Here is a 72,089-nt window from a genome sequence, read left to right as displayed (position 1 = left end):
CTGATTTCATGTCAAGATCGAAATGTCAAACCCACAGTTTGTCCCTCTAAACATAGACACAGAATCCGGCCACCGCGGCAGGAACAACAATGCAGTGCTCGGTAACGAGACAACACCGGTCGATCTTGGTAGAATCCAGGTGGTAGTTCTCATCGACGCATGTTCACATATGGCCATCAACACAAACCAGCCCACCGACCCCCAAAAACAGCGTGCACAGGGAAGTGCTATCGATTGCCCAGAACACTTAAGGCGGCAAAAATGATGGGATCAACCTGTGTATGATGCCAAGATAGCGGTAGCTCAATTGTACAGGCTCAACAGATGGCGATTGCTCAATAGCAGAACCAAGGTCGAACACTAAGCAGGAATGAACCTGAGCTCCCCCGGGAAGCCATCCGCAGGAATGAACCAATCTCGGAAAGAACAAGCGAGAGTGAATCGGAGACTAACCTCGAAATCATGAAATTGCTCGAAGAATTGACGAAACGGATAGAAACAGGGTAAAATAAAATCGAAGCCAATGATAAAAAGGTAGAAACCTATAATTCCAGGGTCGACCAAATCCCAGGAGCACCCCCGATATTGAAGGGCCTAGATTCCAAGAAATTTATTCAAAGGCCTTTTTCCCCGAGCGCGGCTCCGAAGCCGATCCCCAAAAAGTTTTGCATGCCTAAAATCCCTAAGTACAACGGAACGGCCGACCCAAACGAGCATGTAACCTCTTATACATGCGCCATCAAAGGAAAAAACTTGGAATATGATGAGATCGAGTCTGTCTTGTTGAAAAAATTCGGAGAGACCTTGTCAAAGGAAGCTATGATATGGTACCACAACCTTCCTCCTAATTCTGTTGACTCGTTTGCTATGCTTGCAGATTTCTTCGTAAAAGCACACGACAGCGTTATAAAGGTCGAGACCACGAAGTCGGACCTTTTCAAAGTAAAGCAGAGGGATAACGAGATGCTCATAAAGTTCGTTTCTCTATTCCAAATGGAACGGATGGATTTTTCCCCGGTCGCAGACAATTGGGCCGTTCAGGATTTCACCCAAGGACTCAACATTCAAAGCTCATTGGCTTCGCAGCAGTTGAAACAGAACTTGGTAGAATATCCAGCCATCACTTGGACCGACGTCCATAACCGGTACCAATCAAAAATCAGGGTCGAGGATGACCAACTCGGGACCCCTTCGGGATCCGTACACCCCGTCAGGATCGCCGACCGAGTCAAGAGAGACACCGATCACAAACCTGGGTTAAACCAGGATCGGTATCAACTGTACAATAGGGACCGAAGAAGCAGTGGGTCCGGGCAAAACCCTATGAGAAATAAAAGAAGGAATGACCGAGGACAGAACAACCGAGGACTCATGAGCAAAAACAACTTCGACCCATCGGGCCTAGAGAAGCACCGAGGCTATCAGAGTATAATTTTGGCATCGATGCCTCTGTTATTGTGTCCGCCATCGATGCCTCGGTCAAGCAGAAGAGGAGGACCCAATCCGAGGTCAAACATGCTTTCATCAAGGATGAGGTATCTAAACTCCTTAAAATAGAGTCCGTTCGAGAAGTACCCGAATTGGTTAGCAAACGTAGTGGTGGTTCCTAATGAAGGGGATAAATTACGAATGTGTTTAAACTATAAGGATTTGAATAAAGCGTGTCCCAAGGACTCTTTCCCTTTGCCCAACATCGATTGCATAATCGATGCAACGGCCGGCCACGAGATTCTCAGTTTTCTCGACGCCTACTTCGGGTACAACCAAATACGGATGAATTCGGATGATCAGGAAAAAACCTCATTTATCACTAAATACGGCACATATTGTTATAACGTAATGCCATTCGGGTTAAAAAATGTAGGTGCCACTTAACAATGCCTAGTAAACCGGATGTTCAAAAAACAAATAGGACAATCAATGGAGGTTTACATTGACAATATGTTGGTTAAGTCCCTACGAGAAGAGGGCCATTTAAAACACTTGCAGGAAACCTTTGACGTATTGAAAAAATACAACATGAAGTTGTTCCCGGAGAAGTGTGCATTCGGAGTTGGATTGGGTAAATTCCTCAGATTCATGGTATCCAACTGGGGAATCGAGATCAACCCCGATAAGATCAAAGCCATCGAAGATATTACGGTTGTAGATAACGTAAAATTTGTGCAAAGGCTAACCGGGCGCATAGCCGCTCTGGGGCAATTCATCTCGAGGTCCTCCGATAAAAGTCACTGATTCTTCTCATTATTGAAGAAAAAGAGTAACTTCTCGTGGACTCATGAATGCCAACGGACCTTGGAAGAGCTCAAGTAATATCTATCGAGCCCGTCGCTGCTCCACATGCTGAAGATAGACGAACAACTATACCTATACTTGACAGTCTCGGAGATAGTGGTAAGTTGAGTCCTGGTCCGGGAAGAAAAAGGTACGCAATTCCTAATTTACTATGTTAGCAGAACTTTAGGTGAGGCCGAAACTAAATACCCTCACCTAGAAAAATTGGCACTTGCCTTGCTAAGCGCCTCTAGGAAGTTGAAACCGTATTTTCAGTGCCACCCCATATGTGTTGTGACTACTTACCCATTGAGAAATATAATGCATAAACCCGAACTCTGGGGAAGGTTAGCCAAGTGGGTCGTTGAGGTCAGCTGATACGATATTGAATATTGGCCCCAAACCGCCATTAAATCCCAAATTCTGACAGACTTTGTGGTCGATTTTATGCCAGTGCTGGTACCCGAAGTCGAACGAGAGTTATTATTGAACTTGGGGACTTCTTCGGGGATCTGGGCCCTCTTTACATATGATGCCTCGAACGCGAAGGGGTCCATACTTGGCATCATTTTAAAGCCACCAAAGGGCAATATAGTTAGACAATCTATTCGAACCATAATATTGACAAACAACGAGGCCAAATATAAGGCCATGATTGCACGTCTCGAACTAGCTAAAAGCTTGGGGGCAGAGGTGATCGAGGCTAAATGTGATTCCCTCCTTGTGGTAAACCAAGTTAATGGGACGTTCGAGGTAAGAGAAGAACGAATGCAGAGATACCTGGATAAATTACAGGTAACATTATATCGGTTCAAGGAATGGACTTTACAACACGTGCCTCGTGATCAAAACAACGAGGCTGATGCCCTCACTAATTTGGGGTCGTCGGTAGAAGACGGTGAGCTCAATTCAGAGGCATTAGTACAACTAATGAGGTCGATAGTCGAAGAGTGCCGTGACGAAATAAACTCAATGAGCCTAACGTTGGATTGGGGAAACAAATACATAGAATACCTGAAAACCGAAAAATTGTCCTCAGATCCAAAGGAATCGAGGGCCCTATGTACGAAGGCAGCCCGGTTTAGTTTGTCTGAGGATGGAACCTTAGTCAGAAGAACGTTTGATGGCCCGATCGCGATATGTTTAGGACCAGGAGATACTGAGTACGTTCTAAGGGAAATTCACGAAGGCACCTGCAAAAATCATTCAGGTACCGAAGCATTGGTCCGTAAAATAATCAGGGTCGGTTACTACTAGATCGACATGGAAAAAGATGCGAAGGAATTCGTACGAAGATGTGATGAATGACAAAGGCATGCTCCGATGATTCATTGAGCAGGAGAGTTACTACATTCGGTATTGTCACCATGGCCATTCATGAAATGAGGGATGCACATTGTTGGCCCACTTCTACGGCACCCGGTAAGACTCAATTTATTTTATTTATGACTGACTATTTTTGTAAATGGGTGGAAGCCCAGTCATATGAGAAAGTCAGGGAAAAGGAGGTCAACGTTTATCTGGGACCATATCATATGTAGGTTCGGAATACCGGCCGAGATCGTGTGCGACAATGGGAAACAGTTTATTGGCAGCAAAGTAAGCAAAATTCTCGAAGACCATAAGATCAAAAGGATCTTGCCAACTCCTTACCACCCTAGTGGGAATGGACAAGCAGAATCCACCAATAAAACCATAATCCAAAACCTCAAAAAGAGGTTGATCGAAGCCAAAGAAAAATGAAAGGAAATCCTGCCCGAAGTCCTCTAGGCATATCGTACAACTTCGAAGTCTAGTACCGAGGCCACCTCGTTCTCACTACTTTACAGTGCCGAAGCTCTTATATCGGTCGAAGTCGGAGAACCAAGTCTCAAGTTCCAATATTCTACCAAAGAAGCAAATAACGAGATCCTGAACACACGTCTAGCACTACTAGATGAGAGACGTGATGCCGCCCTCATTCAAATGGCAGCCCAAAAACAATGAATCGAGAGATATTACAATCAAAGAGCCAACATTCGACACTTTAATTTCGGGGACTTAGTATTAATCTGAACGAAGGAAAATTGGGACCGAACTGGGAAGGTCCGTATCAGGTTATTGAGATCACCGGAAAAGGGTCATACAAACTCGGAACAATGAACGGTGAACAATTACCGAACAACTGGAACATAACCCACTTGAAACGATATTACTGCTAAGGAATGACCCCGATCACCTTCTCCTACTCAGCTACATTTTTTACTAACACTTGCAAGCACTCAACACAATATTTTAGGCCTGAAAGAACGCGTTGCACTATTTTTTCCTTGATCCGATTTTGTCCCAAATGGGTTTTCCGACAAGGTTTTTAACGAGGCAACAATGAAATTGTGCTAACTTAGAATTGAAGTCAATAGTATTCGAGGCTTATCTACGACAAACCCCGAATACTGGGGGCCATAATCCGGGGGGAAATATTTTTGATTCTTGTGCTCGAACAATCTAGGTTCGGTCAATAAGATTTTTTGTAAAGGCCAAACAGTCGACTGAATCGTGCCCACATAGATCACCCGAGCCCGGACACAAAATACAAGTTTTAACTTTGTATGCTACGCACAAAATTGAAAGGAAGTCTATGCCTTTTGGATAAAAGTTCCTATCCTTTCAAAAACTTTTCGTTTATTTCCCCGAATACATCGAGCCCAAGAGCCACTTCACTAGGGGACTGCCACCTAAGGCATCGCTTGAATTAAAAGACTAAGGCCATTTCGGGATAACAAAATCCGAGGGCACAAAGCTTATTTGACGTTGCCCGAATTAAAAGGCTACGGTCATTCCGGGATAACAAAACCCGAGGGCACAAAACTTATTTGGCATTGCCCGAATTAAAAGGCTACGGTCATTCAGGGATAACAAAATTCGAGGGCACAAAAAGCTTATTTGGCATTTCCCGAATTAAAAGGCTACGGCCATTCCGGGATAACAAAACCCGAGGGTACAAAAAGCTTATTTGGCATTGCTCGAATTAAAAGGCTACGGCCATTCCGGGATAATAAAACCCGAGGACACAAAGAGCTTATTTGGCATTGCCCGAATTAAAAGGCTACGGTCGTTTCAGGATAACAAAACCCGAGGGCACAAATCTTATTTGGCATTGCCCAAACTCAAAAAGACTATGATTATATTAAAAACGGCTCGGAGACGTCCGAAGCCCGTAACAAAAGATACCTTCGACAAAATTATAATCTAAGGAATTATAAATACTTTGGGAAAAATTTCCGGTCATACTGAAAATGTTTGCATTGCCTTAAGAAAAATCAAAGGCAATGCATGTTCGAAACCCCGAACAAGACCTAACTATTTAATGTTTAGGCATTTCAATTTTTACAAAACATAAAGAGAAAGACAAAGGAAAAACTAAAAAATTATCGAAAAACTTGTATTATATATATGTTCTTTACAGAGGCATAACAAGCCTTGACAAAAAGTACAAAATACAAAAAAGAAAAAAGAAAATCAAATAGAAGCAGCCTGATCTTGGCTGGAGCCCACCTCGTCACCGGGATCCCCCGGGGTCTTCTCCACCCTCGGACCTGCTTAAGTCCTCGGAATCTCCTCCTCGGGATAGGCCAATTTCATGGCTTCGGCTTCGAGCACCTTGGCATCCTCGATCTCGATTGATAAGTCAAAACCCCGAGCATGGACTTCCTTGAGGACCTCCCTTCGGGATTGCCACTTCATATGCTCAATGAGATTTTTTACAAGGTCTTGGGCCGCCTCGGCATCATCCTTATATTGGGCCACCATCTCATCGGCATCGGCCTTAACCACTACGGCCACTGACTTGGCCGTTTCGAGCTCCTTAGCCAGATTTTTTCGATTAGAGACAGTCAAACCTAACTGCAATTGGAGCTCTTCAACCCTTTTAGTCTGAACCCCAGCCCTCTCCTTTACTGCTCTAAGCTGAATTTCAGTCAAATTTAGTTGTGCCCGAACAGCCTCTTTTTCCGAGTCCAGATGATCCATTCTGCCTCTCCATTCCTCGGCCTCAGCTTTGACTATATCCATTTCAGCCTGGAGTTGGGCAATTCGATCAAGTTTTTGCTGGACTTGAGGATTTTGACCATCAGTCACCACGTTCAGTTCATCATCACTAATCTCAAATATGTTTACCTGCTTGGTGAGGTCAATATATTCCTTCCGAGAACCCTTCAACTCTGCCCGGAAGCTCTTAGTCTCCCCTTCGAACTGCTCGCTAAGAAATTTAAAGGCGTCTCTTTTCTTGGTGAGCTCTCGAACTTCAGCTTCGAGTTGTTTCAGCTCTTTTCGATACCTTCTAAAGGCCTCGTGATGAAGCACCAATGCCTACAAAGCATGAAGAAAAATGTCAAGTTATCTATGAAATAACCTAAGTACAAAATTGAAAATCATCAAGGAAAATACGAAGATTACCCGGTTAAGTGCATGTTGTGCTTCGTTGAATAAACAAGGTGCCTCCACCTCATTCATCTTGGCCTAGTCACAAGACACTGAAGATAGTTGGTCACCCCTACGGGGGAGAAAAGAACCCGAGCATCCTCCGAAAGGGAAAAAATAATGGTGTGTTTCCGATCGGGATATGCACTCAGGGCAGGGAATCGAGGAAGGCCCGATTACTTCAGAGGGTGAGCTCTTCCTCGGTATCTCTAAATTGCCAAATCCGATGGCATCCTCTGTGGTAGTCGAATCCACGCCGTCGAAAAAAACATGAAAGGGGTCATTCGCTTCCAGGCCAAGTGCGACTCAGCAATCTCTATCGGGTCGAGTGCTTCCTGCGGGACTTTGGCCGCATCTCGGGAAGCCTTAGTTCCTGCCTCCACCTCGGCCTCCCTGACTTGATGGAGATCGGCCTCGCCTCCCCCTGGTTCGGAGGATCCTTGCCCTTTGAGCTGCGGCGGCATACTGGCCACCAGATCGAAGGCTTCTCCTTCCCTCTCGGACTAATCCCTCAATCGATAGAGTGAGTCCACGGACAGTGCTCGACCACTTATACTTCCCTTGGGTTTACGCACCAAACTTTTCTTTAGCTTCTTCTTCTCAGGGCCCGGAGAACTCGGAGCCCTTTTCCTTTTCGTCTCCCTATCTTGCCCCGAAGCAGGGGGCTCGGTGGGGATATCGTCATCACCGGATGGAGGCCTCATCTCAACATCTTTTGGTAAACCTGCAAAAAAGAAGTAAAGCAAGTCAGAAATCGACAGCGCGAAAGGGAAATCAAAAGTCACTTGAGAAAATTCTTACCATGGGAAAGGGCCTCCTATCGGACCTTCGAGAGCTCACGCCATGAACGCTTGGAATAAAGCCTTTATTTTACAATGCCCTTGACCCATTCCTTAAGTCGAGGAACCGCATCTGGCATCCGAGCAACAGCTGCACCACCATAAAATATCGATGAGAAGGGAGGAAAAGAAAAGAGCGATGAATGAAATCTTAAAAGCGAGATTATACTTTTGTTTCATATTCTACTTCTCAGGAAATGGCATATACTAGGCTGGGATCAAATCCGAGGTCTTCACTCAGACAAAGCGCCCTAACCAGCCTCGGTACCGATCTTCATCGATGCTAGAAAATGGGGCCTTACTGTAATGACCCGACTTGTCGATTTGAGTTATTACTCTCCCTTCTACTATTTAAAGTCTTGAATAGTTTCATATGATGTATTACAAGTTATATGCAAAATTTGAGGTCAATCAGACTTGATTTGCTATATTTCGACATCGATTCTTCAAGAATACGTGGTATCACATTAATCAAATGAGCTCCAAATTCAGTTTTGATTAAAGCATTAGATCCCTATTAAAAGATTTGAGCCATAGCAAAAAGAATCGTCGAATTCAGACATCGTATGAGAGAGTTATGCCCATTTCCGTATCGAACAAGATTTCCTGTCGCCGCGAGCACCCATGGTAGCGTGGGGTGCTAGCCCTGGCGCTGGGATATTTAAGGGTACTGGAAATAGCGCCACAGGCAGCGCTCCACGCTACCTGTGACGCTCGAAAACACCAAAGGCTCTATAAACAGGTTTTTTGACCATTTTTGACAAAAATATAGTTAGGGAGCTCGGTTTGGGCGAGTTTTGGGCGATTTTTATGGGTAAACATTGGGGTAAGTGTTCCTTATCCTATATTGATTATATTTCGTGATTCCATGCTCATTTACATCATGAATCCGTAAATTTATGGAAGAAAAATCAGATTTTAGTAAAACCTTCCAAAAATGTAAAATGAAGATTTCAAGGTCAATCCGATATCGGAATTTGATAAAATTGGTATGTATAAACTCATAATTGAATGGGTTGTCGAATTTTGTGAGTTTCGTCAGATTCTGAGACGTGGGTCCCACGGGCAATTTTTGAGTTAAATTTCGAATTTTGTTGGAAAATTTGTATTTTCATATGGAATTAAATCCTACGATTCGTGTTGAGTATATTGAATTGTTTGTGACTAGATTTGGAGCTTTCAGACATGAATTCGCGAGGCAAAAGTTTATTTGGAATCTTGAAATTGGTTGCGAAACAAGGTAAGTGTCTTGCTTAACCTCGAGTGGGGGAATTTCCCCTTAGGCATTAAGTTTTATATGCAAATTGTGTAATTGAAAACCATGTACGCGAGGTGACGAGTACGTATCTGGTTTATATGTGAAAATTTCATTGATTAAAAATCCTTAGACGCCCTTATGTATAAAATTGGAAATTATTGGCACCTATCAAACCCTCTATTTTTCATGCCTAGATCATTGTTTGTTGAAATTATTTTTACATGATGATTTGGTGTGATAGCCACCTTAATTTTTATGTAAAATATTATTTTGTTGAGTTGTTCACTTTCAGATAATTTGTTAAGATTTTCGTGCACATTATGGTCGAGCCATGGGCTCCTTATTGTGGAAAATAAGGTATTGTTAATTTTTGTGGCAAGTTGTGATATTTGAGATCTTGATGTGCAATTTGTGATAAGTTATAATAATTGAGCAGTTGATGTGCAATATGTGATAAATTGTAATAATTGAGCATTTGATGTGCAATCTGTAATATGTTGTAATATCTGAGCACTTGAGGTGCAGTTTATGAGATGTGATTTTGGCACGTTATATTGTGGGAGTTATGTTCGGGTGTTTGCACGAGGTTTCTGTCGTGCTATTATTACTATTGATTTATGTACATGCGACGTGACAAGGCGGGCTATATATATAAATATATATGTGGGTTTGAGCATGTGGGGAGATAAGGTGGGAACATTATTATGCACGTGTGGCGAGATAAGGCGAGAATTTAATTTATTATTACACATGTGGCGAGGCAAGGTGGGCTATGTCGGGGATTGAATTGTGATGACTTGTGATAGCATGGGGGCATTGTTGTTGTTGCATATTTACTTTTGGGACTACAAGATGATATCTCGAGAGTGCCTTTGTTGACATTCTCTGTGGTTGCACATGTCTTCGGTTATTTTTGTATTTTCGTGATAGGTAAATTGTTGTGTTCTTCTGTGATGTAATATTTGATTCTATTATGTGTTTGTATCCCTTGTTGTAATGTGTTGGCTTTGGCTCTTGTACGAGACTTTGAGAATTTGTGGTTCTAATCTTTATTAGGTTTCAAGGTTAAGTTGTTTTGAATAAAAGGAATTGTTGTGTGCTTTAGTTCTTATAAGTTTTACATCCAAATCAACAACTATCAAGTGATTCATTTTAATTAAAATGTTATTTTCTTCAGCCAAATATTTTCTAAAATAAATTCATTTCTTTGTTGATTTTCTTATTTGATTTAAAAATTTTAAACTTACTTTATCGGAAATAAATTGATCGTGTGCATCTTATATGCATTGATAATGATATTTGGCACGTGAATTATTCATACAGTTGTGATATGAAATGAGGGCACGAGGTGCCGGAGAAATATGATGATTTAATTATAGGCACAAAGTGGAGTGAAAATATGAAAATGAGATGAGACCCGTGTGTATGAAAAAATATGAAAATGGGCTGAGACCCGTAGTTGTATAATTATGAAATGAAGTGTCACATGGTGACTTTTTAATTGAAAGAATTATATTCAAAATATTTATTTGAAATACTTGATTTAATTGGGTGTACTTATATTCATAAATTGTTGGGCGTTATTAATGGTGTTTTTGTTGCCTTTATTGTTATTTGTTTCCTATTATTTTGTATATCTTATTGCACAGGCTATTAGACTAGTGAGTGTCTTGACTGTACCTCTTCTCTACTCCACTGAGGTAAGTCTTGATACTTACTGGGCACCGCTGTGGTGTGCTCCTTCTACACTTTTGCATATTTTTGTGCAGATCCAGGTATTGGAGATATCGGACTCGGACAGAATTAGAGTGGTATCGTAAGGATTCAAGGTAGAGCTGCTTGGTCGTCGCAGTCCCTTGGAGTCTTTTCATTTTATTGTACTGTTAATTTTTAATCAAACAGTATTGTATATTCGATCCTCGTGAATATTTTATGTATTCAGTTAGAGTTCGTGACTCAGTACTACCAGTCTTGGGAGGTTGTATGTCCTCAACACTATTAAGAAAGTTGATGTGTGCGTAGGCACGAGTTGCTATAGCCAGTTGAGACTAATACCGTGCGTTGATGTGAAAATCAGGCCTTTTAAAAATGTTTGAAGTGTAAGATTTAGTCTTAAAGTTTACAAATATGGATAAAAGAAATAATCTCAATTGAGATGGTGTGGTCGGGCTTATGTAGAATAGAGTGACGTGGTATCACCCCCGGGTATGTGCGTGGTAAGATGAAATAGTGATTTGATGGCTTGAAAAATAACTCTTGGCACGTTCGAGGACGAACGTATATTTAAGTGGGGGAGAATGTAACGACCCGACTTATCGATTTGAGTTATTACTCTCCGTTCTACTAGTTGAAGTCTTGAATAGCTTCATATGATGTATTACGAGTTATATGCAAAATTTGAGGTCAATCGGACTTGATTTGCTATATTTCGACATCGATTCTTCAAGAATACGTGGTATCACATTAATCAAATGACCTCCAAATTCAGTTTTGATTAAAGCATTAGATCCGTATTGAAATCTTTGAGCCATAGCAAAAAGAATCGTCAAATTCGGACATCGTATGAAAGAGTTATGCCCATTTCCGTATCGGACAAGATTTCCCGTCGCCGCAAGCGCCCAGGGTAGCGTGGGGCGCTAGCCCTGGCGCTGGGATATTTAAGGGTACTGGAAATAGCGCCACAAGAAGTGCCCCACGCTACCTGTGACGCTCAAAAACACTAGAGGCTCTATAAACAGGTTTTTTGACCATTTTTTAGAAAAATAGAATTAGGGAGCTCGATTTGAGCGATTTTGGGCGATTTTCATGGGTAAACATTAAGGTAAGTGTTCCTTATCCTATATCGATTATATTTCATGATTCCATACTCATTTACATCATGAATCCGTAAATTTATGGAAGAAAAATCAGATTTTTGTAAAATCTTCCAAAAATATAAAATGAAGATTTGAAGGTCAATCCGATATCGGAATTTGATAAATTGGTATGGGTGAACTCGTAATTGAATGGGTTGTCAGATTTTGTGAGTTTCGTCAGATTCCGAGATGTGGGTCCCACGGGCGATTTTTGAGTTAAATTTCGGATTTTGTTGGAAAATTTGTATTTTCATATGGAATTAATTCCTACGATTCGTGTTGAGTATATTGAATTGTTTGTGACTAGAGTTGGAGCTTTCGGACACGAATTCGCGAGGCAAAGGTTTATTTGGAATCTTAAAATTGGTTGCGAAACAAGGTAAGTGTCTTGCTTAACCTTGAGTGGGGGAATTTCCCCTTAGGCATTAAGTCTTATGTGCAAATTGTGTAATTGAAAATCATGTACGCGAGGTGACGAGTACGTACTTGGTTTATATGTGCAAATTTCATTGATTAAAAATCCTTAGACGCCTTATGTATTAAATTGAAAATTATTGGCACCTATCAAATCCTCTATTTGTCATGCCTATATCATTGTTTGTTGAAATTATTTTTACATGATGATTTGGTATGATTGCCACCTTGATTTTTATGTGAAATATTATTTTGGTGAGTTGTTCACTTACGGATAATTTGTTAAGATTTTCGTGCATATTATGGTCGAGCCATGGGCTCCTTATTGTAGAAAATAAGGTATTGTTAATTTGTATGGCAAGTTGTGATATTTGAGCTCTTGTTGTGCAATTTGTGATAAGTTATAATAATTGAGCAGTTGATGTGCAATATGTAATAAATTATAATAATTGAGCATTTGATGTGCAATCTGTGATATGTTGTAATATCTGAGCACTTGAGGTGCAGTTTATGAGATGTGATTTTGGCACGTTATATTGTGGGAGTTATGTTCGGGTGTTTGCACGAGGTTTCTGTCGTGCTATTATTACTATTGATTTATGTACATGCGGCATGACAAGGCGGGCTATATATATAAATATATATGTGGGTTTGCGCATGTGGGGAGATAAGGTGGGAACATTATTATGCACGTGTGGCGAGATAAGGCGAGAATTTAATTTATTATTGCACACGTGGCGAGGCAAGGTAGGCTATATCGGGGATTGAATTGTGATGACTTGTGATGGCATGGGGGCGTTGTTGTTGTTGCATATTTACTTTTGGGACTACAAAATGATATCTCGGGAGTGCCTTTGTTGACATTCTCTGTGGTTGCACATGTCTTCGGTTATTTTTGTATTTTCGTGATAGGTAAATTGTTGTGTTCTTCTGTGATGTAATATTTGATTCTATTATGTGTTTGTATTCCTTGTTGTAATGTGTTGGCTTTGGTTATTGTACGAGACTTTGAGGATTTGTGGTTCTAGTCTTTATTAGGTTTCAAGGTTAAGTTGTTTTGAATAAAAGGAATTGTTGTGTGCTTTAGTTCTTATAAGTTTTACATCCAAATCAGCAACTATCAAGTGATTCATTTTAATTAAAATGTTATTTTCTTCAGCCAAATATTTTCTAAAATAAATTCATTTCTTTGTTGATTTTCTTATTTGATTTAAAAATTTTAAACTTACTTTATCGGAAATAAATTGATCGTGTGGATCTTATATGCATTGATAATGATATTTGGCACGTGAATTGTCCGTGCAGTTGTGATATGAAATGAGGGCATGAGGTGCCGGGAAAATATGATGATTTAATTATAGGCACAAAGTGCAGTAAAAATATGAAAGTGAGATGAGACTCGTGTGTATAAAAAAATATGAAAATGGGCTGAGACCCGTAGTTGTATGATTATGAAATGAAGTGTCACATGGTGACTTTTTAATTGAAAGAATTATATTCAAAATATTTATTTGAAATACTTGATTTAATTGGGTGTACTTATATTCATAAATTGTTGAGCGTTATTAATGGTGTTTTTGTTGCCTTTATTGTTATTTGTTTCCTATTATTTTGTATATCTTATTGCACAGGCTATTAGACTAGTGAGTGTCTTGACTGTACCTCTTCTCTACTCCACTGAGGTTAGTCTTGATACTTACTGGGCACCGCTGTGGTGTGCTCATTCTACACTTCTGCACATTTTTGTGCAGATCCAGGTATTGGAGATATCGGACTCGGACAGAATTAGAGTGGTATCGTAAGGATTCAAGGTAGAGTTGCTTGGTCGTCGCAGTCCCTTGGAGTCTTTTTATTTCATTGTACTGTTAATTTTTAATCAAACAGTATTGTATATTCGGTCCTCGTGAATATTTTATGTATTCAGTTAGAGTTCGTGACTCAGTACTACCAGTCTTGGGAGGTTGTATGTTCATATTTATTCCGCTATTAGTTTTGATTACTTATTTATTTATTTATTTTAAAAATGGCTTCAAAATGTAATTGAAATCGTTTACCTAGTCTTAGAGACTAGGTGTCATCACGACCCCCAAGGTGGAACTTTGGGTCGTGACACTTACTGGCCCGACGGGCCAGCTTGATCAGTCCACCTCGATAAAGTCGGGGACTATATAAATGCATGAGATGGTCGATGGTGAAGTGACACCCCTCGATCTTGCTTACGAAAAAATGGAGGAGAATCACTATCCTCCAAAAAGACGGGTGAATTTGACCAAGGGTCACCTCGTACCTCTTACAGAAGGCGATAATGATCGGTTCCAAGGGGCCCAGCGTGAAGGGATAAGTGTGAACACTTAAAAAACCCTCAACGTCGGTAGTGATAGCTTCCTCGGGCTTGGGGGACACTACGTGCTTATTAGCCCAGTTGCAATCTTTCTTGACTTCGGAGAGGACATCCTCGGTGATCGAGCAGATATATCTCGAGACCGGTTCACACCGACCCGGTACCGAAGAGGTTTTCTCGTTCTTGAAATCAGCACCAGTCGGGCATCCCGTGGGGATGAACAATTTCAGGGGAGGCTCCGGTGTCGGTTCCTCAGCAGCAGCAGTATGAGAAACGGTTTCCTCAACAGCTGGCCTCGAGGCAGAGGGAGTTTCTTTTTGAGGAACGGATTTTGAAATCTTCGCCATTCCTTTAAATGGAACAGATATAAAGAGAAGAAGGTTTGAATGAGAAATAATGGATGATTAGCGGATGAAGAACTCTTATGAAAGATCTTAGAAAACAGAATAACTTGGAAGTCATGAAATCTCTTAGACACGATAGCAGAAGGTTTGAATGTAAAAGTTTGAATGAACAAAGAGATGAGGTATTTATAGTTTTCCAAGGGACGGTTCGCATCTAGGAGTGATCGGCCAGCAACTGACAAGCATTTAATGCCTTGAAAACTGGACCGACGGGACGTTTCAACTATTCTTATCGCTTACGTCATGATTTTGTCGCTTACATCATGATTTATTGAAGAAGTGAATCGGGAGCTCACATCGTTTCTCGTTATTTACTCTCCGAAAAACAAGGGGATTTTACGTCATGATTTTGTTGCTTACGTCATGATTTATCGAAGTAAGAATCGGAAGCTCATATCGTTTCTCGTCATTTACTCTCTGAAAAATGAGGGGACTATCTGTGTACGAGTAAAATCGAACTCAGGATTTGATCGATCATCCAACACGACAATTTGGGATCGAGAGATGATGATAAAATCCCGGAGATCGATTCCTGCCTTACCAAATTAGCCATCGAAACCACCAGACTTGCCTTCGAGTTTACCGAGGTCATAACCGGTCCCGATCATAACGATCTCAAGGAACATATTGCCAGCTTATCCAACAGGGGTCCGAAATTCCCGCAATTAACCGGACATTACGGCGAAAATCATTGAACATACCAAAAAAGGAACCAACGGTCAACAATCAAGGACCTTTTTACCTTTTATGGAATAATAGAATAATACCTCAAAAGTAGGTTCCTCTAATATATAAAGGGGGCCTCACAATTCATGAAGGACGTGGTAACATACACTCATAGGCAATACATTAACGTTATTCTTTAAGTTATTATTCTTTTGGTATCTTGGTGTCAATCAAAATACATTCAACTCAAGGATGGCTAGCTCTCCTAGGCTAAAATTATCCAATTCGTGTGGTTTGCAGTTAATTTATCGTTATTTATTTCAATTGCAATCTAATTTATCGTTCAGTATCAAGTTAATCTTCATATCCTTTAAACCACTAATAAATTCAATTGTTATCCGATTTTGAGGGTAAACAATAGGGTCCTTTTTTCTTAATAATAATAATCCAAATAGATGCTTCTTTAGGTAGTATGTAATAATAGAAATTCCATTAAATGATCTCATTCCTCATCTTCACATTCATACTTATAGTTGTGGCCTTAGATCTTTGCCAACCCCACTCCGTCAACTTTCGATGTAACACTAGAAAGATCATTGTAGTGTAAGTGGCTCCTATGTGTCTTTGCCTGCTACTTTTCACGGTTTTAGCCAAAATAAAAGTTCAAACCTTTGGGCTTAGGTACTCAACACAAATAGGCAAAAAGAAAGAGAGACGTAGCAAAAGTGATGGTGGTGGTGCTCACTGCTCACAGTGAGAAAACTGTTTACTCGCACTTAGTGTTTATATTAAATTATATTAACTTAACATAGTTAAGTGATAAAATTTAAATTCTTTTTAGAAGGTGGTGATAAAATGAGATTTTATATATATATATATATCCATTAATCATGATTAATTACAATTCATGCATTAATTAATTTGGTATAATCATGATTAAGTAATAAAAGTTAATGTACATCACAATTCATACATTAATTAATTTGGTATAAACACTAAGTGCATGTAAGATCTTTCCATTGGTGGGGGTGTATATTTTCTCGCTAGAATTATAGCCTGTTTGGCCAAAACTTTAAGCATCAGCTTATTTTGAGAAGTATTTTTAGAAAAAGTATTTTTGGAAAGAATCAGCTTGTGTTTGACTAATCAATTTGAAAAGTAACTAAGTAATAATTGGTGTTTGGCCAAACTTTTCAGAAAATACTTTTAAGTATCAAATTATAAATAAATACATGAAAACATTTACTTAATAGTTAGTATTATATAGGTAGATAAATAATCAAGATAATATTTATTATTAATTATAATAATTAAGTATTTTATTTATTTAAATAAAATATGAAATAAAATTAAAAATTACTTTTTCCTTTCAAGATGATTTAAAATTTTCAAAAACTCATTCAACAAATATAAAAGTTCATCCCAAAAGTCACTATAACTTATTTAATAATTTAAATTAAGTAAGATTATTTTGGTATATACAAAATTTTGCTAAGCGTAGTTTTGGTAAGAAGAAAATTTAAAATTGTTTCTGCTTTTAGAGAGAGATTAATTTTTTTTGCTTCTCAGAAACTGCTTCTACTTTTACCCATAAACACTTGTTCTCCCGCAAAAAACTTAGTCAAACACCTCTTGAGGGGGAGAATACTTTTTTGAGAAAAAAACACTCTTGGCCCTAAAAGAAGCTTGGCCAAACAGGCTAGTTTGAGATGGTGCCTTCTTTTAGAAAGGTTGTCATACGATAGATTTTAACTGTTTTTTGGGGACTACAGGGATTTTCAAGAGACATTTTGAAAAGATACTTGATATTTTAACTCGAATAGTTAATAGCTTTTGAAATTATATGTTATGAAATGAAAGGTCGAATAGGAATAGCTTGCGAAAATGTAATCGTCGAATGTCACCATATTTCCAGAATGGCTTAGCGATCAAGTTTTCAAAAGAAAAACATTATCAGTGTAAAGCAAAATTACCAGAAAGAAACAGAAAATAAAGGAAAGAAAAGCGAATCTCCTCCAGCATAATTTAAAGATCTCTGTGAACCGAAATGCAGTGTACTCAAATTTCATACTAAACAAAGTTGGAATTGCATAATATACAAATAATACATACTATATGTAATTACAAAAACAAGCAACATATCCAGACAGGGATTTCTTATTTCATGCCTGATTTTTGTACTTAGAATAGAGTTGTAAAAGAATGGAATGCAGTCTTTCAATGCAAAGTACATCCATTGTATAGCTCGGTACACAAAGTATCCCGCATTCATGCATGGTTTGGGGAAGGGCCGCACCCTAGGGGTGTGATATAGACAGCCTACCCTAACGCAAGCATTAGTGGCTTCTTCCACGGCTCGAACCTGTGCCCTGCAGGTCATACCGAGACAACTTTACCATTGCTCTAAGGCTCCTCTTCAATAGTAAAATATTGTCGAAAGTTCTTGGACACATACAAAGTCTGTCAGCCAAGCTCCAGATCTTGCCGCTATCCTGCGCATGCACATGTACAAAAAGTTAGGAAGCTTTCAATGTCATCAGTAATTTGGTTTTCAGTAAAAGGGAAGGTTGTGCTAAGAATGATTTTCACCCTTTTCTCATTATCATAAAGAATCAATAAATGGCAAATTACCTCAGAATCCGACACCAGTCATAAAGATGGATAGTGCAAGTGCAACCCTTTAGGCCCAACAAAATATGACCTGATGACAAAACAAGAAAAGGATGCTCAATGGTGACACCATTATCTGTAAACAAAAATGTAACTTGTGAGCTTTTCTCCTATAAACTACCAGTTTCCAGAAAGATTGGCAAATAATCAAAAGTAGAAAACAAAGAGTTCTAAATTGTAAGTGTTCAAGTCTCCAGTAGACTCCAGATAAGCTCAGGTAAAGAAGGCTGCTGATAAAATGGAATAGTTAAAGAGTACTAAATCGAGTAGGCAGAATTAATAACTTCAGATGCTCCAAAGTAGAAGCCATCAAAGAGAAATGCTAAAGAAATGATAGGCTGGCCCTGTATATCAAAAAGATATGCATGTATTACTCGCATGGTAGCAGCTGTGCAAACACACTTGCGAGAATGGCATTCAAACCATGTCACGTGTTTACACATGCTTTAGGACAGTAAGACAAAGAATGCGGGGAAATGAAAATGAATAGTCAACGAAAACTAGCACCATGGCCCATGACATAGAGTAACAGCCATTTTATGAGTTTCTGCATAGTCAGCTTACAAAGAACTATGCAGGATAAAATCATGAAACTTTGCTCAACATCCAAGAAAAATTCAATACTATGTATAAGAACCTTGAAATGATTAGATACCCCATGTTCCTAAATTGGCACTTTTGAAGAGAGAATCATCATTTTACTCTTTGATGAGTTGCAAACATCATGAAGTCATTGAAGATAGCTCATCGTTACAAATAATACTATTCTTGTAGAGGATGTTGCAGCTTCATCCTAGTCTGCTATCCATGCACACATAGGAACTAAACTCGTACCTTCATTAGATATCACTCAAATTTTGGATCAAGTCAGTAAAAGCAATGAAATAAAGGAAAGTAAATTCTTTTGTATTCATAGAAACTTAGACTAAGATCCATATAGATGATATCTACTGGTTGGAAATAGGATATAGTCTTGTTACTACATTGATTTTGAACCTATTGCTTTTCTAGGATTATTTTGACCTTATTATAGATTTATATGCTAGTAATAATATAGAGAACTTTTAATATTATTATTATTATCATTATTATTATTATTTATATATTTTTAACTTAATTTTTACTTATATTTTTATTTGGTATGATGATGACATGAGTTGAGCTTAAACAGAGAAACATGTTCAATGAGGATTCGTATAGCCGACCCTGACTAGTTTGGGACTAAGGCTAAGTTGTTAGAAACTTAGACTAGTATAACTTCAGGTTTCGGGCTTTTGAAAATAAATAATTACTGAGCCGAATTTACATCTCCAATCATGGAATCTCCTTTTGTCTTGAACTTTGTCACTAAATTGACCAAGCAATTAAATCAGGAAAGTGAAGCAACTGAAATTGCCCCTGCTCCTCCCTGCCTTTTGCTTTCCTCAGATAGAAAACGTAAAAGTAATAAAGTAACAGAGAGAGGTGCTTTGATAATGTTTAAGGACTCTCTTTGTCCTACCCATGTAACAATAGGACTTCCATATGAATCGTCTTGCAAAAAATCCTCTTGCAAAAATTTGTTTAAAGCTCTGTAACTGTGTTCTAGACAACCATTAAGCTCAAACATAATAAATATTTGGTGAACACTACTCCTCAAGCAAACTAGGGATAACAAATATCTGCCTTTTCATTTCCTTAGAGATGTGAGAGTAATGCACAGTAATTTATCAAACGGATAAATTATCCAACTCGACCCGTATTTGAGACGGATAAAAAACGGGTTATCCGGCGGATAATCTGGATATCCATATTATCCATGTCTTCTTGAATATGATCACTTTTGGGAGAATTCCTAGTCTCCCAAATTTGAGTAACCCCCAGTTTGAGGCTTCACAAATGTAAAAGTTAAACACATTAGTTATCCATTGGTTATCCATTTGGTTAACCATTTTCTAAGTGGATAATATGGTTCTTATCCATATTCAACCCGTTTTTAAAAAGTTCATTATCCAACTCATTTTTTAATGGATAATATGGTTTGATAACTGTTTTCTTTTACCCATTTTGCCACCTCTAGGGATAACAAATATCTGCCTTTTCATTTCCTTAGAGATGTGAGAGTAATACACAGTAATTTATTTTAACTCATGGTAAAGAAAGTAGCTTTATTTCTAAAGTAGCAAAAACGATCTCCACTGTCAAAACCATCAAAATCAATTGGCAAGTGACAGACTTTCCATATGTCCTTATTCCACAAATTTATCATGCAGATTCAACATAAATCAATCGAAAAAAGGGGAAAAGAAAGAAATGTGTGATCCTACTTGCCCGGCAACAGCTAATCCATCGGCAAGCAGAGAAGTTGCTAGCTAAATCTGCAAGCCGGTCTGAAAGGCATTATGAACCTGATCCCAGCAGCCCAGCCTTGCTGCTAATGCTGCCAAGGTTAGAAAATATTGCAGTTATTAACGCAAGTAATAGCAGGAAACTTAAACCGCAGACAAGAAGAAATTACACTTTTTTACAAATCGGAAGACGACAAACATTCAAGTGACAAATAATGGGACTAACACAACGCTGGCCACACTATCGCAGAGTACATTTGAAAGGGGAAATAAGTAAATCTAGAATATTATTCACTTGCAGGGGAGATTTCTCAAACGCTGGACGGGCAATGGAAGAGCACATGACCACTAGATTTATGTATCTTTGCATTATTTGGTCACACTGTTTCATTAATTTTTTAAATGAGCAGAAGGAATAAAATCATTTGGAGCTGATCACAATTAAAGACCAAATAAGACCATGTTCCAACATCTTCGTCGAAATAATACAGTACTTCAGAATTGGGTTTCATTTTCCAGTACATTCATTGTGGTGGGAATCATAGGGTGTCAAATATTAATTTACACATTAGCCATCACATGAAGCAAAAATAACTTCCGGTCTCATCTTGTGTCTTGCCTATAGCCAAAAATCATGACCACAATGTTTCACGTTTTTTTACAAGGGCAGTGCTTCATGCATGTTACAGAGTAATACTTAACACTTCTATTACGATCCTCTAAGGAAATATAATCTTCTACTTTTAAACTTAGTAAGATATATTTATGTAGTATGATTATCCAAAATCCAAATCATAAATAATTGGGAATCTAATATCCCTCAACTAACTGTTAACCAAAATCTGAAACTATATGGTTCGTACCCTGCCGCAGACAAAAGTCTCGCATTTAAGTGGAGGAGAATAGAGGGGCGGACCTCATTATCCACCGAGTTTGAACGTGCACCATGGCCCTCAAGGATTTCTTGGTTATCAAAAAAAGGTATGGCAATTGAACTTCCAGAATTGAAGCTTTATAAAGCAAAACATTGTTAGGACATGCCTTGAAACTCCTCATAAGACCAGCAAATTTACCAGATACTTCCAGGGTACATGCGTGGGCAGACTGCTCAGGAACTGAAATTAAGTGGTGTTAGAAAAGACAGCTTCTCAACCATTTATTTCATTCCAATCAACTTATAGGTCAAGTGATATGCAACTGAAACAAAGTCAGATATTCAAATTTGACTTCTAAAAGTTTGACAAACAGGTTCAACACTTCAGCTCTCGCGTTTCTAGAAGTTCAAGGTTACAAGAGAAGAAGTTTTGACAGATTAGAAGAGTAGGTAACTAGCAAGAAGATTAGAAGCACCCCAACCCAAACACCCATGGTCGCTTTCCACTATAGAAGTGGCCAACTCCTCCCAAACCCTCTTCTTCGACCCCTCCCTACAGACTCGTACACTCTTTCAAAACCCTATCATGAACTCTATGTTTCTTTTACTTTGATTACCTCCAATTTTCTCGTCCCATAGAAGTATTATGTCCCTAGCATTCTCACAAGCCGGAACGGTGTCATACTTCATCCACATCCCTCCCCAAAAAGTTCTTGTAATAGCATCTGACGTAACCTTCATTTTAGTTTCCTGCAAGCATAGTAAATACGCCTTCTAATTCCCTTAACCCCGCCTTGATGGTAACCCTTTTGTTTGGGTCACGCATCCCCCTTATTCAAGATATAGTCTTAATACCCATAAGCTACCTATCCTTCAGCCTATCCCCCTTCTCCTCTCAATGCCACCCCTCTCTTTCCCCCAATGCCTCCTATCATACACCAAAAGGTTACCTCTTCCCCCATTTTCTTACACCAACTCAAGGTTTTCCAAGCTGAAGGTTTTAGGTGGTTGTTTCAATAGACTGCAAATGGTTGGAAATCCTTGACGAGCCTTAGTTAGCTTGTCCCACTTCTCATTATAAACAACTGCCCTCCCCCTACTCATTTTATAATTATGTGCTCCCGACGAGTCACCACACTGATGTTACCCCTTTGGCACTAACTAGTTTCCTCTCTACAATAACAACACTAGAGTTATGCTCCCTAGCCTCTAACTTGAGTAGAGAAGAGGCCAAGGGCTTTTGACCCAAACCTAAGACACGTGACCACTCTTTGTGTTTTAGTAACCCGATTCAATATAGTCCTCCATGTCATAAACCTAATTCAAGGGCACTCTAATCTTTTTGCCATAGTTTCTAAATTTCTAAGTTGCTCGGGCTCGGGTGCGGGTGTCCGATACGGGTGCGGATCTAGAGGCCGGATCCTTCATGATCTAAATTATAAGATTCGGGAGTACGGATCCACGAACGGATACGGGTGCGGCAATTTGGCTAAAATAATTCAAATATTTAAAAATATAGTTAAGGAGAATCCTACAAGGAGATAAAAGGAAAAGGACTGACATATAAATCTATATACAAAGTATTTCATTTTCTCTAGTATCACCCTAATTTTGTTTTGTTTTTAAAAATCATTGTATCTGTCCTGAATTCCTCCGTCAATTTTGGTCAAAGTACCCAAAATTGGTTGAACAGATCCGGTATGAATCCTACACCCACACCCACCTCACGTCGTGTCGACACGGGTGCGACACCGAAAGTAAAGAGTTCGAGCAACTTAGCTAAATTCTTCATCTCCCCCAATTTAAACTAACCGCCAAATTTACCCATATACATGCTCGTTCTCGGCATCTCCACCGTATTTGCCAACCATGAGAAACTCTCCCTCTTTTATGCACTGCCTCTCTCTCTCTCCCTCGTAATCCCTTCCCTCTCTCTTCCCTGCCCCGACAATCTTCTCTCACACAAAAAAGGCCTTAGTGTAAAACTCTGAAAACAACCGAACTATGTACCAAATCTACCCATCATCAACTACTACCGACTTGGGTATATTACCACCATTCCTCACCAAAATACTAACCCTTGACATGTCATGCTTGCTACATATAACGTCTACAAAACCCCAAACATGTCCCCTACTTTCTTGAAAAAATCGAAACACAATATGTGTGCTCATAGGTGCAACTACATCGCCGTCATACCTAGGGTCAACACATCCTAACATCTCACTCCATCTTTCAACCTTTAGAAAATTTCCATCAATCCATCTTCGACCTTCAGAAAATATTATCGTGGTTTGCTCGTCGCTAGTGAATCTAAAAGGAAAACTCGTGTCATCGTAGGGTGACACTTGTCAAGCCAGAAGCTAGCTCTCACGCCTCTAACGCCTATATGTAATAGCCTTTGGTGAGCCAACCCACTTTCCAACAATCCTAAACCAATATGTCCTCAGAAAGCTCTTCCTCCTATTGGTATACTCATTTAACACCTTAAATCTTAGCTCCTTGCAATATGCAACCATTTACTATCGGACAATTCTCATCACACTCCATCTTTGGCCAAGTCACACCATCCTTGAATGACTTAGTTATGAATTTTCTTGACTCTAAAGAAAAGAAAGAATCCCCTTCTCTAGCCATTTTCCACTCTCCAAACACTGAAATAGAGGGGGAAAAGCCGGTAGAAAAGCTGAAGATTTACCTCTTAGAAGAAAATACATCGTCGGAAAGTCGACGAAGGTGGGCTTCCGCGTTGGCTTCACATAGTGGCGTGTGGACATCCAACGAAGGTCTGGTTTGTGGGGTTTAGTGGCGTGTGGACATCCAACGGAGGTCTGCTCTATTTACTTGTACTCTCTTTTGCTATGCATCTTCTTGATGCCTTTAATGAAATTCTCTTACTTCATCAAAAAAAAAAAAAAAAGGTTGTTCTCCTCTTATCTTTCAACATATCCTCTCTTTCTCTAATTACTTTACAGACCTCCCAATCAATCTTCATATTCAATTCACCGAGTCAAAAGTGCAGAGAGGAGAAAACAATGCACAAATCACATAGTTTCACTTTTCCACTTGAATGCAATAATCAAGTAATGTAGGAAGCATACAAGCAATCAAGAGCAGATTGGGAGATTCCCAAATAGAGGATTATTGATATTATGGTTGCATTTTTTGCAGTTCTAAACTGAGTAATATCTTGTCAATCGGTCACGAGGAGCCTAACCTATAGAAACTATTTCCAAAAATGTGCAAGAGACCAGAAAGGTCATTCCAATAGATGGATAGAGGAAAAAACAAAAAAGAGACTAGAAGAAGAAGTTTCTAATCTCTTTGAAGTTCAGGTTTCCCATAATTCATTAGAAGATTTATCTTGAATGCAACACAAATTCGAAATGTATTACACCAAATTCCTCAAAGTCTTAATATAACACAGAATCATTCTAGTGTTTTAAAGTAGAAGTAGCAGAAGGTAACAGTATTGGAACACTATTTCCAAAGATATTTGGTGAATCATTTGGAAGGAAAGAAATGCAAGATTCTTCAAATACTAGAGGGACAATATTGCAATCTCAAACACAAATTTATTTATTTTTTTGCCTAACTTTTATTTCATCGGTATATTTTTGCTTAAACTTGGCCACAGCAAATGTTTTTTGCATGTTGCCATGGTAGATTTCCTTAGCTCTTTACACTCTCTTTAAACTTGTCTCTTTTTGGATGTAACTTCTGATATGCATCAATATCTCCACATGACTTATCAAAAACAAAGTAGCAGAAGGTAATAGTACTTACATTTGTCACCAATAGTCACCACATGAGCATTTCCCATCCTCAAAGCGATGAAATCGATTGTTATCCCTCACTATAATTACTCTTCTGGTGATCTTAGAAATAAACTTTATTGCATTGTGACAATCTCCACATACACGCAAGTTTTTCATAACTCTAATAGGCCTTTCAGGTGGAAAGGTGATAAGTGCAAAAGCAATGGCTAATCTTTCGCTGTGATACCTGATAGTCTCACTCTTTTCCTGGCCAGCTACCTGTTGCAATACATAGTTTGTGTCTGCAACATACCCAGCTTGCTCTATGTAATCACCTAATTCATCCAACTTCTTATATATCTCCTTAGACTTCGAGTGGGATCTATCGCCAGCAGCAAATGTGTGGACTTTATTTCCCTCCTCGACCCAACTCAAACCAGTTTCCTTTTTCACACCTCTGTCTCTAAGCATTTTCCTTGCTTTGGCAGCCTCTTGATATCTACCAGCAGCAGCATATGCATTGGACAGTAGCACATGTACGCCTGAGCTAACAGGACCTAACTCAAAAACACTGTCGGCCACATAAGCTGCCAATTCCGTGTTTCTGTGGATTCTACAGCCAGTCAATAGAGCTCCCCAAACAGACTCTGTTGGTTGCATCGGCATCTCCTCAATAACTTGAACGGCCTCTTGCAATTTTCCAGCTCGTCCAAGGCAGTCCACAAGGGAAGCATAATGTTGATCTCCTGGCTCAACTCCGTGCTTCTTCATTAAATCAAAGTAAAATTTTCCTTCTTGAACCAGCCCAGCATGGCTACAAGCATATAGAACACATAAAAAGGTAATAAAATTTGGCTTCATTCCAACACTCTCCATTTGTTTAAACAAGTCAAATACTTTTCTAGCGTGCCCGTGCTGAGCACAAGCAATCAACATCGCGTTCCACATTCCTAAATTCCTAAGCGGAACCTCATCAAACACACGATAAGCGCCTTCAACAAGACCACACTTGGAGTACAAAGATATCAAGGCACTCCCAACAAAACTAGACGAATCATAGCTCGTTTTCAAGCACAAACCATGTATTTGCTTCCCTAATTCGAGCAACGTGGAATTCCCACACACCCGAATCACACTCGAAAAGGTAAAGTCATTGACATCCAAATTTTCACCTAAAGCAAGCTTGAAAAGCCTCAAAGCTTCCTCGTCCTTGCCCATTTGAGCATACCCGTATATCATTCCACTCCAAGAAACCACATTTCTCTCAGGCATTTGATCGAACACCTCCCGAGCAATCTCAATCTTCCCGCATTTGGCATACATATCCACCACAGAACTCCCTACAAACACATCAGACTCAAATCCAATCTTCAAAGAAAAGCAATGAATCGATTGCCCAATACGATAATCAGAAAGAATCCCGCATGCTTTCGTCGCGCAAGGGAAAATATGATCATCAGGCCTAACACCATTATACAACATTTCACGAAAATACTGTAAAGCAAGAATTGGTTGTTCATTCTGGGCAAGAGAAGAGATAACTGAACTCCAAGTAGTGGAAGACTTGAAATGCGTTTCATGGAAAACTTGTGCGGAATCAAGTGGGTGTTGGAGCTTTGAGTAGAAGTTGATTAAGTGGTGGGAAACAAGTGGGATTATTTGAATGCCTGATTTGATTATATGTGCGTGTAATGCAAGCCCTTTAAGTAAGGATCTTGATTGGGTTAGGGACAAGAGATTGTTGCATATGGTTCGGAAGTTGAGTTCGAAATTTTGTGGGTTTAGTGAGGGTTTTGGGAAATGTGAATGGGAGAGTGAAAGGTGGTGGGTTGTTTCTTGAACAGGTTGATGCACGAGTGGGTAGCTCATGAGAATGCAACAAGTAAATGGCTAAAGATATACGAAAATGAGGATTTTGAGTTCCTGTATGAAGCTTCAAAGCGTAACAAGAAAGAACTTAGGCAATGACTTTGGTAAGTATTCTTTGTTTGGGTCCTTTCCAGTTTATTCTTCCGTTAGTCGTTCTTCTTCCAAATATGGGACCGATAAGATAGGAGACGACTCCACTGCAATTTACAAATCTAAGAAGTTCTATAAAGAGAAGTCCTTAGCTTTGCTCAAGATTGATTGAGCAAAGGAAATAATCTTGTAAAAGAAAAATAAAATAAATGTTATAAATAAAGTGAATGTATATGGATGTTCATTTAATCCCTTCATACATTTTATTTACTACATCTAATGAACTTTGGGTGCATCTCTCTTGAATAAGAAAACATGTACATTCTTCTCCTATATATCGTGTCTTCATTAATATATTATTTTATTTTGATCTTATTTCATAATACGTTATCAGCACGAGTATCTAACCAACTGAGTTTATTTATTTCATCCGGGTTTAATCTTCTTCCTAAAAGAATAAGCTTTAATTTTAAATTGTCATGCCAGAATATCTAGTTCTAAGTTTACTTTTATGGAATAGAACAGTATGCTATCAATTCTTTGCCGTGATATTAAAAGAACCTTGTGATATTATGCTTTTGAACATATAGAATAAGGAATGCTTTCTGTTTATGTTATAGCTAATATTTGGCTAGAATCATTTGAACTTTGAAAACTATCAATTAGCTATTGATGTGTCTTTTGTTGGAAATTAGAAATAGTGATACCATTAAGTTTTATGCCTAACTAGCCTATTAAGACATATAATAAGTGTTGGAACATGATATACTTACTTTAGCTTTGCAACTCTCTGATTATTGAATAAACGTTTTTGGCTTCATATACATAGGGTAATGATTATGTGCTAATTTACGGTCAAACGTGATATAATAACATTGCATTGCATATTATTACTTTTTGTTTTTACAAGCTTGTATACACAATATTAGTACACGATTATATATTGCCCAATAGTTGTAAAAAAATCATTGATAATATTTTTTATCATTTTAATTTACTTACTTTTTTATGATAGTTTTCACTATGTCGAATTTATTAGAACTTGAATTTGTGGCACTTGACATCTCTGAAAATAAATATTTGCCATGGATACACGCTAAAGATCGCGGTGACATTATTAAATAAGAAAACGAAGCATCAAGTCAAGATAAGGCGAAAGCCATGATTTTCCTTCGCCATCATCTCGATGAAGGGTTAAAAAGTGAATATTTAACCTTGAAAGATCCATTTCAATTTTGACTTAGTTTGAAGGAACGATATGACCACCTAAAGGCCACGATATTGCCAAGAGCTCGTCATGAATAGATACACTTACGGCTACATGATTATAAGACCGTAAGTGAATATAATGTTGTTGTATATAGAATAACTTCCTAACTAAAATTATGGGGAACCTAGGAATGATGAGGACATATTGTAAAATACTTTTTCCACTCCCATGCCTCAAATATGGTGTTACACCACCAATACCGTGAAAATGGCTTTTAAGATATATTATGAGTTAATTTCATGTCTTTTGGTGGCTTAAAAATATAATGTTCTTTTAATGAAAATCATGAAGCATGCTCCGTTGGATCAGCTTCATTCCCTAAAGGGAATATGGTAGTGAAAGAAGCCAAAAATAATTATCGTGATTGTATGAATATACGTAGGCGTGGCAAGGGGCAAAATAATAATCGTCATGTTGTTGGCCGTTACAAAAAAAAGAACAACAAGGGTTCTCATAATAATCCTTCAAAAGGCAAAGATAATATTTGCCAACGATGTGATATGAAAAATTATTGGGCATAAACTTTTTGTACGCCTCAATATTTTATCAAACTTTATCAAGTCTATAAAAGGAAATAAAATAAAGTTGAGACTCACTTGACCTTTCAAAATGATGTTGAGGCGGGTCGTATGAATAATCATGATAAAGTTGAAGTAAACCCTGTCTATAAAGATGATATTTTTAAAGGCCTTGCATATATTACTCATTTAGAAGATGGAGACTTCTTTGAGCATCATAACTGAAGACTTATTCCTAGAAAAAAATATAAGAATAGTTGTTCTTTTTATTTTATGAAGTTCATATTTTGAATAAAACTTTTTATATTGTTAGTATACTTTCCTAAGTACAGTTTCTTTTGTTCTTAAATTTTTTAATATCACTTATGGTGTATTTTTTTTTTTTATGAAGAATATGAAAACTTCTCAGTATTCAGTTGGCCGTATGAAGAATAAAGAAAAAATATGTTTTCTGGATAGTGCCACAATACACGCCATATTAAAAGATAAGAGATATTTTTTTTATTTAATTATGAAAGAAGCCAATATCATAACAATATCTAATAGTACAAAATTAACTGAGGGCTATGGAAGAGCGGTCGTATTATTATTATTCGGAGGAATTATTTTGGCTATTAATGATGCATTATATTGTATTAGGTCTAAAAAAAATTTGTTGAGTTTTAAAGATATTCGCCAAAATGGCTATCATATTGAGATCACCAATGAGGAAAAGGTTAAATGCCTTTATATTACTACAATAAAAGCGGAAAAGAAGTGTGTGCTTGAAAATCCTCTCGCATTTTCCTTTGGGTTATACTACACTAGTATTGGTGTAGTCGAATCACATGTCATAGTAAACAAACAAGGGGTCTAGTAATGATTTTATTATTTGGCATGACCGGTTGGGTCATCCCGGTTATAATATGATGCGCAAAATAATAGAAAATTTACATGGTCATTCATTGAAAAACCAAAAGATTCTTCAAACTAAAAAATTCTCCTGTGATGCATGTTCTCAAGGTAAACTGACTATCAGACCATCAACAATTAAAGTTGGGGTTGAATCCCCTACATTTTCTGAACATATACAGGGTGATATATGTGGGCACATACATCCTTCATGTAGACCATTCAGATATTATATAATTTTGATAGATGTATATGTGCTTGTTATTAACCCGCAATTTGGCCTTTGCGAGGTTATTGACTCAACTAATAAGATTAAGAGCATAGTTTTCAGATTATGCAATTAATACACTGGGTCTTAATAATGCCGGTGAATTTACGTCCCGGGCCTTTAATAATTATTGTATATGTCACGACCCCAATCTACCACCGTAGGATGTCGTGATGACACCTAGTCTCTAAGACTAGGTAATCCTAACATGCATGGAGAAATAGCGGAAATAACAATAGAACTTCAAATTTAAACCATCTAACTATCATAATAGAACTTGACAATACCGCAGACAATAACTCCCAAAATTTGGTGAGACTGAGTCATAAGTTCTACACGAATATACTGTAAAATTCCTAATAGATCATTATCTAAATAAGAGTAAGCAGTAGAAAACGAGGACAGAGGGTGACTTAGAGACCTGCAAACATCGGCAGGTATACCTTGAAGTCTCCGAGATGTATAGCCAAATCATTGATGCCTAGATTGATACGAGGTACCTGGATATGCACAAAAAGATGTGTAGAAGCGTAATATGAGTACACTATAATGATACCTAGTAAGTATCAAGTCTAACCTCGGTAGAGTAGTGACGAGGCCAGGTCAAGATACCTACTAGGATAAGAAAAATAAGTTGAACAAGTGTAGTACAATCTAATAAGGGAAACGAGGAAAATGAGGCAATAAATAAATACAACAAGATAAGTTACACCTGAATTTAGAGCAATAGAGGCAACAAGGAAGAAACACATAATAAGAACATCAAAAAAATAATGCGGGCAAATACAAGTGAGGTAAATGAAAGATAACAACAAGAATCATAATCGAGGTACCGCCTCGTATTCACTTTTCACAAATTTCAATCACAAAATTTTCTTACACCGCCCACGTGAGCCATACATTTAGATAGTTTGAAATTATTTTTTCCGAAATAGCTACACGCACTTTAGCCCACCTTATGTCACCGCGTGGGTTCAAGTAATTCTCGTACTAGCAACACGCATATAAATCTCACCTTATCCCGCCATATGCACATTAACCCATATCCTTATACCGCCACATGCACATTAATATCGCAAACACAATAATAACTCGCACCACAAGTGCCCATATGCCACATCTTGCTAAAAGAATCAACAATACCAATATTTTCATAATAAATAGCCCATGGGTCAACCACAATGTGTACAAGAAATCAAGAATCTTAACAATAACAAAATAATGGTGAATAGCTCAACAAGAATAATACCTCAACAATTAACAATTTCGCCTCATAGTGATAACGGCTTTTACAACTTCAACACCAATAGTTAAACAAGAGAATGTTCATGAATTAATAACTTCAAGTAAGGCAACTCAATAATTAAGTAATTAACAAGGCAATAAGGAAATAATAGCTTCAACTAAGCATGTAAGGGCAAATAACAAGTAAGATATGGATCAAGTGTTAACAATGTCAAATAAAGCATGTAAGGATAGATTAACACGTATAAGGGTAGATTAACAATGAAAGATATAACATGTTATGACAATTCGATTAAAGGTATGGAAAGAATCTAAATAGTCTAAACCGATCAAATATCATATATAGCTCGTGTACCCACTCGTCACCTTGCGTACACAGCTATCACATATCACAAATAGCACGATCAACCCAAATCCTAAGGGGTAGTCCCCCCCCCCCCAAAGGTTAGACAAGATACTTACCTCAAACAAGCTAACTCAATTCACTACTAAGTCTTTCTCGCGAATATCCAACTCCTAACGACTCGAATCTAGCCAAAAGTACTTTGTACCATAAATACAAATCATAGGAAATTATTCTGGATAATAAAGTTGAAATCCTTAAAGAAAATCAAAAAATCAACCTCGGGTTCGCGTCTTAGAACCCGACCAAACATACAAAATCTGAACACCTATTCAATAACGAGTCCAACCATACAAAAATTATTCGATTCCAATATCAAATTGACCTTCAAAGCCTCAAATTATAACTTAGGAAGTTTTCACAAAATTTTCCAGCCTTTTCAACTCAAAACACTAATTAAATGACTAAAACAATGATGGATTCACGTATAATAATCAAATTCGAGTCAAAATCACTTACCCCGATCAACTTCTTGAAAATCCCTTCCAAAATCGCCCAAAACCGAGCTCTCTAACTCAAAAGATGAAAAATAACTCTAATCCTCGATTTGGAAATTTTAATATTGGCTGCCCAGTGATTAATCTATGCGCGGAAAAACACTCGCGATCGCGGAATACAAGCTCCATCAACTCATAAAAGACCCTACGTGATCGCGTGGCTACAAACGCGAACGCGATGGCAGAACATCCCCAGGCTTCGCGATCGTAGACTACTCCACACGAACGCAATGAATAATGCATGCCATCACACAACCCCTCCTTCCTTCTACGCGAACACGGTCCTTCACATGCGTTCGCGATGCACAATCACCCACACTTCCGCGAACGCAGCCATTATTTCGCGAACGCGATGAGCAAAAATCATTAGCCAGCAATGACCCAACGCGATCATGACCCATTCTTCGCGATAGTGAAGAAGGAAACCAGAAGCTCTAAAACCAGCAATCTCAACACATGCATAAATGGTCATAACTCAATCTGAAATACACCCGGGACCCCATCCGAACATACCAACAAGTCCAAAAACACAATACGAACTCGCTTGAAGCCTCAAGTCACATCAAACAACACCAAAATCACGAATCGCACATCTATTCAAGCCTAATGAACTTCCAATTTCTAGAACTAATGCCAAAACAACTCCAAATAACCTCAAATATTTGTACACAAGTAATAAATGACACAACGGTCATATTCTAACTTACAGAACCTAAATCCGGACCCGATATCAATAAAGTCAAATCTCGGACAAACTTCTCAATCTTCCAAACCTTCAACTTTCCAACTTTCGGCAATTCAAGCCAAAACGATATATGGACCTCCAAATCAATATCCGGACATATGCCTAAGTCTAAAATCACCATACGAAGTTGTCGGAACCATCAAAACCCCATTCCAGAGTAATCTACACAAAAGTTATACTCTGATCAACTCTTTCAACTTAAGCTTCCAACTTTGGCGAAAAGGCAATAAATAAGAGAACGAGGCTAAAACACTCAAAACAATCAGCCGAGTCATTAGATCATCCCCTCTTAAAACAAACGTTCATCCCCGAACGAGTATAGAGACATACCTGAAGTGATGAAAATATGAGGATAACGGCTATGCATATCATGCTCGGTCTCCCAAGTCGCCTCCTCGACAGGTTGACCCCTCCACTGAACCAATGCTCTTTGACCTTAATTTCGAACCTGCCTGTCCAAGATGGCCATTGGCTCCTCAACATAAGTCAAATCCTTGTCCAATTGGACTGAGCTGAAATCTAAAATATGGGACAAATCACTTTGATACTTCCAGAGCATGAAAACATGGAATACCGGGTGAACTACAGATAAGTTAGGTGAAAATATAAGCTTGTAGGACACCCCTCCTACTCTCTCGAGGATCTTAAAAAGACCAATATACCTAGGGGATCAACTTGCCCTTCTTCCCGAACCTCATCACACCCTTCACGAGAGAAACTTGGAACAGAACTCGCTCTCCAACCATAAATTCTACATCACGAACTTTCTGATTAGCATAACTCTTCTGTCTAGAATGGGCTGTACGAAGCCGATCCTAAATCAACTTGACTTTCTACAAGGCATCTCGAACCAAAATATGCCCAACAACCTAGCTCTCCTAGCCCAAACCAACCAACTAGAGAACGACACCGTCTCCCATATAGGGCATCATAAGAAGCCATTTAAATACTCGATTAGTAGTTGTTGTTGTAGGCGAACTCTGCAAGCGACAAGAACTGATTCCAAGAACCCCCAAAATCCATAACATAGGCACAAAACATATCCTCTAATATCTAAATGGTACGCTTGGACTGTCCGTCTGTCTGGGGTGAAATGATGTACTCAACTCAACCCGTGTGCCTAACTCACGTTGTAAAACTCTCCAGAAGTGTGATGTAAACTACATGCCTCGGTCAGATATAATGGATATCGGCACACCATGAAGTCAAACAATCTCACGGATATATATTTGAGCCAACTGCTCTAAAGAATAAGTAGTCACCACCTAAATGAAATGATACAACTTGGTCAACCTATCCACACTCACCCATACAACGTCAAATTTCTTCTGAGTCTGTGGGAGCCCAACAACGAAGTCCATGGTAACACGCTCCCATTTTCATTCGGGAATCTCAAGTCTATGAAGCAAGCCGCCTGGCCTCTGATGCTCATACTTCACTTGCCGTCAATTTAGGCACTGAGATACATACTCCACTATGCCTTTCTTCATTCTCCTCCACCAATAGTATTGCCTCGAATCCTAATACATCTTAGTGGCACTCGGATGAATGGAGTACTGCAAATTGTGGGCCTCTTAATAAATCAACTCACGTAACCTATCCACATTGGGCACACATAATCGACCCTTCATCCGCAACACATCGTCATCTCCAATAGAAACCTCATTGGCATCACCGTGTTGTACTGTGTCCTTAAGGACAAGAAAATATGGGTCGTCATACTGACGCTCTCTGATGCGATCATATAAAGAAGACCGAGAAACCACGTAAGCAAGAACTCGACTGGGCTCCGAAACATCTAATCTAACAAACTGATTGGCCAAGGCATGAACATCCAATGCTAATGGCCTCTCCGTTGCCAGTAGATATGCCAAACTGCCCATACTCTCCGTCTTTTCTCAATGCATCAACCACCACATTGACCTTTCCGAGATGATATAGAATAGTGATATCATAGTCTTTAAGAAACTCTAACCACCTCCGCTGCTGCAAATTAAGATCCTTCTATTTGAACAGATGTTAGAGACTCTGGTGGTCAGTATAGACCTCACATGGGACACCGTACAAATAGTGCCGCCAAAATATTGAAAGCATGAACAATAGCCACCAATTCCAAGTCGTGGACAAGATAATTCTTCTCATGAACCTTCAACTACCGAGACGCGTAGGCAATCACCCTACCGTCTTGCATCAACACCGCGCCAAGTCCAACACATGATGCATTACAATACACAATGTAAGACCCCGAATGCGTAGGCAATACCACAATGGGGTTGTAGTCAAAACACTCTTAAGCTTTTGAAAGCTCTCCTCACACTCCTCGGACCATCTGAAAGGAGCACCCTTCTGGATCAATATGGTCATAGGTGTATCAATTGATGAGAAACCCTCAACAAAACGACGATAATACCCAGCCAAACCAAGGAAACTCCGAATCTCAGTAGTTGAAGACGGTCTGGTCTAACTCTGCACTGCTTCAATCTTCTTCGAATCTACCTTGATCCCCTTACTCGACACCACATGACCCAAAAATACCACCGAATTAAGCTAGAATTCACACTTTGAGAATTTGGTGTACAACTTCTTTTCTCTCAAGGTCTAGAGCACAATCCTCAAATGTTGCTCATGATCCTCCCGACTACGGGAGTACACCAAGATGTTGTTAATAAATACAATGATGAATGAATCAAGATATGGCTGGAAAACAATATTCATCAGGTCCATAAATGTTGTTGGGGCATTGGTCAGCCCAAATGATATCACAAGGAACTCGTAGTAACCTTACCGAGTCCTAAAGGTAGTCTTCGGAATATCTAAATCCCGAATCTTCAGTTGATGATACCCTGACCGCAGATCAATTTTGAGAATACTCTGGAACCCTGAAATTGATCAAATAAGTCATCAATGTACGGCAATGAGTACCTCTTCTTCACTATAACCCTGTTCAATAACCGATAATCAATACACATGCGCATAAAGCCATAATTATTCTTCACAAGCAGAACCGGAGCACCCCAATGTGACATACTAGGCCGAATGTAACCCTTATCAAGCAACTCTTGCATTGCTCCTTTAACTTCTTCAACTCCGCCAAGGCTATATGATAAGGTGGAATAGAAATGGATTGAGTGCCCGGCAACAAGTCAATACCAAAATCGATATCTCTATGGGGCAGCATGCCCGAAAGATCTGCCGGAAATACATCTGGGAAGTCTCTCACTACCGGAATTGACTCAACGGTAGGAGTTTCAACATTGACATCTCTCATAAAGGCTGGGTATGTATCACACTCCTTCTCAACCATCCTTTGTGCCTTAAGGAAGGACACAACCTTGTTAGGAATATAATCTCATGTACCCATCCACTATAACCGCGGCAAATATGACATAGCCAGTGTCACAGTTTTGGCGTGACAAATCCAGAATAGCATGATAGGGTGACAACCAATCCATGCCCAAGATAACATCAAAGCCTACCATACTAAACAACAATAGAATAACTTTGGTCTCAAAACCACCAATAACAATTAAACATGATCGATACACACGGTCCACAGTAATAGAATCCCCCATAGGCATGGACACGTATGCAGGAGAACTCAAAGAATTATAAGGTATATCCAAACACAGAGCAAAGTAAGATGACACATATGAATAAGTAGAGCCTGGATCAAATAAGACTAATGCATCTCTATGACAAACCGGGACAATACCTATGATAACAACGTCTAATGCGACCGCCTCCGTCCTACCCAGAAAAGTATAATATCTGGATTGGCCTCCCCCTCTAGGGTGACTCCTATCCGCCTGACCTCCAATCCTAGATAGTTGTGCAGGTGGAGCGCCAACTGGAGCAACAACCACAGCCTGAGAAGTCTATGGACCCGGTGGAATATATAGAGCATGTGTAGTCTGTGAAGGTGCACCCCTCATGAGTCTGGGGCAATCCCTCACCATATGTCGGGTATCACCACACTCAAAGCAAGCTCTCGGTGGGCGTGGCTACTGAAACTGGCTCGGGCCTGGTCGGCTGGACTGACCATTGAAAGCACCCCGTGCAGGAGGTGCACGAGATAGTGGTGGTGCATAATGAGCAACTTGAGACCTAGAAGTAGACGGAGTACCACTAGAAGCTGGAAGTGTTGAATGAACTGTACGGATCACATAGCCTCTACCATGATGGGATGTAGCTGCAGCGTGGCCACCACTAAATCCTCGAGTACCTCGAGGCCTTTTGGCCTTCCCGCCCTCTCTCTCAGGGGGGCGCATACCCTCCAACCTTCGTGCATCTCTACCACCTGCTGATATGGGGTATCTGTCTCCAACTCTTGAGCCATGCTAAATTTAATTCCATAGTTGAGCCCCTCGATAAATTGACGGACTCGCTCTCTAACTGTATAAACCAAGGCAGGTGCATGTATGGATAACTCACTAAATCTGACAGCATACTCTGACACTACCATAGTACCCTGGCGCAGCTGCTCAAACTCCATGCCCCATATATTCTGAAGGCTCTGGGGAACAAACTCTCTCGAGAACATCTCTGAAAACTAAGTCCATGTGAGTGAAGCTGCATCGGTTGGGCTACCCTCCTCGTAAGCCCGCCACCACTGAAGAGATCTCAATAAGTTATGTCTCTACAGGAAAAAAGTGAAACCGAAATAATATTATTGCTGATAATGTTTTTGCTTATAATATTAATGTTGAAATAATGCAACAAGATGAGGATCTTCAACCAAGATCCATCGATGAATGTAGACAAAGAAATGATTGGCCAAAATAGAAAGACGCTATCCGGACATAACTGACTTCACTTGAAAAACGTGAAGTATTCAGATGTATAGTCCGAACACTTGAAGGAGTAAATCAAGGAGGAGATAAATGGGTTTTGTGCAAAAGCAAAATGATAAAGGTAAAATCGTAGATATAAAGCACAACTTATGGTACAATGGTTTTCGCAAATGCCTGACATTGATTACATGGAGACATATTTTCTTGTGGTGGATGCAATTACCTTCAGGTATCTTATAAATAACACTTCATGAAAAACTTGATATACGTCTGATGGATGTTATCAAAGCCTATTTGTATAGCATATTAGACAATGAAATTTATATAAAAATCCCTGAAAGGTTTAAAGTGTCTGAAGCTTATAAAGATTTTCGAAAAACTTATTCAATAAAGCTTCAAAAATTCTTATATGGATTGAAACAATCAAGGCGAATGTGGTATAATCGCTTGAGTAAGTACTTGCTGAAAGAATGGTATAAGAATGATCTAATTTGTCCTTGTGTCTTTATAAAAAGGTCTAAATCTGAATTTGTTATAATTGATGTGTATGTCGATTATCTAAATATCATTGGAATTCATGAGGAGCTTCCAAAATCAGTAGACTATTTGAAAAAATAGTTTGAAATGAAAGATCTTGAAAAAATAAAATTGTCCATCAATCAAACATATACCAAAAAGATCGTAAAGCATTTTTATATGGATAAAGCACATCCACTGAGTACCCCTGTGATTGTGAGATCACTTGATATAAATAAATATCTATTTCAATCTCATGAAAATGATGAAAAGCTTCTTGGTGATGAAACTCCATATCTTAGGGCAATTGGGACACTAATATATCTTGCAAATAATATTCGACCAGGTATAGCTTTTGCAATAAGTTTATTAGCAAGATTTAGTTCATTTCTAGCAACAAGACATTAGAATGGTGTTAAGCATATTTTCAGATATCTCCGATGGACTATTGATATAAGATTATTTTATTCTTATGAGTCTGATTCACATATGATCGGTTATGCAGATGCAACTTATTTGTCTGATCTACATAAAGCCCGATCTCAAACAGTCTATCTATTTACTTGTGGAGGTAAATCTATTTCATAGTGTTCAGCAAAATAAACTTTAGCTGCTACATCTTCCAATCATGTAGAGATAATAACTATTCATGAAGCTAGTTGAGAATGTGTATGGTTGAGATTAGTGAATCAACACATTAAACAACTATGTGGTCTTTCTTCAAAGACGGAGATTCCAACAATATTGTAGAGATTCCAACAATATTGCATGAAGACAATGTTGCTTGCATAACTCAACTAAAAGGAGGATATATCAAATGAGACAGAACAAAACACATTTCATCAAAATTCTTTTTCACGCATCTCTTCAACAGCATGGTGAGATAAAATTCAACAAATCTGTTCAAGTGATAATCTGGTATATTTATTTACTAAGGCATTGCCAATATCAACACTTGCGAAGTTGAGACATAAAATTGGAATGCATCGTCTCTGAGATATCAAATAAAGTTTTCATCAGGGAGAGTATAATACGCGCTATACTCTTTTTTCCTTAACTAAGATTTTATCCCAATTGGGTTTTCCTGGTAAGTTTTTTAACGAGGCAACACTTAATGCGTATTACAAGATGTGTATACAACACAAGGTTTTTCCTAGTAAAGTTTTAACAAGGCACATTATCTTTCAAATGAACATCCAAGGGGGTATTATGAAATAAAGTGAATGTATATGGATATTCATTTAATCCATCCATACATTCTATCCAATGTACTACTTGAATAGATGTACCTATTAATTCTTAAAATGTATCTAGTGAACTTTGGATGTATCTTGTATACTACAAATTGGACATTTTTTCCCATGGAAGAACACACAAGAAATATACTTGAATAAGAAAACATCTACATTCTCCTATTTTATATCTTGTATTCATTACTATATTGTTCTATTTTGACCCCATTTCATAATAATAAACATTTTTTGAGTTATGTCAAAATAACGTAATTCAATGGAATATATCTAAATTATAGAACCTACTATCCCATTTTTGTCGCATAAAGATATTTAACAAGAAAACCAACTTAAAAATGAATTGCTAAAGAGTTTAGAAAATACTTCTCGAAGGTTTGACACATTTTTTGGATGTTTCATATTGAAAAAGAAAAAGAAAGTTCAATTTGCCCCTAAATTTTACGAATTTAGTTATTCCCGGCTAGTATCCAAAAGTATTATATACGTTATTCATTTTTAACGAAGCTCAAATTGACATATTTTATCTATACAGAGTATTTTAAATTGTCACACAAGTGAGACACGTGGAAAAGAGAAAAGAAAAGTAGTTTCAATTTGTCCTTTGAACTTCACAAAAGTAGTCATCCGTGCAATGGGGATAGACCTTTGGTCAATTATTTCTTCTTTAGATATAATAACTATTTATTTTAACTGTGTACAGAGGCAGATTCAGGATTTAAATTTTATGGGTTTAATTTTAAGATTTTTAACATTGAATCAATTATATTTTTAAAGTTATGGGTTCATATCTACTATTTTTGCAATTTTAATGAATTTTTACATACAAATTTTGTCGAAAGTTATAGGTTTAGCTGAACCCGTAGCTAGTACGCTACATCCGCCTCTGACAGTGTATCATATTTTTTAGCCAAATAAAAATAATTTAACCAAAATAAAAGAGTTTCTTTAGTGTATTTCTTTTTATTTATTTTAGATGCAATAGTTATTTTTTTCAATTATATCTTTCTTTTTTTAGGGTCAAATATATAAAATAAAAGAATTGACTGGAACTCATTATTTTTGGCTAGAACTCATTATTTTCGGACACAGTTTAGGGGGGTAATTAAGACAACTTCAGAAGATTCCCGGGGTATTCTGCCAAGAGAAACGAAAATCGAGATCCAAAAGACGAAATATCAAATACTTAATGGACTAGAAAGGTCATTTTACGCTAACGTGCTATGATACGACACCGCATTTCATAATTTTTCCTACTACGAGAAGGCAGAAACCCGGGTTCTTTCCTTTCTATTCTTTCCGTTTCACCAATTCACCAATTCCGCGCCCTTAATTCTGCAAAAAAGGGTTCAATTCCTGTTTTTCCACACGGTAACAATGGAACAAAAACAGTTAGTATTGCGCACAACTACAGAACCACTGATATCAGAGTCAAATTCAATGACTAGTGCAACACTGGGTCGTGTTATGAGCACATTGCTTACTACCAAGCCTAAGAAGCTTCTAGAAACAATTTCTCATCTTGATCCTTCTCCCAAAATTGCACCTATTGGTGGTAACTTCTTACTTGTGTATTCTAAATTGAGTTTCCAGATAAAAAACACTTTTTTCTCTTTTTTTTTCTTAGTTGGGTGTCTTTTTTTTTTATTTTTTCCTTCAGTTTCTTTGGAACAGTCATTATTGTTTCTTTACAAGTATGTGAAGGATGCTGCTGAAAAAGAGTCATCTTTGGATCAAGTTCTTGTTCCTATGATTCAACATGTAAGAACCAGTATTACAACTCTTTTTGTTTGTTTAATTCCTCCGTCTCGATTTATGTGGCATTGATTGACTGGTTGCGGAGTTAAAAAAGTAAGAAAGGTTGATGAAACATGGTCTAAAATAAGTCTCTTGTGGCGGTAAATCAAGGGTAAAATTGGAAATTTTAAATTAAATTATTTCTAAATTTAAAAAAATATCATTTTTTTTGGGATAAGCTAAAAAGTAAAGTGTGCTACGGACAGAGGGATTAGAAGTTTTCAGATATCACTGCTGATTAGTTTACTAAATGGTTTTATGGGGGTTAACTTCAATTTAATCCATGGGGATACATATTAGTTGAGAATATATTTTAGACGATAGCACGTCTTCTATCTTTAGGAGTGGTTTAGCATTTTAGAGATTTATATGTTTAGAAAATATACTGAACTTCTAAATTTTTTTATTTGTATTTGCATAATGTTGGAATGAGATGAGTTTAAACGGAGTAACGTGATCAGTGAGGATTCATATAGCCGACCTCAACTTTTTTGGGAATGAGTGTGTAGTTGTTGTTGTTGTAACTTCAATTTGCTCCATAAAACGAAGGAATTTCTGGGAATTATTCCTATGACACTCTATATGTAAGAAAAGGAAGAACCTTGAAGCTTGTTTCTCCATGTATTTTTTTTTTCCTTTTTCTGTTTCAAGTTTTCAGTTAGCTTTTTCAAGAGTTGAGTATATAAATTCAGACTATGATTTTCTTTATGCATATTCTATAACATTTTGGAAAAAAAAAATCTCTGAGTATTATTTTCAAATAATGATTGTATTTGCATTTAACATTGCTCCTACATTTTCAACCTGGACTCTTGTAAAACTAAAATGAGAAATATTGTGGGATAGGGGAGTAAATTGTACTCCCTCCTTCTCCTTCCCATTCTATATGATTGTTTCTGAATGGAGAGTTTAAGATGTTACTTTGACTTATAATATTTTTTTCATTAATAGTTGAAGCAAAGGTTAAAGTGATAATTGAAAGTTAGTTTGATAAAGGAAATATCATATCGAAGTTTGATAATTTGAAATTTGAATAGCTTCTCTTTTAAATTCTTGAAAGTGGTGAAAGTTGTGTTGGTATGGACTGGCGTCGGACATTTTTGGAATGTTTTGAAAAAGGAAAAGTGTTAAATTTAATATAAATAGGGAAAAGTGGGAGTATTCAATTAGGACATAATTTCAAATTTGTCCATACTCCGCAACAACGAAGTTTTTGCTGTGAATCATAAGTAAGAAGCTCTTTTTTTTTTGCAGAACGTCACCATTTTTTCTCATCATGACTGGTTAAGATGGGTCAGCTGCTTTTAGTAGCACATGTGCATCTGCTTAGCCTCAAGTCATTAACATAGTCCATGAAATGCTTTAGAGCCCGTTTGGACATAAGAGTTTTTTCACTTTTTTTCGAATTTTTTTTATTTTTTTTCAAAATCATTGTTTGGCCATAAAATTTTTAATTTTCACTTGAAGATGATTTTTTTGGAATTTTTGGAAAATTTGAAAAACTCCAAAAAACTGTTTTTCAAAATTTTCACTCAGATCACTCACAACAACAACAACAACATACCCAGTATTATCCCACACTGTGGGGTCTAGGGAGGGTAGTGTGTACGCAAACCTTACCCCTACCTTGTGAGGATAGAGAGGCTGTTTCCAATAGACCCAAAATTATATTATGTCCAAACACAACTCTAATTTCAAATAGTATTTTCACTTGAATTTTATTTTTTACTTTTTTTTTTGGAATTTTACAATTCTTATGTCCAAACACCCACTTAGTTATCCTCATTGCATTCATGTGCCTAAACCTCTCACTAACATTTTTAGTCTCTTGCATGATTTTTTTTTCTATTGAGAGGAATGTTGTTTGCTGTTGGAACCATGGAACTTTTCATATTGTACATGAAAAAGGCCTTTGAGATGGAGGTGGATAAAAAAATTGTGTAGCTTAAGTTCATGACTGATGGCCTATTCTCTTTTCCTCACTTATGTTCTTGCAATCATCATTAACTATTAGCACATGCTCATCTTTTCTGTTTTTGGGCTAAAATTGTCTGTTACATATATACCTGTTTCCCCATGCTGTTTTCTTTTATAATCATTGATAAAAAAATTGTCAGTCACTGAGGTTCCGGGGGTCAAAGCATGGCAACCAAGTGATGATACTTCTCAATTGGCTTTTTGAGGACGAAGTAAATTTCCAGTCTTTAGCAAATGATCTGGAGGCCATTTTATCTCTAAAAGAGGATCATTACATATCCCTTGGGTGGTGTACCCTTGCACGAAGTCTTATTGAATTTGAGGTCACTATGGACAAGCTCGAAACACGTGGTAATTTGACCTTTTCAAGTTATGCTTCTATTTGAACCTAGAAGAGTCTTTCATTGTAAATTGGACTATACATATGCAATCCTGCTTCTTTTGATGATCTGTTATTTCTCTTGACCCTTCCGTAAGAGGAAGTCAAAATTCCAACATCCAAAGGTGTGATCTAGTGGTCAATGAAGTGTGTGTAAACCTTGGAGATCAGTGTTCAAAATCCAGCAAAACAAAAATACTACTCCCTCCGTTTCAATTTAGATGAGGTAGTTTGACTCGGCACGGAGTTTAAGAGAAAAAAGAAAACTTTTGAAACTAGTGGTCTTAAAAACTTAAAAGGGTAAAAGTTTTGTGGGCTCATGACATTTGTGTAGTTATAAAAGCTTCTCATTAAGGGTAAAATGGGTAAAATGAAGAGTTTAAAGTTGAATTATTTCCAATTGTAGAAATGCGTCATTCTTTTTGGAATAGATAATAAGGAAAGTGTGTCATCTAAATTGAAACATAGGGAGTAGTTTATTTCTTCCCATTTGCCTAAGCCTTGGTAGACAGAGTTACCGGGTAACTTTGCTGGTGAGAGGTAGCAGATACCTAATGGAATAGTCGAGAGATGCGCATACGATGGTCTGGGCACCGCTATTACTTAAAAAAAGAGAAAGTAATGCCAATTCCAAATTGATTTAAAAGTTCACTATAGATTATGCTGGTAATAGTTGTACTGTATGCTTTTATTAATCAAATTGCAACACTAGTTTAAGTTTGTTATGCATAGAACTGTTTGTGTTTTTTGATTATTGATCTGGAGGACCCTGTTTGCGCTCAGTGCACTTCAAACGTTTGAGCTGACTGCGTAGCGCCTTTTGATGACATTATTTCACAATGAGTTAAACAACCCTGTAATTTTGAAGGATAAAATTATGTTATGTCGTAGAGTAAATCTCACTTTTTACTTTAATGATTGTTGTTGCCACGAATGTTGAAGCGTCGGTGTTTTCCGTTAGAGGTCCCATTTCTTTGGAGACTTATTCTTAAATGGGGAAAAACACATATGATATATCTAATAAGTCACATTATACGTTATCCCAAGATAGATTTTTTCTTTATCTCTTTATATAATCTAGTGAGTCATATGTGGTTTATTGAAGGGATGTGAAGAGTTTAGTGGCATGTGAGGATGAACTTTTGGGAGCACAAGTGGTGTGAGAAAAATACTTTGAGACATGTATTTTCAAACTTTTACAAGATTCGATTTCATGCCTAAAAAAATGACAGTCCATCGAGTTAGGAGGTTAGTAGATAGAGAATGGAGAAGTTCGTTTGGAATTTGAGATTAGGAAGAATTTTCCCGATTAGAAAGTGGTGAATTCTAAAACCTACTTGAGTTGCTTCACAAATAAGGAACACTTTAGGACAACCACGATGTATGCAGATGGGATTAGGAAATAATAGATTATTTGTTAAGTCTTATTATAAGAAGCTTCTAGTTAGGAAAGAGGTTGCATTTCCACGTTGATCGATCTGGATTCCTATGGTTCCAAGAAAGTTGCGTTTCTTCAGTTGGCTAGCAGCAAAGAGGGTGATTTTGACTGCTGAAAATCTAAGGGAGAGGAAGGTCACATACATCAGTTGGTACTTTATGTGCAAGAGCTCGGGTGAAGACGTTAACCATCTCTCCTTCATTGTCGGGTGGTTTCGAGTTTATGGTAGGAGATCTTGGTTTGGTTTGGAATAATTTAGGTGATGCCAGACATCCTAAATGAGCTAATATTAAGTTGGAATTGCAGTTGGTGGAAGAAAAAATGTAGGGCTTGGAATTTTACTCCACTAGCACTTGGCTGGGTCATTTGGAGAGAGAAATAGGAGAGCTTTTGAAACTGTAGAGATGAATTTCGTTCAATCGAGGAATAGTATATTATCCCTTATTTTCTTCTAGTGCACTTATGAGGTCTACAGAAGATTGCGTGTCTTTTCTAGATTTGATATTTGTTTGTTTTATATTATTTTTGGTATGCCTTTTATATACAGACGTTTATGCTCAAACATTTTAATAAATTTAAAAGGGCAGCCCGGTGCACAAAGCATCTCGCATTGACACATGGTTCAGGGAAGGGACACAACACAAGGGGTATGATGTAGATAGCTCACCCTAATGCAAGCATTATTGGCTTCTTCCATGACTCGAACTCTTGACCTATAGGTTACACGGAGACAATAAGTACTAAGAAAGGTCCCTTGATGGGTGTAGGAGAAGAAATGAATTAGTGTTAAATATATAAATGCCACAAAAGGACATGTATGAAGGAGTTGACACTTGTGTAAGAACAGTAGGAGACACAGAGGAGGTCGGACTGCATTGAGCCCGTATTTGTTTACCCTAGTTATGAATGAGCTAACCGACTTAAATATAAGATGAGCTTTCATGTGTATGCTATTTGTTGATGATATCGTGCTAATTAACAAAACCAAAGAGAGTGTCAACTAAAAGTTTGAACTATGGAGAAAAAAGAGAGAGTAAGGGTGCGCACAAGGTGGCCTAGACACCACGCTTATCCAAAGAAAAAAGTAAGGGTTTTGGGACAAGCAAAAGTAAGATCGAATATATGTGTTGCACGTTTAGTCAACATAAGAAGCGAAGTTAAGGTGAGATTAGATATAGATTGTGGTGCCTAGATGCAAACAAAAGTCAGATATTAGGCTCGTTGTTCCAAGAGAATGGAAGGATAGACAATGATGTTACACATCGAATCAAAATCGGATGGTTGAACTGGAGAAGTGCGGTTGGATTTTAATGTGATAGAAATATGTTTACGAAAGTGAAAGGTTAGTTTTATAGAACAATAATAGGATCGACAATGTTATATGTGAGTGAATGTTGGGCTGCTAGAGTTCAACACATCCGCAAGATGAGTGTCACAGAGATGTAAATGCTAAGATGAAGGTGCGGTAATACAAGATTAAACAATATTAAAAATGACCACATTTGTGAGAATAAATTAAGAGAAAGTCGCTTGAGATGATTTGATCATGTCCGGTGTCGATCACCAAGATGCACTGATCCATAGATGTGAAATTATGGTGAATGAAAGTGTTAAATGGAGTCGAAGTAGACCTAAAATAGCAGGGAAGGAAATTGCCTAGGAAAACCTACAATCAGGTAGAATCTATGTTGACAGTTGACTTAGCAAAAGATATGGCACAATGGAAGAAAAAGATTCATATAAGTGATATCAATTAGTTGGGAATATGTTTTAGATTAGGTAGGTGTTAGAACATGTTCTAGTCATGTTAGTACGTTTACTTTAGGTCCTATGTTTTCGAGAAGTCTCTTAGCCGTATAGAGAACTTCTAGTACTTTCATTTTTACTTTTGTTTTGTATGATGTTGGACTGAGAGGAATTTAAATGGAAAAATATGGTCAGTGAGGGTTCATATAGCCAACCTCAACCTTAACTTGTTTGGTACTGAGGCGTAGTAGTAGTAGTAGTAGCTGTTGGCTTGTGAGTGAACCTGTTGCCCACTGTTTACAGTGGACAAAGTCTTAAGTTTGTTTCATGATAACACTTAGTTTTGGGTCACTGAGTTTTCTGTTATTAATACAGGGGTTAGAGCGAGATATGATGCACTTCTGAAGATTTTCTGCACATGTACGTCCCATCTTGTGGCTATTGTACGTGATGGAAGGTGTGTGTTCTTTTTCTTTCTTTCTTTCTTTCGTATTGTCTGTCTCTGTCATTTCCCCATTTCCTTTTTATTAGATGATGATCTGTTACTGGCTGCTCAGCATTGCTGATTTTTACCGAAAACTAAATGGGGAAAATTTCACTGCTACTATTGAAAACTGAGTGGGAAGAATCTTACTGCTACCAAACAAAAGAGTGTAGTGCTCCAGACACCTTTAAACTTGTGTTAGTTCTAAGCTTCAGGGTTGATGAATACTATAAAATTCGCGTCTTCATATCATGTGATCAAAGTTTTCATTATATATATATATATATATATATATATATATATATATATATATATATTCATAAATTGTATTATCCCCGAAGTTCGAGGATTTTCTGGATGACATTCTTCTTGTTTTACTATGAGTTGTTTGACAATGTCATAGTATGAGAATACGTACCTATCCATGAAAACCCAAAAAAGGAAAAAAAGAAAAAAGAAAACAAATGCATGACTAGTCTGTAAGTGGAAATGGAATTGCCTTTGCTCAACTTCATTCAAACTTTTGCTGTTAGCTGTATTCTCACATCCACTCTAGGGAGCTGAGACTGCTCTAACAGAAAATGCTTATTGGCCATTTATTCTAACAAAGACACATGCCTAAGTTTGCTTATTTCAAATTTGTAGCACCGTGCAGGGGGAATTTGAGCTGCCAACTCGCCTTTCAGTGGCTGCTGCAGATCTAATTCTCTCTCTTACGGAGGCATTAACAAGAAGTGATTCAGTGTCCAACTGCTCAGATGACAAGCAAAAGGCAGCTGGTATTGGTGAAAGAAATCGCCCGGTCATGTTGTTACCTTCTACTTCGACTAAGAAGAAAGTGAATAAAATCAGCAAATCCTCTGAATCTACACACATGGAAATGAAGTTGCTGCTTTGGGACCAGTTGGATCACCTCATAGTTCTTGTAGAGAGACTTACAGCTGTATGTTCCATTACTTGTTTTATCTATTCAGACCTTTTCATTGAATGTCATATTTGAATCAGTGTTATCAAAGGCGAAAAGCGCAAAAAAGCTCTAAGGTCTGTTGGGGCTTTAAGCGCAAAGCACAAATAGAGTGTTGGCTTTAATGAAAAAAGACGCAAATGGAGGAAAATAACAAATATGTATGTGTAGTCCAAGACTAATATCTATAAGCATGAATACCAAATATACGGACAAAGAAATTGAAGAAAATTTATGATAAAGTGAAATATCAATTGCTTAGTGTCCCTCTTCAAGATTACACTTATTGGCAAGGAAAAATATGTCTTAGAGCCTTGATGACAACACTGAAGCGTCTGCTAAGCGAGGCGAAACGCTCAACATGTTTTGAGCCTCGCTTCAGGGCTTAAGCGCACTTTAAGCGCCCCTTTGATAACACTGATTTGAATATCCTTTACTATCATTCACTAGTACAACTGCTCTAAGTAAGTAATTCGTGCAGTTAAGACATGCATCCTGAGAGAGAAAACTGGGTTTTCTGTAAATCTCTCTGACGAAACAGCTTCTAGTATACCTATTTTCTTCTGTAAGCCTTACACTTGTTTTCTGACTAGTGATTAGTTTTAATCTCAAATTAATAAGTCTTCTTTCCATGTTTTTGCAAGAACTTGAAAAAATGAGCTTTTGATTTCTTTTTCTACGTCCAACCAGTTCTCGGTAACCTATGAGTCAAAGTATTTGACAATATATTTTGAAATTTTTTGAGTGTAACTTGTGAGAAAGCACGGGAGAAAATATGTTATTGATATTGGATGATGAATACAATACAAGAGGTACTTATTTATAGCTATACACTATAAGGACATATTACTCCTATTCCAATGTGGGACAAGACTATATTATGTACATAGCTCTAAACTGACGCTCCCCCTCAAGCCGGTGCATACAAATCATATGTACCGAGCTTGTTACATATATAACCAATACGAGGACCGGTGAGGGACTTAGTGAAAATATCTGCAAGTTGATTATTCGACCTCACAAACTTTGTAGCAATCTCTCCTGAAAGTATCTTTTCTTTGACGAAGTGACAATCAATCTCAATGTGTTTAGTTCTCTCATGGAACACCAGATTTGATACAATATGAAAGGCAGCTTGGTCCAGACTAGCTCACATGTTGCCATAACCATTGCTCGATATTCTGCTTCTGCACTAGACTAGGGGTGCTTATCGGGCGGATAATTCCGCTTTACGGTTCGGCTTAACGGTTATCGGATTATAAATGTAGTAATCCGCTAGCCATCCAATAAGACAACGGGCGGATTGGTATCGGATTAACAATTATCGGGCGGTTATCGGGCAACTTATCGGCTAAACCGAATAGAAATTTTTTGAACAATCATTCAATCAATACCAAACAGTTTCAAATCAATACCAAATTTTTAATACCATCTAAGATCTAACCAAACGGTATTTCTTAATTGAAGAGTCTTCAAGACTACTCATACTGTCATACAAGTATTAACCAAATTTTTAATACCATCAAGACTACTCATGCATACATACACGTATTAATCATTGAGATTTCGATTTTTCGACTTCTCAGTTTTCAGTTCAAGAGAGAGACGAGACTGACGACTTCTCTGCCTCTGGTGGTTGCAGACAATTGAGAATTATAAAATAGAAATTAGGGATTTAGCCATTTAGGGTTTCAATAGTACTTTATATACATAGAGGTAAAAGTGTAAATATAAAAATTCTTAACGGGTTAACGGTTTACCCGATAAGAAAATTGAGTAATCCGCCCCCAAACCGTTAAGCCGTTAATTATAAAATCTCAATCCGTTCACCATCCATTACCCCGATAATCCGATACCAATAAGCCAATAAGCTATCGGTTCGGTTAACGGTTTCGGCTCGATATTCTGCTTCTGCACTAGACCGAGCAACTGCATTCTGTTTCTTGCTCTTCCAAGATACCAAATTGCCTCCTACTAAAACACAATATCCAGACGTAGAACGTCTATCAGAAGGTGATCCTGCCCAATCAGCATCTGAGTATCCAACGATCTGCTCATGACCTCAATCCTCAAACAGTAACCCTTTGCCTGAAGCCGATTTTATATACCGAATAATGCGGACAACTGCATCCCAATGACTATCACAGGGAGAATTCATAAACTGACTTACAACACTCACAGGATAAGAAATGTCGGGTCTAGTCACTGTGAGATAATTTAATTTACCAACCAGTCGCCTATAGCTTGCAGGATCGCTAAGCTGCTCCCCCTGTCCTGGCAGAATTTTAGAATTCGGATCCATCGGAGTGTCAACAGGTCTGCAACCTATCATCCCTGTTTCCTCAAGAATATCTAAAGCATATTTTCTTTGAGAAATAACAATACCTGAGCTAGACTGAGCAATCTCAATACCTAGAAAGTACTTCAATCTGCCTAGATCCTTAGTTTGGAAGTGCTGGAATAGATGCTGCTTCAGATTGGTAATACCAATCCTGATCATTGCCAGTAATAACAATATCATCAACATAGACTACCAGATAAATACAGAGACTTGAAGCAGAGTGCCGATAAAACACAGAGTGATCAGCTTCACTACGAGTCATGCCAAACTCCTGGATAACCGTGCTGAACTTACCAAACCAGGCTCGAGGAGACTGCTTTAGACCATAAAGTGACCGACGCGAGCGACATACAAAGCCACGAGACTTCCCAGAGCAACAAAACCAGGTGATTGCTCCATATAAACCTCATCCTCAAGATCACCGTGAAGAAAGGCATTCTTAATGTCTAGCTGATAGAGAGGCCAATGACGAACCGCAACCATGGATAGAAAAAGGCGGACTGATGCCACTTTAGCCTTTGGCAACAAGACGGGCCTTAAGTCGATCAATCTGGCCATCGGGACCAACTTTGATTGCATAAACCCAACGACAACCAACAATAGATTTACCCGAAGGAAGAGGAACAAGCTCCCAAGTACCACTTGTATGTAAAGCAGACATCTCGTCACTCATAGCTTGTCGCCATCCTGGATGAGACAACGCTTCACCTGTAGACTTAGGGATGGAAACCGAGGACAAAGAAGATATAAAAGCATAGTGGGGAGATGACAAACGATGGTAACTCAAACCGACATAATGAGAATTAGGGTTAAGTGTGGTCCGTATATCTTTCCGAAGTGCAATCGGTGTACTAGGAGCAGGGTCCGCAGTAGGAGCAGGGTCAGGTGCAGGACGAGAACCAGTTGGGCCTGATGTAGGGCGCATACGACGATGATAAGTCAAGAGTGGTGTTCCTATGGCTGGGGAACTAGGAGTAACAACACTAGACTCCTCAACGGTTGGTATGGGTGAAACATCTGTGGTCGAAGGTGGAGGATGAGCTATAGTAAACTTTTCAAAGGTCGGTATAGGTAAGACCTCAGATATATCATGGTGGTCAGCAGAAGTAAAGAAAGGTTTAGACTAAAAAAATGTGACGTCAGCTGACATAAGGTACCTACGAAGATCAGGTGAATAACAACGATATCCCTTCTGAACACGAGAATAACCAAGGAAGACACACTTGAGAGCACGAGGAGCTAACTTATCTTTCCCCGTGACTAAGTTATGAACAAAACACGTGCTCCCAAAAACACGAGGTGGAAGAGAGTATAAGGCTGATTGGGGAAACAATACTGAATGCGGAATCTAATCCTTGATGGGAGATGAAGGCATCCGATTAATCAAATAACAAGCTGTGAGAACTGCATCGCCCCAAAAACGCAACAGAACACGAGATTCAATTAGAAGTGTGCGGGCAGTCTCAATAAGGTGCCTATTCTTTCCCTCTGTAACCCTATTTTGCTGAGGGGTATAAGGACAAGATGTCTGATGAATAATTCCTTGAGAAGTCATAAACTGCTGAAACTAAGAAGATAAATATTCTAAGGCATTATCACTACGAAAAATGCGAATAGAAATACCAAATTGGTTTTTGATTTCAGCACAAAAACTCTGTAATATAGAGAATAACTCTGAACGATCTTTCATTAAGAAAAGCCAAGTACATCTTGAGTAATCATCAATAAAACTAACAAAATAACGAAATCCCAAGGTTGAACTGACTCTACTAGGACTCCATATATCAGAATGAACTAAGGAGAAAACAGACTCTGCATGACTCTCAACACTATGCGAAAAGGAGGCTCGGGTATGTTTCCCAAGCTGACACGACTCACAATCTAATGTAGACAAACTAGATTAACTAGGCACCATCTTTTGAAGTTTGGATAAACTCGGATGTCCTAAACGTCTGTGGATTAGGTCTGGAGGATCTGTAACTAGACATGTTGTGGAAGGATTGAGTGAGTTAAGGTAGTAAAGGCCTTCTGATTCACGTCCTGTACCAATTATCCGTCCCGTATTGCGGTCCTGCATAATGAAGGAATCATCAGTAATATATATACCACAATGGATGGCACAAGTCAAACGACTAACAAATGCAAGACTAAAAGGACAACCAGAGACATAAAGAACGGAATTTAGGGTGATAGAAGACAAGGGGTTAGCTTGTCCAACTACTTTTGCCTTAGTTTGACATCCATTGACTAAAGTAATAGTGGGAAGAGACTGTGAATATACAATATTCGACAAAAGTGATTTATTACCAGAGATGTGATTAGAAGCGTCTGAGTCCATGACCCATGGTCCAAGAGTACTAGACTTGGAAACACAAGCAAAAGAATTACCAGCAACAGAAGTATCAGTCTGGGCAACCGAGGCTACTTGTGGAGATGTTTGCTTACTTGTTCGATACTGAAGGAGCTCGTTATATTCCTGGTTACTTGTAGTCTCGGTCTGAGCAACATAAGCATTTTTGGGTGGACGACGATGTAAGGAATAACACATTTCACGAGTATGTCCAAGTTTGTGACAATAAGAACACTTGGGTCTAGATCTTCCAAAACGACCTCCTCCCCGTCTATTCTCCATAATTTGAGACGCCCGAACATCCACTGTCTGGGGATGCGAGAACAGAAGAATCAAGTATCTGTGATGAGATCACTGGGTGACTTGGTGCTGCAGCAAGGCGGAGTAATCGAGAGAATAATTCATCAACTGTGGGGACAGTCGGACTAGCCAAAATCTGGTCGTGTACTGAATTAAGATCATTAGGAAGTCCAGCGAGGGTAAGAACTAGAAACATCTTCTGTCGCTGCTCTTGTTGTTTTTCCACACTAGCTGAAACTGGCATCAATTTCTCAAATTTCTCTGCCAGTACTTGACCCAAGTAAGTAGACATATCTAGTTCCTGCTTCTTTAAGTTTGTCATCCGCGATATCACATCATAGAAGCGAGATATGTCATTAGTGTATAAGGTACGAGCCTTTGCCCAAACCAAATAACATGTTTGGAATGGACGAAACAAGGGCATCAACTTGGAATCAATAGATCGCCACAGGAGGCTACATAACTGAGCATCGATCTTTGCCCAAAGTGCTATCGCCTTTTCATCTCATTCGCTAGACTGTTTGATTAGATGATCTTGAACACCTTGACCTTTACACCACAACTCGACAGATAAAGCCCAAGCTAAGTAGTTTGAACTTCCCATTAAAGGTTCTGAGGTAATCATAACACTAGAGCTTCCAGAACTCATGTTTTTAGACCCAAAAACATCAAATCCCAAAGACATCGTTGCAAATTATTACCAAATAAGAGAAAGAATCAATTGTAATCCACTGAAATAGAGTAAGGAAACACTGAAACAGAAAAATGAATTACTGTAGCTGCCGGAATCTACTGTAGCTGACGGAAAAAACTCAAAGTGGTCGGAATGAAACAAAATAGTAGGGGTAGGATCAAAATTACCAGACGACCCAACTGTTATGAAGGGACTTTTTTAAAAAATGGCCGGAAGTGGGTGTACGCGCCGGCGCGTGAGCTCATCCGCGCCAGCTTCTGGTGGCGCGTGGGCGCGCGTGAGGAGGCTTCTGCCGGAGATGTTTACCGGGGTTTGGTCGCCGGACAATGACTACTGTTGTGGTAGTGTTGGATTTTGCACAACACTGACGGAGATAAAGCAGACGCAAACAACCTTGAAAAAGTTGCCGGAAAAAGACTTCCGGTGACTGATTTCTCTTCCCGGAGTCGCTGGAATTTATGCATAGCGATAAATCTCACAATTGCTCTGATACCGTTTGAGAAAGCACGGGAGAAAATATGTTATTGATATTGGATGATGAATACAGTACAAGAGGTCCTTATTTATAGCTATACACTACAAGGACATATTACTCCTATTCCAATGTGGGACAAGACTATATTATGTACATAGTTCTAAACTAACCTAACTAATTGATGCCAGTTTCTTTATGTGCTCGGTAGTGCTAAGTTTTGCGTTTAAAAAGTTTCTCCAATTGATGCCAATATTTGTTGGTACTCGGTAGTGCTAAATTGTGCGTTTAAAAATTTTCTTTTTGTTAGACTAAAATAGTTGGTCAGATAAAAAGTTTTATGTGCAAAGGTTTGCTTAAATCTGATAACTATGTATAGAACAAAATGATTATAGGGATCTTGACAGATAAAATATTTACTTTGAAAAGGTTCCCATAAATGTTGCTGATAGAGCATTTTCTATAAAACCTTGTGGGGAAGTGGGAACTCTTAAAGTCCACTTGTCAAATGCTTCAGTGTTTCACATATAGTCTTTGACATGCAGTGGAGCAAAAAAAGCAGGCCTTTGCATGCAAAGGCATTGGAGAGAGTTCACAGGTGGTTGCTGGGGACGCAGGAAAAATATATTCACATACAAACCAAGGCAGGTGTTACAATTTTCAGCTTTTCAGTGTATGGATCAACCTTGATAGCCCTTATGTTTTGTTCACCGTGTGTCCTCTATCATTACTTTAGACAGATTCACAAATGCTGAAGAGTGGAGTATTACTGCTCTCTTCTTGTTGGAAACATTATGGCATGTTGTTGCACTTGGAAGATCCCAAATTCGCACAGAAATATACAGAATTATTGGAGCAGTACTTATCTGGGATTCAGGTTTGCTATACTATTACCACATCAAGTCCTTTCACATTCTGTTCCTTCCTCTTACATTTGGTCTCTTCGGAATGGGAAACATTAATATATTTCAGTGGATTGACACTTCATTGTTTTTCTTTTAAATCGCTTTCTTTATTTTTCCTGAGATGGATTTTAAGTAATTCTAGTGGGTGCCAATTAAAAAAAAGTAATTCTAGTGATTGAAATTATGGGCTATTCACTTGGTTGAGTGGATTTATCTAGAAGACTTGGATTGTTGAGATTTAATTTACAGATATCCTGTCTTAAATTGGTTTCCTGCTGGATAAAAAGCTTCCGGTTTGTAAAATAATGTGCTAAGAATACAATTTCAATCTGCATTATCAGAAATATTTTGGACATTTAGGACTTCATTATTTGGTTAAAACCCAACAAACTGGCAAACCGACTCAGTAAGTACTTCTATTGTTTCGTTGGTTCAGGTATCTAAAAGTACCCGAATTTATATTTATTATTCACTTATGGCTTCTCCAAACTCTCAATTGATTCAACCAAAATAAGAGACTTGTCAAACATTTTAGCAGAATTGGTCCAAGTAGTGAAGTAGGTCTTTGGTCATTAGTAGTTAAACACATTTATGGACCAGGTTTTAACGTGGTCACACCACTGCAGAGTCATTTGTTTACTCTTTCTAGTAACTTATTTTCATCCTTCTCAAACTTCTATCATAACTCATAAGTGTATGCCCTAATCTACGCTCATTCTCCTCATTCTCCGAGAAAGATAAAACTGTATTTCAAAGCCCATATAATTAAGAGTTTCAGTTTGGAAGTGAATGAGTTCGAATGGTTTGTGTTGGGAGAACTTGAAATTTCAGTTTGCCTACTGAATAGCCAGTTGGTAGCTGAATTACTGTTTGAATACCCATAGGTAAGTTCTCTTGGAACTTATTTAACAGGTGCATGTTTTTCTCTGATGATCATCTTCGACAAAACAAGGACTCTCGAACTAACAAAAAGAAGATAAACTTGACATAAGAATTAGTTTCAATTGTCCTGACTCTTGATTTCGTTGCTCTTTCTGTATATATCAGAGTATGTGAACACAATTATGCTTATGTACTTCTTCTCTATTTAGTCCAGATTTAAAGAAGAAAACTTGCAGTTTTATGCAGATAACTATGCTGAAGAGTCTCCTAAAAACAAAGAAAGTGGAAGAGAGACCATCAAGTTTTTCCTGAATTGCCTTGCCCTTCTATTAGGCCGTCTACATGGAATGCAGTTTGAAACTACCATTGAGGAACATGGATCTCAGCTATCTCAAGCTATCATATCCCAGGTAGAATTACATGACTACTGAAGAAGTTTGCTGCATTTTGGTTACAATAAGATTAGGATCTCTCTAGAAGAGTCTTGAGTAATTGCTTTGGTAAAGTAACTTTCTTCAATAAGATGATGATTTATGCAGTCTAGATTGATGCATCAAGTTTGCTTGACTAAGCACCAGAGAGCTAGCATATTTCTTGTCTTTAGTACTTGAATTAAAACATTCTTGGTTGTTTGATTACTGCGAGTATTTTTTACTCTTTTGGTTGAGTTGCTGCAGCTTTTTGCCAATGATTAATGTTTTACATTTGTTCTTTTTGGGATATTTGAAGCTCAATTGTGCAGATGATGAAGTAATTGACAGTGCCCTCTGCATCTTCAAAGCTGTCATCTTTAGGACGAACAGTAGTTTGTCTAAATGTGCTGCAGACATTAGTCAGATTAATGCTCTACTGCCAATGTTATTACACCTCTTGGACGAGCGAGACAGTGCAGCGAAAGCTGTTATCAAGCTTTTTGCTGAATATTGCTCCATGTATGATTGAATTACTGCAATATACACTGGTTTTAATCTTTTCAAATGCATTTTTGGGATTAAATATAAATGGCAATCATTATTTTTGCCAGATCCTCAGATACACAGTGCTTGGAAGAAATTCTAAAGCGCCTTATTTCTGGGAATGTTTCACAGAAAAGCAATGCTGTTGACTTCATTTCAGATCTTATCCATGTATCTATGGAGTCAGATACCGTGCTTCCTCCTACTATGTGGTATGCTGTTGCTTTCTATTATTGGCTTTTAGTTATTAACTCTGCTTCACCTTTTAGCACTATATACAATGTTGAAGGAATATAATTGCAATGTTTGTTTGAGAAAGAAATATAATTACAATAAAGGCGCCTGAGAATCCTGTCTGAACTGCTAGTCAAAGTATTGGCACAACAAAAGGAGATCCAACAATCAGTCAACTAGGGAGGTGAATTTTAGAAGTATCCGTAGAGAGATTTCTCAACCTGTTGAGAGCATGCTAAAGTACTTAGATTGACTCATGATACAGGACCATTTTTTTTATAACCGTGGTGTCCGGGCCAGCTTGCGCGCACCTCGACTAATTTCGCGGGACACCTGCTATCTCCGACCAGCAATAGGTACCAGGTAACTCTGTCCACTTGGACAGATGGGAAGAAATCACCTATTATTTTTGCCATCGCTGGGATTTGAACCCGAGACCTCATGTTTCTCAACCCACTTCATTGAACACTAGGTGATGGGAAGAAATCACGTAGTGTTTTTACTATACAAGATCATTGTATTTAGATTTTTTTGTGTAAAAGAGTTATATATTGAAGTGACATACAATACCCAACTTTCTTACCTTATTAGAAAGTTCACAGAACTTGAGCATTTAACGAACCCTTCAAGTCAATTTGGGTGGAGTAACTCAGCACCATTATAGACTCCTTTTGAGGCGTTTATCCTGATGTGGGATAATATGTAGCTAACACATTTCTGCATGTCCATTGCCTGATTCTAGGTTCATACATGGACCTTATGCAGACTTGCGAGTTAAGACCGTACTTACAAAATGTTGGCTCTAATTCCATGTGAATAATCTAAGCATTCAACTAAAAAGAAAAATCTTAGGCAATGATGTAGTAGCGCAGTACCATTTGAAACCCCATTGGATAACACTTTCATATATCCGATATGGGACAATATGTAACTCAAAGGAAGGTATATGTACTAAAGTTATCATCATTCTGATCTTTTGATCTGTTAAGTTATCATCATCCTGATTTTTCTTTTGAAAGAAAATAACTGATTTCAGAAACTTACACTGATTGAATAATATATGAATAGGATATCACCAGAACACCCATTAAAGAACAGTAGGTGCACGGTTAAATCATTGTACATTCAACTATTCCTAATTCCAAAATTACTCTCCCTTTTGTAAACTCCTATATTAGAATCTCTTATGGTTTTCCCTCGAATTTAGTTAACAGAACAATTAAAGGTTGTTTTGTGAAATTTTCAGTCTAAAAAAAAAGGTTGTTTTGTGAAATTTGCACTTTGCAGGCAGCATTTGTCATGCCACCTATTGGAGTTTCTCCAAGACGAACAAATGGTAATTAATACACAGGCTTCCAAATTGATTCCTTTAATAGGTAAGCCTCCACCTTTTGACTTTTAGCTCAGTTATCTTTGTGGTGCAATGGTATATTGCAAGAAGATGCTTTACTGTGGCTTAAGTTTTTATGTAACTTGAATGATTGTTCTGCCCACCTTTCTGTTTTGGTTAGTTGAAACATAGGAAAAATGATGATGCATAAGTTTTGAGGGGAAATTCTTCTTTCATTTGTTCTAATATGAACCTCCTACTTCTGTTGTGTTTATTGGCCGACCAGGTCTCTCCTTTCCTCCTTTAAACTGGGAACTGCCATCTGTAAAGAAAGAACTTAGTCTGGCTTCTCGTTCTTCCCTTTGGCATCCAAAACAGCATTGCTGACTGAGCAATAACTTTTTTGTTTTCTGCTGCAGATCCTTCGTTTACTTTGCCTGCACTAGTTTGTCTTATATACTCTCCACTTGAAAGAGTACACTCGTTGGCAAGTGGTGCACTCGTTGCATTATTGAAGAATTACAAGCATAACCCTGATGTTATATGCATGCTGCTCGACTGTCTGAGGTACAATGAAATACTTTTGATCTTTAATGATGACAAAATTTCAAGTAAGCAGCAATGAAACAGAAGAGTAATTCTGTTCTCTTTATTGTAACTTCTAATTTGTTTGTGCAGCAAACCCACTCAGAACCCAGACATTTGTGATACTGCTTATGGTGAAGAAGGTATGATTTACTGATGCTGTGTACATATATTACAGTCGAAAGTTGTAGTTTCTGCCATAAGCTGCTCAGGAGATGATTGGGAGTGCACAGCTAGTGAAGTTCAATATAGTACACCAAACATCATGAAATTTGACATCAGATTTAAACCCCATGGGCCAATAGCGGTCATCTATAACCGTCATAGAAAGAGACAGGAGAAGAGTTAAATCTAATGAGGAACACAGTTAATTCGGAAAACAATTTTTCCCTGGTATCCTTCAACCTATAAGATAAACCCTACTGGTTTGGGACTGAGGCGTAGTAGTTGTTGTTTGTATCCTTCAACCTAAAAGATAGGTTATCTTCTCAACAGTTCTCTCTTTAAAGCAACTTCCTATAATGGATATTTGTAATTGTTAGAGTAACCTGAAGCTCTTGGTGGCAGGATTCTAAATGAGTGTGTTTAGCGGAAAGTTTCTATTCTGGAATATTTTATTTTGGGTGCTATTAGTTTTCCTGGTTGCTTGATATTTACGGTTTTCCCTACCTTCCTTCATGTCTTGGCAATTTACGTGATTTGTGTATTTTGAAAGAAAAGGTGCTTTTTCGGAGTTCCTTTTGCAGATGGTATTTCCTTTGCTCAAGGTTATACTCATATATAAAGTTTTAATGTGTAGTGGAGTTACATAGTGCTAGTTTGAGGCAGGGGCGGCTCAACGGATCTCGTGGCCCAAGGCGAAACCATACTGAGAGGCCCTTAAATTTATTTTGTAAAATATTTACACTAACAACAAAAATTGCTTTTTAAATAACAAATTGATCATTTAAGGCAGAAAAGCGAATTTCAAAAAAATCTTTAAAAAAAAGATGGAAGAAGAGCACAAAAAATAAAGTGGTGGACTATCGGATGTTGAGGTCCAGAACTCAAAGTGAAAATTTTGATTTGGCTATCATCACAAACAAGAAAAAGAACTAAGCGTATATAACGTAATAGCTTAAGTTTTGAGCATTGACGGTGTCAAAGATATTTAATTTACTCCTTCTGTTTAATTTAAACGATAATTGTAGTTCATTCTATTAAGTCGAACTTATTGGTGAATATCTAAAATAAATTGTAAATAACCTAATATAATATGTCGAATTACACTAAAAGAAAACCGGTGCATGAATGCTTTTGTGTTCATGCAGTTTCAGAGAATATTGTAAAAGAAATTCATTATGTTGTCGATTTAAAATTGAAGAGTGACGAAAATTAGCATAGTTTATAAATTTATTGTATAAAATAACCTCAATCAAGTAACAAAAAAATATACTGTAACACTTTTCTTTATACTAATTATTTATATAAAAAATTATATAGTATGTATTAATAATAATAATAAGAATTTAAAATAAATTTGGGGCCTTCAAATTTTGGGGGCCTAAGGCAACAGTTTTAATGTATAGTGGAGTTACATAGTGCTAGTTTGAGGTAATGGTTTGAGTAGAAAGAAACTAAAGAATTTTTGAGTGACAATATAGCTTGCATGGGAAGGGTGATATCTGGAGTATTTTTCTGTCCAATGATTGTGGTTGCGTGCATCACTTTTACACGTAGAGTGCTCTTGTCCTCTATGTGGCAATCCTCTCCATCAATTGTATTCTTCTTATTTTGTTGTGTCTTTGTTTTTTTTTTTCTCGTCAGTATATAACTACTTCTAGAAAGCAGCTTGATTCTTCTTTTCTTCTCTTTCAGGACAAAAACCTGATATTGATAGAGTGCTGAAGCTGCTTCCTGAGTGGTCAAAAATAGTAAGTTAGAGTTTCTTCCAATTTGCTTAACGGGCTCACCTCATGTCTTTTTATTTATCTGTGACTCTAACTCTATCTGCGGTCATGAGTGAATTACTATTCTGCTCCCAGGCAAATGCTTCCTTTCTTATAGGTCCTGATTCTTTTGACTGTTCTTATTCAGTTCCCAATATAATATAATATAATTCTGTTTTGTCATTTCTCTAATTTATCAGTTTTCATTCTCGTTCTTTTTCAAGGATTTTTGGGTGGGCAAGTACTTATTGAATCCTCGATAAAGTGATTTAGAAATGTGAACTGCAGCTTCCAGAAGGCCTATTACCTTGGGCTAACTTCTTCGAATTTGCTTTTGTTGCTTTGATAATTTATCAGTTCTTGGTTGATGTAATATTATCTCCCACTTGAAACCTGTCATATGTTGTCATCAGTACTCTTTTGCACATAGAACCAGATTTGATCTTTGCTAGCTGTTTCTTTTTTTCCTTGTACTCTCTTTGTCCAGTGTGCATAAGGCTAAAATTTACGGCAAGGCATTAACTAGGATGGATGTATGGCTAGGCAGAGTCTTTTCATTAGGCTTATTTTGTTATTCAATGAACAGATGCACTACTTGCAGAGGACATTGCATTTCTTCACATCTCACTTGGACATACCTAATTTGAGCCTATTGTAGGTTGAAGATTGGAAGGTGATGATTGGACCCTTGATAGATAAGCTTTTTGCTGAGCCATCAAATGCAGTAATAGTCAGGTTCTTGAGTTTCATAAGCGAGCACTTGGCAAGTGCAGCAGATTTTGTCTTTCAACAGATTATTTCTTACACAAGAAGGCAGAAGGAGTGAGTTGTTCCTCTTCTCTTTCCTACTCCTATATTAGGAAGTAACTACCTGTTATAGCATTTCTTTGGTCCCGGTGGCTTCTTTTGTTAGTGTTACAATATCAAGAGAATATTTAATTAGACTCATACATGTCTAGATTCATTGTACTTAAATGAGAAAAATATCTTATTGAATATTATCAGTGTTGTCAAAGGCTCATTTACGCCGCTTAAGCCCTGAAGCTCAGAAAAGCTCAAGGAGGGCGCTTCGCCTCACTTAAGTTGCGCTTCGGTGTAGGCAAGGCACTAAGGCGCGTAACTCAATGCCCATGAGTTCTATCTTAAACTGGACAGTACTAAGCAACAAATATTATTAGCAAATAAGTGTATTAGTTGCTGAGGAAAACATTGAGTGAATTTGTTTCTTTTTTCTTTAAATACGTATGTATTTTTTTTCTTTCCTTAGTTAACCTTTTTTTTAATCAAGCCCGCACTTTATTTTGCGCTTTGAGCATAAAGCCCCAACAAGCCTTAGGTCACCGAAAAAATTACACGATGACTAAGTTCTTTCTTCCCGGTTAACGCTGGAATGACGCACAACGATCTTTTCTCACTAATGCTCTGATACCATGTGAGAAGGCACGGGAGAAAATATGTTATTGATATTGGATGATAAATACAATACAAGAGGTCCCTATTTATAGCTATACACTACAAGGAGATATTACTCCTCTTCCAATGTGGGACAAGACTACACTATACATATCTGTAAACTAACACTCCCCCTCAAGCCGGTGCATACACATCATATGTACCGAGCTTGTTACACATGTAACTAATACGAGAACCAGAAAAAGACTTAGTGAAAATATCTGCTAGTTGATCATTCAACTTTACAAACTTTGTAACAATATCTCCTGAAAGTATTTTTTTTCTGACAAAGTGACAGTCGATCTCAATGTGTTTAGTCCTCTCATGAAATACCGGATTTGACGCAATATGAAGAGCAGCTTGGTTATCACACACTAGTTCCATCTTGCTGATTTCTCCGAACTTTTAATTCCTTGAGCAACTGCTTGACCCAAACTAACTCACACGTCGCCATAGCCATGGCCCGATATTCGGTTTCGGCGCTAGATCGAGCAACTACATTCTGTTTCTTGCTCTTCCACGAGACCAAATTACCTCCTACTAGAACACAATATCTAGACGTAGAACGTCTATCAAAAGGTGATCCTGCCCAATCAACATCTGTGTCCCCAACAATCTGCTCGTGGCCTCGATCCTCGAATAGTAATCCTTTGCCTGGAGCTGACTTTATATACCGAAGAATGAGAACAACTGCATCCCAGTGACTATCACAGGGAGAATCCATAAACTGACTTACAACACTCACCGGAAAAGAAATGTTAGGTCTAGTCACTGTGAGGTAATTCAATTTGCCAACCAACCTCCTATATCTCGTAGGGTCTCTAAGAGGCTCCCTTTGTCCCGACAGAAGCTTAGCATTCGGATCCATAGGAGAGTCAATAGGTCTGCAACCCATCATTCCAGTCTCCTCAAGAATGTCTAAGGCATACTTCCGCTGTGAAATAACATACCTGAGCTAGACTGAGCGACCTCAATACCTAGAAAATACTTCAATCTGCCCAAATCCTTAGTCTGGAAGTGCTGAAAGAGATGTTGCTTCAGATTAGTAATACCATCCTGATCATTACCAGTAATAACAATATCATCAACATAAACCACTAGATAAATACACAGATTAGGAGCAGAATGCCGATAAAATACAGAGTGATCAGCCTCACTACGAGTCATGCCGAACTCCTGAATAATTGTGCCGAACTTACCAAACCAAGCTTGAGGGGACTGTTTCAAACCATATAGTGACCTGCGCAATCTGCACACACAACCATTAAACTCCCCCTGAGCAACAAAACCAGGTGGTTGCTCCATATAAACTTCTTACTCAAGATCACCGTGGAGAAAAACATTCTTTATGTCTAACTGATAAAGAGGCCAATGACGTACAACAACCATGGACAAAAAGAGACGAACAAATGCTACTTTAGCCACGGAAGAGAAAGTATCACTATAATCAAGCCCAAAAATCTGAGTATATCCTTTTGCAACAAAACGAGCCTTAAGCCGATCAACCTGGCCATCCAGGCCGACTTTGATTGCATAAACCCAACGACAACCAACAGTAGACTTACCCGCAGGAAGAGGAACAAGCTCCCAAGTGTCACTCGCATGTAAAGCAGACATCTCGTCAATCATAGCATGTCGCCATCCTGGATGAGATAGTGCCTCACCTGTAGACTTAGGGATAGAAACAGTGGACAAAGAAGATATAAAAGCATAATGATGTGACGACAGGCGATTATAACTTAAACCGACATAGTGGGGATTAGGATTAAGTGTGGATCGTACACCTTTGCGGAGTGCAATTGGTTGACTAAGAGGAGACAAATCCGCAGTAGGTGCAGAATCTGATGCGGGGCGTGAATCACCTGGGCGTGATGCTGGATGTGGACGACGATGATAAGTCAAGAGTGGTGGAGCTGCAGAAGGTTGAACTGGATTATGTGAAGGACCTGGAGCTATAGGTGGTGGAGCTACAACCGGAGCTGTAGGTGGTGGAGCTGAAATGACTGAATCTCCAAAAGATGAAACTGGTACTACCTCAGAAATATCTAAGTGATGACCTGAACCTGTGAAGTATGATTTGGTTTCAAAGAATGTAACATCAGCAGGCATAAGGTACCGCTGGAGGTCAGGAGAGTAGCATCAATACCCCTTTTGTGTTCTCGAGAAACCCAGAAATACGCACTTAAGAGCACGAGGAGCTAACTTATCTGTTCCTGGAGTAAGGTTATGGACAAAACAAGTGCTTCCAAAGATACGGGGTGGAAGAGAGAACAAAGGTAAGTGGGGAAACATGACAGAGAATGGAACTTGGTTCTGGATAGCTGAAGATGACATACGATTAATAAGATAGCAAGATGTAAGAACTGCATCCCCCAAAAACGCAACGGAGCATGAGATTGTATGAGTAGGGTACGAGCAGTTTCAATAAGATGTCTATTCTTTCTTTTGCTATCCCATTTTGTTGAGATGTGTACGGACAAGATGTTTGATGAATAATCCCGTGAGATTTCATAAACTGCTGAAATGGGGAAGACAAAATACTCTCGGGCATAATCACTACGAAATGTGCGAATAGAAACCCCAAATTGATTTTGAATTTCAGCATGGAAGGTCTGGAAAATAGAAAACAGCTCAGATCGATTTTTTATCAAAAATATCCAAGTGCATCTGGAATAATCATCAATGAAACTGACAAAGTAGCGTAATCCCAAGGTGGTACTGACCCGACCAGGACCCCAAACATCTGAATGGACTAAAGTAAAGGTGACTCTGCTTGATTATCAAGACGCCGAGGGAAATGGGAGCGGGTATGCTTACCGAGCTGACATGACTCACACTCTAGAGCTGACAAGTGAGATAAACCAGATACCATTTTCTGAAGTTTTGATAAACTGGGATGTCCCAACCGTTTATGTAATAAATCTGGTGAATCAGTAACAGAACAAGTTGTAGAAGGAAGACAAGATGTGAGTCCATGTGATTTAGCAAGGATAAGGTAATAAAGTCCGTTTGATTCACGCCCGGTACCAATGATCCGCCCCGAACTGCGTTCCTGTATAAAAACATAGGTCATCAAGAAATAAAACAACGCATTTAAGTGATCTGGCTAAGCGACTAACAACTATGCGATTAAAAGGACTATTGGGAACATAAATGACTGAATCTAAAGATAAGGAAGGAAGTGGGCGTGCTTGACCTATTGCAGTTGCCATGGTTTGAGACACATTGACCATTGTGATTTTTGGAAGAGATTGAGAATACGAAATAGTAGTGAAAAGAGATTTGTTACCAGAAATATGATCTGATGTACCTGAATCAATGACCCAAGACTCAGAGGATGAAGATTGGGAGAAACAAGTCACGCTATTACCTGTTTGAACAACAGAAGCTATCTCAGAAGATGTCTGCTTACATGCTTTATACTGAAGGAACTCAATATACTCTGCTAAAGAAACCATCTGACTATTCAAAGCATCGGTTCCCATGTCGCTACAATTTGTAGTAGTAGGGTTAACTTGAAATAGTGGAAATAAGTAACTCCGGTGAGAATATTGAAGAAATAGCTTGAAAAACACTGTTTACAACAGGAAAACAGAACACTGTTCTGTGCCGGAAACACTGTAGCTCGACGGAAAATTCCAAAGTTGTCGGAATTTGTCGAAACCAGGATGGATAGACTCGGAATTCCTTTGCGAGCAAGCTGTCCTGAAGAAATGTTTTCAAAAAATGGTCGGGGAAAGGTCACTGTTCACACCGGAAAAGGAAAAATATAAAAATGGTCGGAATTTGATTTGAATTAGACGGGTAAGCTCAGAATTTTGAGGAGAGCACACTGTCCTGAAGAAGTTTCGCGAAAAAATGGCCGGAACCCTCGCCGGAAAAGTTGTTGTTACCGGCGCGTGGAGGAGCGTGGCGACTTTTTTGCCAGATAAAATTTTAGGGGTTGGTCGTCGGAGGGTGATCTACCTCGTGGTGGTGTTGGTTTTAGCACAACACCGACAGAAAGTGACTTTCACTTAGACAAGCCTTAGGTCACCGGAAAAATTGCACGATGACTAAGTTCTTTCTTCCCGGTTAATGCTGGAATGACGCACATCGATCTTTTCTCACTAATGCTCTGATACCATGTGAGAAGGTACAGGAGAAAATATGTTATTGATATTGGATGATAAATACAATATAAGGGATCCCTATTTATAGCTATACACTACAAGGAGATATTACTCCTCTTCCAATGTGGGACAAGACTACAATATACATATCTGTAAACTAACACCTATGATTACCTACCTGTTTCTTACAGTTTTATTTTATTTGTTTACCAAGTTTATAGATTGTGCAGCGAGCATGCAAGTTATTTATTTGGAATAGGACGAGAATTCTCACTGCATAAATGAACAAGTCTATCCTTCTCAAAAACAATAAATGAACAAGTCTATATTATTTGGAATTTTTATTTCCTAGACATTTGGTTGTACAGTTGATCATATTGACTCTATTTCTAGCAGTCTTGATGAGGGTGCACATCCAAACTATGATGCTGCAGAACGGCAGCTCGATCTTTTTAATCGTCTCTGCCCATTGCTCATAGTGAGGTTGCTTCCCTTACGAGTATTCGACGATCTCAACTCATATGCTTTCTATGATGAACTTCCAACCAAACTGGCTACACATGGTACACTCTGGTGCTTTTAGTTAGGACCTATTTTATTTTATTCTAACCCTCGTCTTATACAAGTCTTATAGCCCACTTTGCTGGAAAGCCGCCCCCCACCCCCCCATTTTTTTTTTTCCTAAACATCTTCCCAAAATCCACAAATTTAACCGGCATTACCTCCAGATGATGAATGCTTGGGAACTCAAAGCACTGAATGTGTGGCTGGACTTCTGATCAACAGGTACTCCCAGAAGCTAATATTTTTGGTTTGTGAATTACCATGTTTTGAAATTTCTTCATTTGATTTCTCCATGGTGCTCTTTGTTTCAGGGCATTGAGCAACTCTGAATTTGAAGATGTTCGAAGACTTGCAGCTGAGCTGTGTGGGAGAATTCACCCAAAGGTGTGTATTATTGTCCCTTATTTAACACTAATATACAGCAACTCCAGAATCCTAAGAGGGGAATAAAATAACTAAAAATGCTGCATGTGGTGACTAAAATGACTAAAAATGCTGCATACTGTTACTCTAGAGTGCAAACTTTACGTGACTTTAAAGTTTCTTTGCCCGCTTGAATTGTTGAATGTAGAAAACACTAGCTTTGACTCTTTGAAAAGGCATTGGTGATAAGTATGAGATGCCAATAGTTGACACATACTTAGGGTAAAAGTACGCACCATTGCTTTCAGAATGATGATTTACAACAGCTGAGAGATCATACTTTCAACTCTTATCTGGTCACTCTGTGGTTGAGGGGATTGAAGACATGCAACTATTAACGCGCCAGAAGTTGACTCGAAGAATTGCTAAATGGATGTATGTGCAGTATAATAGATATAGTGCTAAATCTTGGTAATTTACATGGTCAGAACGTTGTTAGATTGCAAATTCACCAAACCTATTACTGTGGATACCATCTAGATCATATGATTAAAGAAGGTATGTTTATTATCTAGAAAGTTAATGGCCATGGTTCTCCAGTAGTCAACTAGTTTTGTCTTTACCTTTTAGATAAGGCTCACAGGGGTCATGTTTTTCTTATTCATCGACCCATGACCTCATGCTAAATAGTATAAAGTTGTGCCATTTACCATCCCAAATGGTCTACCATCTCCAAAGCCCTGGTTTTAGGTCCCAAGGTTAGGGAAATGTTATTAAATGCCATCATTTCATCGCTTAAAGCGGGGAAGTGACGCGAAGCGAGGGGTTATCGCTTCATATGTGAAACCATGTGCTTCAGTTAAATGTGTGCTTCAAACAATGACACGCAAATTGATCCAAACAAAAAGCGGTTGTTTTTTCCGCTCTCAACTTTGAGGAGTTAGATTAATAACGACATTATTTTGTATATTAGATTCTGAAATTAATTATCGTAATTGCAATTTGATTATTATAGTAAATATAATATATTAATATGTTTGGTATTTTTTGTTGGTTATTTTTTCCTATGCTTCACCTGAAAGAAGCGTGCGCTTCACTTATTTTTGCTTCAAGCCCCCGTGAACATTGTCGTGTTTTTGTGATTTTCGCTTTTAAAAACACTTGGTTAGAATGTACCTTTCTACTCGTCTTATGTCCTGCATTTATTATACAGATATATTTTCTTGCATGTTATACACCTGGCTGGGGTTTAGGTAGTGTCAGCCATGAATATGATGTTGGATGCTCCAATAGCATCAAAACGGGAGGCAACAATCATCTGTGTGTTAAATGCATGTAGTGATCATTATAATTCTAATTTGTATGAGTTGGTGAACTATCAGCCAGTAACTGCCTCACATAGAAATGGTCATTTTGGGTCTACAGTCTTCTGTCCAACTATTCTAATATCTGCTACCTGGCCTGTTTTATAATTTATAATGCTCTCTCACTCTCTAAAATTTTATACTGCGGTCAACTGCTGCAGCATTTATAGTGATAACAAATCATAGTAACATCATAAATTTTATACAACTATAGCAGGGAAAGGTTTTCCCTCTGGTTAAAGTTTTGATTGTATGCATTTAACTGTTATTTCTAATCTATTATATAGTCCTAAGTCCTCATATGCTCTGAGTTTCCTCCCAATTCTGCAATAGTTTACATCAACATTTGCTGCCTCTGTATTCTGCAGGTTCTCATTCCAATAATGTCATATCAGCTGAAAAATGCCTCTAATTCCAAGGATTTACTGAAGATAAAAGCTTGTCTTTTTTCAACTTGCACATCTCTCTTGGTAATAATCTTTCTTATGACAGTTATAAAGCTTTTGACACATGTGTTGAACTTTTAAGTTTGTCATGGTTCTCTCTTACTACCTACATATTGCTATCTGCTGGGGTCCTAATCCTTATTGTCCATCAAACATTCTGGACAATAGGTAAGAGGCACAGACGCATATGCGCATCCTGACGTGTTGCAGATAAGGAAGGCAATAGAGACTGTCTTATTATGGCCTTCAGTGGATGGGGATGATAGTAAGTAACTAATGATTCTCTACACTACTCATGTCAATTCTTAATTGTTTTTCACTGTTAGATTTTTTTCCTTCAGTTTCAAAGGCACAACATGGTTGCATCGACTGTCTAGCATTGATGCTGTGCACTGAATTGCAAGCTACAAAAGCTGTCAAGAACTCAACATCGAGTGAGGCTTGTTTTGAGCAGAACATTGTCTCATTAGGTCGTTTTTTTAAAGTTTATGCAAACAACCTTTTGCTGCTATGCTAAGAGACTATAGTGGATCATATGCACAGGGGATTCTGTCGCAAAAGGCTCAGTCTGCAGTTACGTGATCCACCACTTGGTTTGTGATGAAGATACCATTATTTCGTTGAAGTTGGATAGAGATGAGGTGCCAAAAGCCCACATCTCTTTTCGGTTGTGCATGGCAAATGTGCTTATTAGTGCTTGTCAAAAGGTTCCTCGTGCTAGCAAGAAACCATTTGTTTCGAAAATTCTTCCTCGTATCCTCCATTCAATCAAGGTGTTCTACACTTATGTATTTATCGCCTATTTCATTTCGTTAATTATCATCAGTATCATTAGTTTGGGTGATGACTGATATTGGCAACTCTAGTCGGTTTCTAACCCTTGCAATTTTTCCAGGAAATTGCAGATTCAGAAGTCAGGGCTGCATGTATCCAAGTATTCTTCTCAATGGTGTACCATCTAAAGTCTCTAGTTCTTCCTTACTCTTCCGATCTTCTCAAAGCGTCGATAAAGTCGCTTAGAGAAGGATCAGAGAAGGTATTTTTGAAAATTATTGCATTATAATTATACTTGTTTAATCTTGAACCTTTTGGCTGTGCTTTCAATCATTGCTCTATTTATGTACTTAAACCACTATCTCTCTCTTCACACTTTATGCATACAAAGCGCTACTTGCTCTCTGGTGTACCCACATGCACAAGTACCACTATCTAGTGCGCCGTGTAAATGCCATGCAACATGAACCCTTTATTAAGCATTCGACTTCGCAAGGTAAAACCAATTTGCACGAAAATGTAATTCTTGTGTTAAAATGGGCATCCATTTTTCTCTTGTCGCCTTATTCATTTCAGCTTGAATCTCAATTATGAATTTCTTCCTGAAAGAAACAGGCAAGGCAACTTTTGAAAATATCTGCTCTTCCTTTGAATTGAAAGGTCAAGTTTGTAGAAAGCATCTAATATTCTGGCACTGGTTAAGGTACTCTCCTTGGACACAAGGAGCCTCGGTGCTTTCGTGGAGTAGTATCTTCGTTCAGTGTCCATCTAGTGCCTTCATCCCACTGTGTCACCCTCTGGAACCGAAAGTGTTACTTCCAGATTTTATTGATGTGGTTAAAAAGGGGCATCACTTGCTCTTATCTGCTAACATTCGCCATAGGGCTTACCTTTCTGTGTGGTTTCCATTCTCCTCATCATTATTGCCCCTGTTGCTTCTATCACCTAAAAAGAAGTTTATCCTAGTAATATTTGGAAGCCTGTTGTGAGAGTTAATTTCATACTTTTCGTTAACGAGTTTGTCATTTAATTGTTTACCAGGAAAGGATTGCTGGTGCCAAGTTACTAGCATCTTTAATGGCGAGCGAAGAGGCAGTCTTACAGAATATTTCTGGTGGCCTTCTGGAAGCCAGGGCCTTGCTTCAAGATATATGCTCTTCAGAACCTTCATTGGACGTTTGGAAAATGTGCCAGCGATTGCTTGTATGTTTGACCTCTGTGTAAATACTTGTGTTTTTCCCCCCCAGTTATATACCCTTATCCTGTAAAGAACAGCTGCAAATGTGCAAAGAATTCTGAAAGCATGAGCTATTTTTGGAGGTTAAGAAAATTTTCAAAACAAAATCGTAAACACCAGGTAGGGGTAATTAAGTTTGTTTCAACAGAATTATGATATAAGCTAGTGACGTTTGTTTATATATTTAGCTTTTTAAAACTAACTATATTTTGGTGATTTGATAATATTAATACTGTTCTTCGGCAATTGCCTGCTGTTATTTCCTTAAAGTTGAAGAATTGAGGTTAGAAATCATTCTAAACATGATTAACCTTATTGTTAGGATACCTAAAATAGAAAAAAAGAGGTAGTTATTCTATTTGTAGGTTGTGCAATTATTCAATCTTTATCTCTCTCTCTTAACCTACAATTAACATCCACTTTTTCATCGACGTGAGTGTTGCCTTTCTTTGCGGTTGCAATTTACTGACATATTTGTTGAATAAGTTTCCTGCAGGGAAAATTAGTATAGAATTTTAATTATTA

The 72,089-nt window shown here is 38.2% G+C and overlaps 2 protein-coding genes across 12 annotated transcripts; one reads left to right on the top strand and one right to left on the bottom strand.

The window, feature by feature from the left end:
- Positions 1 to 17,548: 17,548 nt before the first annotated feature.
- On the bottom strand, positions 17,549 to 27,142 carry LOC107792537 (putative pentatricopeptide repeat-containing protein At5g52630). 4 transcript variants are annotated; one of them, XM_075252493.1, is made up of 5 exons: positions 25,167 to 27,142; positions 21,423 to 21,621; positions 20,486 to 20,598; positions 18,141 to 18,210; positions 17,549 to 18,001 (listed from the first exon to the last, which is right to left on the bottom strand). In XM_075252493.1, the coding sequence occupies exon 1, from the start codon at positions 27,005 to 27,007 to the stop codon at positions 25,172 to 25,174; it is 1,836 nt and encodes a 611-aa protein (XP_075108594.1). In that variant the 5' UTR covers positions 27,008 to 27,142; the 3' UTR covers positions 17,549 to 18,001; positions 18,141 to 18,210; positions 20,486 to 20,598; positions 21,423 to 21,621; positions 25,167 to 25,171. The 4 variants fall into 4 exon arrangements, with proteins under 4 accessions (XP_075108594.1, XP_075108596.1, XP_075108595.1 ...); XM_075252495.1 differs by having other exon boundaries at positions 21,370 to 21,621; positions 25,167 to 27,115; XM_075252494.1 differs by lacking the exon at positions 21,423 to 21,621 and having other exon boundaries at positions 18,141 to 18,255.
- Positions 27,143 to 40,705: 13,563 nt separating this feature from the next.
- Positions 40,706 to 71,745, top strand: LOC107792536 (uncharacterized). Of its 8 annotated transcripts, none has more exons than XM_075252485.1 (24): positions 40,706 to 41,045; positions 41,151 to 41,251; positions 43,405 to 43,615; positions 47,203 to 47,284; positions 47,957 to 48,254; positions 54,978 to 55,080; positions 55,173 to 55,309; positions 56,456 to 56,629; positions 56,949 to 57,151; positions 57,244 to 57,387; positions 58,697 to 58,785; positions 59,159 to 59,306; positions 59,418 to 59,467; positions 61,182 to 61,237; positions 61,911 to 62,074; positions 67,213 to 67,379; positions 67,545 to 67,602; positions 67,692 to 67,764; positions 69,476 to 69,577; positions 69,722 to 69,818; positions 69,895 to 69,987; positions 70,097 to 70,326; positions 70,449 to 70,589; positions 71,369 to 71,745. In XM_075252485.1, exons 1-24 carry the CDS (start codon positions 40,868 to 40,870, stop codon positions 71,549 to 71,551), a joined length of 3,282 nt encoding a protein of 1,093 aa, XP_075108586.1. In that variant the 5' UTR covers positions 40,706 to 40,867; the 3' UTR covers positions 71,552 to 71,745. The 8 variants fall into 8 exon arrangements, with proteins under 8 accessions (XP_075108586.1, XP_075108584.1, XP_075108591.1 ...); XM_075252483.1 differs by having other exon boundaries at positions 69,895 to 70,023; XM_075252490.1 differs by having other exon boundaries at positions 40,748 to 41,045; positions 47,967 to 48,254.
- The last annotated feature ends 344 nt before the right edge of the window (positions 71,746 to 72,089 follow it).

Source organism: Nicotiana tabacum, chromosome 4, assembly GCF_000715075.1.
Source record: "Nicotiana tabacum cultivar K326 chromosome 4, ASM71507v2, whole genome shotgun sequence".
Classification (NCBI taxonomy): domain Eukaryota; kingdom Viridiplantae; phylum Streptophyta; class Magnoliopsida; order Solanales; family Solanaceae; genus Nicotiana; species Nicotiana tabacum.
The sequence above is the reverse complement of the archived record's forward strand: the minus strand, read 5'-3'. Positions and strand labels throughout refer to the sequence as shown.

Excerpts from the sequence above, each read along its gene's own strand:
- LOC107792537 (XM_075252493.1), bottom strand. The coding sequence starts at position 27,007 with ATGAGCTACCCACTCGTGCATCAACCTGTTCAAGAAACAACCCACCAC.
- LOC107792536 (XM_075252483.1), top strand. The coding sequence starts at position 40,868 with ATGGAACAAAAACAGTTAGTATTGCGCACAACTACAGAACCACTGATA. Across the intron at positions 67,603-67,691 it reads GCTGGACTTCTGATCAACAG|GGCATTGAGCAACTCTGAAT; the intron begins GTACTCCCAGAA and ends TCTTTGTTTCAG. Across the intron at positions 70,024-70,096 it reads GCAGAACATTGTCTCATTAG|GGGATTCTGTCGCAAAAGGC; the intron begins GTCGTTTTTTTA and ends TCATATGCACAG.